Below are 72,089 nucleotides of genomic sequence, written 5' to 3' on the forward strand. Positions count from 1 at the left end.
CCACTCGGGAGGCTGAGGCAGGAGAATGGCGTGAATCCGGGAGGCGGAGCTTGCAGTGAGCCGAGATCGCGCCACTGCACTCCAACCTGGGTGACAGAGCGAGACTCCGTCTCAAAAATAAATAAATAAATAAATAAATAAATTTGCCTAGCTCTAGATCTCGACAATTTTCTACCTGTGATTTTTTTTCTGTAAGTTTTAGAGTTCACATTTTACATTTAAGCCCATGAACCATTTTGACTTAATTTTTATATTAGGTGTAAATCAGGCAGGTCAAGGTTTATTTTCTTGGCCTATAGATTTCCAATTACTCCACTACCATTTGTCAAACAAGCTATCTTTTCTCCATTGAATTGCATTTGTACCTTCATCAATGATCATTTGGACATATTTGTGATTTTGCGTGAGTTTATGCCTGAGTTCCCCTTTCTATTGCCTTGATAGATCATTTCTGCCCCTCTACCAATACAACACAGATTTCATTATAGTAGCTACATATTAAAACTTGAAATTGGGTAGACTAGTTCCTTCCACTTTGTTTCTCTTTTCAAAATTGTTTTGGCTATTTTAATTCTTTTGAAATAAATGTTTTGCCTTTTGGTATAAATTTTAGAGTAAACTTGTTGATACCTATAGGGAAAATCTTGTTGTGGTTTTGATAAGCATTGTGTTGAACCTGTATATCAATTTGGAGAGAACTGACTTCTTTACTATGATAAATCTACCATTCCGTGGACAAAGTATGTCTCTTAATTATTTATATCTCCGTTATGTTTTTTATCAGTGTTGTGTGATTTTTAATATGCAAATTCTATACATGTTTTGTTAGATTTACACCTAAGCATTTCGTTTTTTGAGTGACTGTAAATGGTATTATAGTTTTAAATTTTTGTGCCCATGAGGTCATTGCTAGCATATAGAAATACAATTGAGTTTTATATATTTATCTTGCATATCTTGTATCCTGTGACCTTGCTGAACTCACTTATTCCAGGATTATTTTTGTAAAACACTTTGGGATTTTCTATGTAACAGTCATGTCCTTCTCAAATAGGGACAGTTTTATCTCTTCCCTTTCAAACTGTATCCGCATTCTTTACCTTACTTTCTAAATTGCAGTGGCAAGAACTTCCAAAGTATGTTGAATAAAAGTAGTGAGTGGATATCTTTGCATTGTTCCTGATCTTAGGGGGAAAGCACTCAGTTTTTCACCATCAAGTATCATGTAAATTGTTGCTTTTTTGTAGGTACCCTTTACTGAGTAAGAAAGGTCTCCTCTATTCCTATTTTTCTGATTTTTTTTTTTACCATAAATAGGTGTTAAATTTTGTCAAATTATTTTTCTGCATCAATTGACATATCAGTTGGTTGTTATTCTTTAACTTATTGATATGGATTGGCTTTCTAATATTACACCAGCCTTGCTTCCTGCAGTAAACCCCACTTGGTCATGGTATATAAAATCCTTTTCATATATTGCTGAATTCTATTTGCCAATATCTTGTTAAAGATTTTCGTGTCTATATTCATGCATAATATTGGTCTGTTGTTTCCTTCCTGCCTGCCTGCCATCTTTCCTTGCTTTCCTTCTTTCTTTCTTTTCTTTTCTTTCTATTCTTTCCTATCTATCCAGTTTTACTATTATGATAATCCAAACATCATAAAATGAATCAGGCTATATTCCCTCTTCTTATGCTGTCTGCAAGAGATTGTATAGAATTGGTTTTGTTTTGTTTTGACAGAATCTCACTCTGTCACCAGGCTGGAGTGCAGTGGCACAATCCTGGCTCACTGCAACCTCCGACTCCCAGGTTCAAGTGATTCTCCTGCCTCAGCCTCCCAAGTAACTGGGATTACAGGCACATGCCACCACGCCCAGCTAATTTTTGTATTTTTTTTTTTTTTTTTTTTTAGTAGAGACGGGGTTTCACCATGTTGGCCAGGTTGGTCTCAATCTCCTGATCTCGTGATCTGCCCATCTCGGCCTCCCAAAAAAATTGTTCTTAATTCATTAAGTATTTTATAAAATTCTCCAGTGAAACCATTTGGGCCTGGAAATATGTTTTTTGGGTTTTTTAAGTTATCAATTTAATTTTTAAAATAATGATACTACTATTCAAATTATCCATTTCATATTGGGTACGCTTTTTTTTTTTTTAAAGAAAATTGGTCTATTTTATCTATGTTGTCAAATCTGTGGTGTAAAATGCCCTCATTATCTTTTTGATGTCTGCAGGATATGCAGACATCAATGCATTAAAAAAATTGAATCTCTTGCAGACAGAATAAGAGGAGGGAATATAGCCGAATTCATTTTATGATGTTTGGATTATCATAATAGTAAAACTGGATAGATAGGAAAGAAAAGAAAGTAAAAAAAAAGAAAGAAAGAAGGAAAGCAAGGAAAGATGGCAGGCAGGCAGAAAGGAAACCACAGACCAAGTGATATCCTCCATTCCAAATATTGCTATCTTCTTTTTACCTTGTCAGTCATGCTAGAAGTTTGTCAACCTTATTTCTCATTTCAAAGAATCAGCCCTTTGTTTCAATGATTTTCTCATTTGTTTTTCTGTTTTCAGTTTCATTGATTTCAGCTGTTTTCTTTATTATTTCCTTCCTCCTGCTTGCTTTAGATTTATTTTGCTATTCTTTTTCTAGATTCTGAAGGTAGCTTAAATTATTGACTTGAGACCTTTCCTCTTTTGTAGTATATGCATTTTGTGCTATAAATTGCCCTCTTGGCATTACTTTAGCTGTATCCCACAAATTTTGATATGCTGTTTTCACTTTCATTCAGTTGAATTTTTTTTTTTTAAATTTCCCATGAGACTCCCTCTTTGACCCATGAATTATTTTGGAGTATGTCTTTTTGTTGCCAAGTGTTTAGAGATTTTCCTATTATCTTTCTGTTATTGATTTCTAGTATGATTCCATTGCTATAGGAGAATACATTTTGTATGCTTTCAATTTTTTTATTGTGTTGAGGTTTGTTGTGTAACTGAGGATATGATCTATCTTGCATATGTTCTGTGAGCACTTGGAAACAAAATATATTCTACTATTGTTGGTTCAGGTATTCTGTAAGTATTGACTAGATCCTGTTGGTTGATGGTGTTGTTGAGTTCTATATTCTTGCTAATTTTCTGTCTAGTTGTTCTATTATTTGTCAAGAGATGGGTTGATATGTCTAACTATACTTGTGGACTTTTTAAATTTCTCCCTTCAATTATATCAGTTTTTGCTTCACATGCTTTGCAACTTTTTTGTTTGATGCATACACACTTAAAATTGCTATTCTTGGCCGGGTGTGGTGGCTCACGCCTGTAATCCCAGCACTTTGGGAGGCCAAGGCGGGCAGATCACGAGGTCAGGAGATCGAGACCATCCTGGCTAAAACGGTGAAACACCATCTCTACTAAAAATACAAAAAATTAGCCGGGCATGGTGGCGGGCGCCTGTAGTCCCAGCTACTCGGGAGGCTGAGGCGGGAGTATGGTGTGAACCCGGGAGGTGTAGGTTGCAGTGAGCCGAGATCGCGCCACTGCACTCCAGCCTGGGCAACAGAGTGAGGCTCCATCTCAAAAAATAAAATTAAATAAAATTAAATAAATAAATAAATAAATTTGCTATTCTTAATAGATTGACCCTTTTATCATTATATAATATCTCTATCTCTGATAATTGTCTTTGTTCTGAAGTGTACTTTATCTACCATTATAGTCACTCTTGTTTTCTTTAGATTAATATTTGCATAATATATCCTTTATCATACATTTATAATTCTATTTGAAGTGAGTTTCCTTCAGATGGAATATAGTTGAGTCATGTTTGTTAAACAACGCTGCCAATCTCTGTCTTTTATTTTGTATATTTAGACCATTTATAGTTAATGCAATTAATGATGTGTTAGAGTTTAATTCTGCCATTTTCTTTTTTGTTTTCTATTTATCCTCTTTGTTTTCCATTTTTGTGTTTGGTTTTTCCTACCTCCCTGTGACTTTCTTGAACATTTTTTAAATTTCATTTTTATTTTTCCATAGCATTTTGAGTGTATCTCTTTGCACAGTTTTTTTTTTTAGCAGTTGTTCTAGGTATCACATTAAATATAAGTAATTTATCACAGCCTGACAGTTTTTCATTTACCAGTTTGAGTGAAGTACAGAAACCTTACTTTCCTTTATGTTCTTTTGCCCTCCCCCACTTATGATATAGTTAGCTTGAGTATTTCCTGTACATACATTTAGAACCACATCAGATAGTGTTACAATTTTTGTTTCAAACATCAAAGATAATATAGAAAACTAAAGAAGATAAGAAAATTTTATTTACCCATATTTTTGTTTACTGGTGTTCTTCCTTCTTTCTCGATGTTACAAAGTTTCTTCTTTTATCATTTCCTTTAGAGTATTTCCTGTAGCCATTTATTTAGAGTAAGTCTGCTGACAAATCCTGTTAGTTTCTCTTCATCTGAAAATGCCTCCATGTCCTCTTCATTCTATTTTTAATTTAATATTGACAAATTATAATTGCATATATTTATGAAGTACAAAGTGATGCTCTGATGCATGTATACAATATGGAATGATTTAGTTAAGCTAATTAATATATTCATCACCTCAAATACTGATTATTTATTCCTCCTAACTGAACCATTGTATGTTTTAAGCAACATCTTCCCATATTCCCAAACCCCAGACTCTGGTAACTATCATTCTGTTCTCTATTCCTATTATTTTAATTGTTTTAGATTCCACATACAAGTGAGAATATGCAGTAGTTGTATTTCTGTGCCTGGTTTATCCCCTTCATTCTTGCAGGATATTTTTATTGATGATGGAATTCTAGCTTGGCATTTCTTTATATTCAGCACTTGAAATATGTTGTGCTGGTTTCTTATGTGCAGACAATGAGAAATTAGTTGTCATTTGAATCATTTTCTTCCTATAGGTAATGCATCATTTCCTTCTTGCTTTAAAGATATTTCTGGCCAGGTGCAGTGGCTCATGGCTATAATCCCAGCACTTTGGGAGGCCAAGATGGGAAGATTGCTTGCATCCAGGAGTTCAAGACCAGCAGTGAGATCCTGTCTCTGCAAAAAAAAAAAAAAAAAAAAAATTAGTTGGGTGTGGTGGTGCATGCCTGTAGTCCTTGCTACTCAGGAGGCTGGGGCAGGAGGATGGCTTGAGCCCAGGAGTTTGAGGTTACAGTGAGCTATGATCACATCACTGTTCTCCAACCTGGGCAACAGAATGAGACTCTGTCTCTTTAAAAAAAAAAAAAAAAAAAAAAAGGAGACTGTCTGTGTTCAGTTTTCAGAAGTTTGCTTGTGATATGCCTTGCTATAGATTTTTGGAGAGATTATTCTGTTTTGGAGACTTATAGATTTTGGGGGAGATTATTTCTATTATTCATTCAGCTTCTTGAATAGGTATGTCTTTTTTAAACTAATTTTTCAAATTGAAGTATATTTGACAAAGACTGTATACATTTAAGGTGTATAATGTGATGATTTAATATATGTGTGTATATATATAAATTCACCTTAAACTAATTAACATATTCCTCACTTCAGGTAGTTACCCCGTCTTTCTTTTTTGTAGGTATGTGTTTTGCCAAATTTGGGAAAGTTTCAGTCATTATTTTTCCAAGTACTTTTCCATTCCTGTCCTTTCTCTTCTCTTCTTGTGGGACTCCTAGAACATTTATGCTAGATCATTTGTTACAATCCCACAAGCACCTAAGACTATTCTCTTTATTGTTTTCAGTCTACTTTCTCTCTGTTGTTCAAACTGGGTAATTTCTACTTTTCAACCTGTAAGTTCAATTCATCTTTCCTCTGTCCCTCTGTTTTGCTGTTGAATATATCCTTTGGGATTTTTATTTTCAGTGATTATGTTTTTCATGTCTAAAACTTCCATTTGACTCTTCTTTATATCTTCAATTTTCTTGCTTGAATTTTCTATATTTTCATTTGTTTCAAGCACATTTGTAATTACTCTTTGAAGTATTTTTACAATAACTGCTTAAAACTCTTCAGATAATTCTAACATCTCTGTCTTCTCGGTATTGGTATCTATTAATTGTCTTTCTGCATTCAATTAGGTATCTTCCTGGCTCTTGGTATGTCAATGGGATTTTGGTTAAAACCTGGGTATATTTAGTATTATAAGATGCTGGATCTTATTTAAGCCTCCTGTTTCAGCTGACTTCTGTTCAGCTCTGGCAGGGGAAGGGGAGGGTGTCACCTTGTTGCCACCAGGTGGGGGCATATGTCCACGTTCCCTCCTGGGCCTCCATTGGCACCTAGGTAGGTGGGGCTGGACAGAGGTGAGAGAGTCTTCTGTCCCCACCAAACCTCCATTCATACCTTTCTGACTGTGAGGGGTAGGAAGGTGCTCATTACTGCTTCCCAATTGGCCTCCACTGACACAAATGGGTAGAAAGTGGGGGCGGGGGAGGCACTGACACAAATGGGTAGAAACTAGGGGGGAGGGGGTTGGTTTAATTACCACTGGGCGGGTGTGAAAGTCCTGACTCTCCACTAGGCCTCCTCTGATGCCACCCCAGCAGGGATGCACAGGGTGGCTTCATTATTGCTGGGTGGGAGTAAAGGTGCTTTCTACTGACACTACAGGTAGCGATGCCTCATCACCACCCGGAGCAGATGAAAGTCTCAGCTTTCTACCTGGGCCTCTCTGACACCATTCCTGCAGGGGAGTGCAGCACTGCCTTACAGCCTCAAGAGGGTGGAGGTCTAGCCTCCCACGTAGCCATTGCAAGTATGGGGGTGGGGGGTAGCCACAGTTTTTTCTGTGGTGTTTGGCTAGAGTAGAGCCATTAGTGTCTGAAAGTCCCTGTCTTGTTAGGCTGCCTCTTTCCTGGTCGTTTGGCTAGAGACAGCAGGAATTGTATTGTCCGCACCCACTGGCATTTCTTGGTCACTGGTTTCTTCATCTCTAAGAAAACCCAGGGAACTCACCACTGTGTCATTTCCTTGGGTCTTAAGGTCCCTAGAAAATCTGCCTTCTTTCCATTTTTCAGAGTCCTTTTATGTTTGTTTTATAGACAATGTCCAGGGGTTTTACTGTACATAGCAGAAGGAGTAAAGAAAAGTACATCTATTCCATCTTCCCAAAACTGATCATATCTATTTTTGTTTACCATTATATCTTCAACAGCAAACCAAGTTTCTGGTGCAGAGTAGAAGACCCCGTGTAAGTAGTTGTTAGATTCATTAGAATTGATTAACACAACTAAATCCAAATTTTCCTAGGATTTAAGTAAGCCTCTTCCTCATGTAAGCTTTTTGGTGGATCTAGGCTCTCCCCCAGTCTATAAATGGGCTCCTTTAAGAATAAAGTGGCTTTCATTTTGTGTAGCAGGTGCATCCCTGAAGATTTGTGTATATGTCAAGTTGAGGTAATCATAGAACCAACATTATAGGTTGTGGTAAGGATTAAATAAGGAATCCACATAAACACTTAGAAATACCTCTGTCAAGTTGTAAGCTCTCAATAAATGCCATTATTGTACAAAAAGCTGAATTTTTGTCAGTTGGATTCCATTTCTTACTGATTTGCCTTATCATTCTAGAGGCGATGTCACTTCATTTCTGACTCATTTTCAACTTAGCATGGTCCCCAATGCGTAGTTTCCCAGCCTCCCTCACGGCCTTTGTGACAAGCCCTCGGTAATCTACAAATGGACTGGCAGTTGGTGCAGCCAAGGGTCTTTAGAATTCATTGAATTATGCTGTTCCTTCTTTTGTTCAGCACTTACATCACCCCCAATTGTTCCATTTTATAAACTCACATATTGGTTTCTTGAATTCTGCATGTTTGGAATTGAGCATAATTAGCTCTTACATCTACATGCTACATTTTATACAGGCTTTCCATTGGATCATTGTAGGTGGCACAGGTATAATATATCCCTTTTCTCTGTTGATAACTATCATCATAATATTAACAAAAGTGTCTGTTTATGGAGCATTTATTATATACAGGCCCTTTTTTCAAAGCTTTGCTAGCATTTTCTCAATTCTTATGAAAGAGCTGACATACAAGCCCCTCTCACTGTTCCTGTTTTTCTAATGAGAAAACTAAGGTTTAGAGAGTTCCATAACTTGACTAAGGTAATAAGGCTACACTGTGTTGGAGCCAGCATTCCAACCCAGGCGCTTAAGCCCTGCCCAGGGCTCTTGCCTGAGGAGTGGGGCCACTTTCTTCAGAAACAACCACCACCACACAAATCAGTAAGATTTCCCCAGAGACACCCTCTTTCTAGAGGTGAAGCAGTTTAAATCCTGAGGAAATCTGACTCATGGAAATAAAAAATTCAAAAAGGCTAACAGGAGGAGGTCTGAGTTCTGCTTAATTGACCTGGTGTAATTATTTCCATTGAATTGCTCTACGTCTGGGGATAGATATTTACTAAGCAGACTGGCCCAGTAGTTCCCTTCAGCACCTGCTTTAGTCTGGAGGAAGTTAATTGCATGGAAAGTTTTCATCTAAATCACTGAGTTTCTTATCCCCAACAATGCCAGGAAAACACACATACACACACACACAAAGGGTCTTATGCCAGTAAGAGCTTTGCCAGAAGGACTTTCCCTTAGCTCACGGCTGCTCCTGAATGAAAAGACTCAACCCATTTGGGTCTCAGTGTCACAGTTATTCCTAATAGCCAGAACAGGCTTCTCTGCACTATAGAAAGCATAGTGCGATAAGCAGTGTGATCTCTGGACCACCCAGACCAAAGAAAGATGCCCCCATGTCTACCACCAGAAGAAGCAAACCAGGAATAAGAGTCAGGGAAAATATGCTCGGCCAAAGTTGCCTTTTCCTCTTTGTGAACACAAGGAGAAGATAAATTATAGCTTCTGTTAGTAACATAATTACTTTAATTAAAATTTAGGGGGTTGGAAATGTTAGTTCTGAATGTCAGATTTCCAGTGATGTTTGTGAAGCCTGGGAGAATAGAAACACAGCCCTGTAAATAACCAGCATATTATAACTGGAGCAGTGTGTGCTCTGGTATTCACTTAGAGTGAATTAAACAGCAATTAAATGATAACCAGGATTCCATTCTCTGCTGTCCCTTGTCTCTGCCCTCATTTCACACCCAGGTAACAATTGTATGCATAAGACTATGGTGGCTTTCCCCATTCCTCATAAGCAATAGTCATCCTCCAAAGCTCTTCTCAAATAATTCTTTGAATCCTTTCCTGAAGACTCTGTCCCACAGAAATCCTCCCATCCTAATCAGCCACTGTACAGTATTTGTTTTCTGCACAAAGTTTTTTTCTCTCTTAATTGGACTGATTTCAGCTTTGTGCTCCAGTCTGTCATATACAGCCTTCTAATTGTGTCGTGTCTCCCTAACAAGATTATAAGCTCTCCGGAGGCACTGAACATGTCATACGAAAGCACAGGCATTTAGAGCTGAAGGGATCTCAGAGCCTATATACTGCAGTTGAGAAAACAGGTTACACAGCTAGTCAGAGGACTAAGCTGGCACTAGTGCTCAAGAATTCTAACTCTTAGTTCATTGTGGGTTCCAACCCTGCCCCAGGTCTGTGGAATTGTTGTTGCTGTTGTTGTTTGTTTTGTTTGTTTGTTTTATTTTTGTAGAGACAGGCTGTTGTTTTGTTGCCCAGTCTGGAGATGCAGTCCTGGCTCGCTGCAGCCTCAAATTCCTGGGCTCAAGCAATCCTCTTGCCACAGTCTCCCAAGTGGTTAGGACTACAGGTGCAGGCCACCAAGCCTGGCTTTTTATTTTTATTTTTATTTTTTTGGTAGAGACAGGATCTCACTATGTTTCCCAGGCTGGTATTGAACTCCTAGCCTGGAGTGATCCTCCTGCACTGATCTCCCAAAACACTAGGATTTCAGGTGTGAGCTTCTGCGTCTGGTCTGGGAGATTTTGAATGAGTTCTATCAAATATCATTTTAGTCAGGCATGAGTGAGAGAGTGTTAGGTGGAGTAAGTTGTGGGGGACTTACCCTCAGACCACCACCCTCCTTTAAGTAGCTTGGGTCCAGTTTCCATTCCAGGGGGCTGGTACCATTAACAGAGTGGGAGGCAAGTGTGTCCATAGTAGGAAGGTTAGACTGACAATTGAGGAGAGACTCCTGAATTGAGGCTGACAGGTGACTGGCCAGCTGCTGTTATCAGGGCAGGAAGCCGGTCTACTCTCTGAAGCACAATGAGAATGGCCAGGCTGGCTCAACTTCCCTGTAGCCCCCTGATATGGCGTAGGACCTGGCCTATACTGAAGAAGTTTCTCCAGCACTTCCCTTCTCTCTTTTCCCATCTTTGGTGTCTTAGCTCAGGCTCCCCAGAAGCGGGCTCTAAGTGGCTTATCAAAGATGGTGCACCCAGAGAAACCCATAAGGGAGGCAGGGAATCAGGGGAAGGAGGGTAAGGAAGCCAATCAAAGGTGCAGTTTCATGAAAAGTCCCACAGAGGGGCGCTTCACCCAATCCCACAGGAATGCTCTGGAGAGTGTCACCCACAGAGTTGTCCCAACCAGAGGACAGGCAGCTGAACCCTCACACTCCCACACCCTCAGGCACTGGCTAAGGACCAGTCAGGGAGGCTTCAGTGCCCAGGCTCCTTATCTTCTTGTACAGTTGGGCAGAGTGGACTCAAACATATGCAAAAAGGAGCCGCAGGTGCTGGCTGTTAGAAGCTCAGGAACACCGAAGGGGTGGGAGCATACAACAGTAACGAGGGATCCAGGGACCCCTGGGCAAAGCATTGACAGACTGTCCTAGTGTCAGTCTCACTAGGACACTTTTATGGAGTCAAAAAGCAGTTTAGACACTTAATAAACAAGTAGCTTTGGCCTTTGCTTTCTGGTTTTATAAATGGGTGACTCATGTCTCATTATCTGGACCCGAGGAGGTAGGAAGCAGGCAGGGTCTCCTTGACGGAAAGACCCTCAGGGCAGAAGTAAAGGAATGTGATTGTTTAAGGAGGAAGGCATGCTGGTTAATACTTTGAAATATTCTCCCACCACACTTACTATGTATGGTAATGTGGTAGTCACTAGGAAGACTGGCTGACAGGCTTCCAGTAACTTCCCAGGGTGGCATTTACCTTGGTGTGTCAGGAGGCAGTGGAGTGTACTGTTTAAGAATGTACATTGATTTCGAAACCCAACCCTACAACTAGAGGACTGCAAGTACCTGGACAAATGACCTAACCTCTCTGAGCCTCAGTTTCATCATCTGTAAAAATGGGGAATTACAAGAATTATCCCATGGATTTGTTGTGAGGAATTAATAAGGGGTGTGTGTGTGTGTGTGTGTGTGTGTGAAAGAGAGAGAGAGAGAGAGATTTAGTAAAGGCATTGCATATACGCAGGGTTTACAGCTTATATTGGTTGTATTTTCAAACTCCACAACATTATCTCCCATCCCATATGTTCTTTAAAACTTTGGCATTTTCCTGCCAAGAGGTGAAGTATATTGCCCTTCCCTTTGAATCGGAGGATAAACCAGAAAAGTTGATAGATCTTACACCTAGTTCACTTGGAATCTTGCTTTTGGAGTCTTAGGGCTGCCATATTTGGAGGAAGCCCTAACCAGCTCACATGGGGGGACCATATGGAGGCCTCAAGTCTACAATGGAGAGAGAGATGCCAATAGCCCTCAGCTGCTCCAGTCATTGTCTGACTGCCACCCAAGCCAGAGGTGCTCAGCCAAGCCCTTCTAAAACTCCTGATCCACAGAAACAGTGGGAAATAATAAAATGATTGCTTCTGATTTAGGCCACTAAGTAGTGATTTGCTATCCAGCAACAGATAACCAAAACAATGCTTTATGAATGCTAGTTATTGCCATTATTATTATTCACCACGGTAATAGAATGTCATTCACAGCCTCACAGGTTGTGAAATATGATTTTGTTTTATTCTACTAAGAATGAATAAGGATCTCAGGGATGGAGTCTCACTAATCAAGGTCACAGGGGACTGACGTACAGCCCAGAATGCCAATTTATTACCATAATAGAACTGCAAGGGGTTTAAACATCCCATCCTGAGACCAGATTATTTCCTTCATGTAAGAAATGTACTTACAAAACTCAAGTATAATCAAGTTGTCTAGAAAGCATGAAATAAGAATAAGGAAAGTTGCTTGTCCTACTAAAGTGATTTGATAGTATCAGGTCAAGGAACGTCACTGGAAGGAATCTACCTGCTAGCAGGACCTGACAGCCCAGACCTCTGGTCAGCACATCTTTAAATGGCTCTTGGATGGACTCTGACAGCATTGGCTCCTCTGATTTTCTTTTTTCCAGCTTCAATACAGATCAATTCCTTTTCTGATTAGTAGAGAATTTCTTTAGTCCAGTAGATATTGACAATGTCCTATGAAAAAAATCAAAATTTCATAGTGTACTATGAAAAAGAAAGTCATAAATTCAAGAAATATTAGATTCCACAAAGTGAAAAGGGCTCATTATTACAGCACTTCTCAGAGCCTTGAGTATGCTAACTCATCATGCAAACCACCAAAGGGAAGATAGGATAGGATAATGAACTCTTCCACACAAACACACCTCTGCTACCTCTAGATTACAGGGTGATGAATGCTGCTTTAAAAACAGCTTCAACCAAGTTGCACTCTGAACCAAGAATTATTCTGACTACTTAAGTGGTCTTTGTATATGACTTTTGTGGCCTATTGAATTGATTTGATACTTTAACACTCAGAATATTCACCTCATTTTCTTCTTGTCCAAATTCTCTTGAAGGGGATGGCTCTGTGGCCCTTGAGAAGTATTGGTTCTAGTTGGGGAAGTGAAGCATTCATATAGTAATTCGGGGAAGGTGCTAGGATAGAGATCCAAAGTACTGCAATACCTACTGGAAATGCCAGCGATGGCTTTAGAGACAAGCAGCATTCAAGGTGGGCTTTGATGTCAAAATTGGAGTTTGGCAGGAGTTCAAAGAGCAGAATGGAGAAAAAAAAGCACTCAGGCTGCAGAAGCAGGGTAAACAGAGACCTGGAAAGGAGCAGGGAACAGAATATTTGGGAAATTGAGCAGAGCACATGGTGATGGAGAGATGAAGCTGGCAATGCAGGAAGAGTCTAGAATACCAGAACGCCCGGTCAAAGAGGCCAGGCTCCACAGGAAGGCATGAGATCCAGAGATAGACTGTAAATGAGTGAAGCATGATTAGGCTTAGGATCTGGGAAAATAACTCTGAAGGTAGTGCATGGGCTGGGCTACGCAGATAAAATAAACGCAGCCTTAGGAGTTACTGCAGCATCCCCCAGGAATGTCAGCAGATATTTGGAAATATATGCTGGCTCCATCACTTCCTTTGTACTTTCCCATGCAATAGGAGACAGCCTATTAGAGCATCTGCTCTTAACGAACAAAAAAAAAAAAACAAAACAAAAAAAGCAGCTCTGTGCTGAAGGCTTTTTGAAAAATCATCATCAGATCATTTCAGGCATGCAGCTTCACACAATGACAAAACAAAGAGAAACTGTTCCTTGGTGACAGCACATAAGCAAAAACATACAGCCAGCCCTGCAGATAGGAGGATGGGATTCACCCCAGCTCTCACTATAGCGAGGCATGAGGAATGATGGTTAATTTCATATGTCAACTTGACTTGGACCACAGGGAGCCCAAGTTTTTGGTGAAGCATTATTGTGGGTGTGTCTGTGATAGTGTTTCTGAATGAGATTAACATTTAAATCAGTAGACTGAGTAGAGCAGTTTCTTCTTCAAAATAGGTGGGCCTCATTCAATTCATTGAAGTCCTGAAGAGAACAAAAGACTAAGAAAGAATTCGATCTCTATGCCTGATGGTATCTGAGATAGGACATAGGTCTTCTGCTTTTGGCTGTAGACTCTAGCTCCAACTGAGATTCAGACAGTAGTTATTCATTGGCTCTCCCAGGTCTCCAGCATCTCTCTAGACAGAAAGATTGGATGGATGGATACATAGATGATAGAGATAGATAGATAGATAGATAGATAGATAGATAGATAGATAGATAGACAGACAGATAGATAGATAGATGGTAGGTAGGTAGGTAGGTAGGTAGAAAGATAGATAGATAGATATACATAGATACCTAGATAGATTGACTGAATCTGTTGGTTCTGTTTCCCAGAAGAACTGTGACTAATACCTGAGGGCATAGCCAAACATCTTTAAAGCTATTATATAACTCTCTCTATATATTAATATTATATCTCTTAATCAATACTTTCTCTGAACTCTCTCCCACATTGCTGGAGGGATATCCAGTTCTATAATCCTATAAGCCTGCCTTCTAATGCTCTTCAAAAGCACTAGGGTTCTTCCACACCCTAAATTTTTAGGGAGAAATCCCCTTGTCTTCTGTCTTCATTTATTACAGCTGAGTGATTCTGGTCTAAGTTGGTCTGGTCCTTTGAGGGAGAAGATCCAGGCTTGAGCCCAGAGATTTCTATCACAGCAACCAAGAGCACAGTATCCAGTCTCCTAGTCATCCACAAGTTACCTCACAGAAGTCCCAAAGTGGGGAGTTGAACTCTTCCCCTCACAGGGCCCACAAAAATCAGTGGCTTGGACAACATGAACTATTTTCTCCCTAGCTGTGTCTAACCTGAGTCAGAAACTTAAATACCTAAGAGGCCCAGCAGGTGGTGCCAATGAGCGGCACCTGCCCACTGGATAACATGATTAAATGGCTACCGACTCTCAAGTGTGGGTCAGCAAGACAAGAGGGAGTGGTAAAGACTGTGGCTAACCAGAAATGCATGCTTTTTCTTTTTTCTTTCTTTTCTGAGGCTTGTTCTGTTGCCCAGGCTGGAGTGCAGTGGCGCAATCTCAGCTCACTGCAACCTCTGCCTCCTGGGTTCAAGCGGTTCTCCTGCCTCAGCCTCCCAAGTAGCTGGGACTACAGGTGCATGCCACCATGCCTGGCTAAGTTTTGTATTTTTAGTAGAGATGGGGTTTCACCATATTGGTCAGGCTGGTCTTGAACTCCTGACCTCGTGGCCTGCCCGCCTCAGCCTCCCAAAGTGCTGGGATTATAGGCGTGAGCCACCGTGCCCGGCCAAATGCATGCTTTCTAAAGGGAACAACACCATTGCTGGCACTGGAATGTGGAACCAGTATCAACTGAGTATTCAATTTTCTGGTAAAAGCCTGAAATCTGGGCTTATTTGTAGAATGTCTTCATTTTTAAATGTTAGCAATATTTAGACTTAAACTCTGTATTGACTAATACCGTTCAGACCAAACCAGACACATATCTTTTCTGCTTTCAGCCCCAGGCTGCTTGTGTGAGGCACCTCTAACATTCCCCTTTCAGAGAGCCTGGGCTTTGCAATACAAGAGTCTGCTTTAGTTTGGCAACACAAAAGTTCCTGAGGCAAAGGGACTCAAAGAGTTGGATATGTTCTGTGTTCTTTAAAGAGGTTTTTGGATGCTCTGTGGTAAGATATAACTACAACATGAAGCACGAATTGAACTTTCAGTAAAGAATCCCAACACAAGTCATTTCACAGAGCAGCCTTGGATCTAACAGAATGTCTGTAGGTCGCCAAAATGTCTGAAGAATTCCTGGAGAAGGAGGATTATGAGCAGAGCTAACGCTCAATTAAAACATACCAGTTTGGTGATGCCAGCTGTTGAAATGTTGAATTACAGGAGTCTTTCACTGCCCAGACTCTTGCTATCCCACACTCAAAAATCGAAGAGACAATTCTGTTTCCCCTCGTTACCTGAACCCACTATATAACTCACACTATTCACACTCACGAACCAAGTCAAGACTTGCATTTCTGTTTTGGAAGATAAAATGCCCCTTCCCTGAGCACCCCAAGTAGACCTCCATCACCACAGCTGGCTTGGCCTTTCCTTCAGGACCCCTCAGACCTTTTCATGGTCTAAGAAACAAAACAGTAACTCCTGGACCACTAGTAATGTTGCAGGATTTTTCCTTAGTTCAGTTAAGACAGGGTTCTTTGTCCCACAGCCATGAAAATTCAGGCTCTCAGACAATTTGAATGGTGAGTAAGACAGGGTTTTATTGGGTAAAAAGGAAGAAAGGGGGAAACAGGGACTCTCGCTAGGCCAGAGACCCTGCTAGAGCACTTCCCACCAACCTTTGGAATCCCAGGGTCCACACAGGAAGAGGAGGGGCCAGGCTCCTTCCCACCGCACACAGCACAAACTTCCTGAGGCTCCACCCCAGTGCTCAAGCTGGCTGGAGTTTCTCTGGGCACCCCCTCCCACCTGACTATCTCATTACCCACCCTGAAGAAGTACATCTAACTACCATTAGATTAAGGATAAGGATGAAGTGCAATCTTAACTGCTTCCTGCTGATAGGGGGCTCTGTTTTGGGGAAACGGCAGTCAGAGCTTCCCTAGAGGCCTATCTAAGTGTTCCCAGAAGAAGGGGCCATCGTCAGAGACTCCAGTCACATGACTGTTCAGTTTGATAGCCTGAAGGCAAGGACAGATAAACCAGGTTATTAGAACACAAGTATGAAAATGAAACAAGGGGCAGAGTAAAGATAGCTCAAAAATTCTGAGGACTTTTACCAGTTTGCACAGAGAGAGGGCGGCCAAAAGCCCAACTGGCAAAAAAAACTTTACCCTTTTGCTGGAATGTTGGGCTTCCAGGTTCCCTTCCTCTGAACCCAATCCTAAGCCAATCAGTTTAAGGTTTGGAAAATTAACTCTTCCCAATTTGGAGGATGCATCTGAGGTGAATGTCCCATAGTACAGAGACACAATTACCTATCTGTGAAAAGAAGACAGAGGAAAAGAGAGGGAAAAAAAGGGTATTTTTTTCAAAGGAGCCCCAGGGGTTCAGGATGCATTCTAAAGGGGTACAGACTGAAGATGAATGGCTACCTATCTAGAAAGAGAGGAGCAGGCATCCCTGGTTTCCTTCTCTTCCTAGCAGATACTCCTAGCAGATACCCAGGGTACATAAGGGAGAGAGGAAAGAGCATGCTCTTTCACTCTTCCATGCTTGCATCCCTGAGTCCCGGTGACCTTGGTTGGTCCTGTCATGAGTGCCAAAGTGGCTTGCACTCATGAAGCAGGGAGGGCCTTGAGAATAGGAATTGTCAACTCTCACCTGTGCCTCTATCCCCCCCTACCGTCAGTAGCCTTGGAGTTCCCTAGACCTCATGTATGCCATGGATATTAACATGGCTTTTATCCATGAAACAAGAAGCTTGGGTTTGGCTTAATTGGCAGGAATCAGCCACACTGACCTGCACTGTGCCTTTTAACCTCTGTTGTCATCTGCCTCTGGATCCCTTAGATCCAGTTATCCTTCCTAGGGTTTTGACCTGAAGCCCGGAATTGAGTTTGGGACAAAAATGTGCCTCTAAGGGGGTTGCATGGACTCCTTGTCATAAGCCAAATGCTAAGGTGAAACTATGGAACTGAGTCCTCCTCCAGCAAGGGAGAGGAAAGGATGCCTTGTGACATACCCAGATAACTGGTGGCTATAGTTACGCTAGCTAAGATTTGGGTGCATGGTGCTTGGCTTTGATTAGCTCCCTTGGTCTTACTTTCTCAAAGAGGAAACCTCTGAGTGATGGGCATCCTATTTATTCCCATCACCTGGCAGGATTTGCATGATAATTGCTCAGAACTAGAATATTGATCCAGATTTTTGCATTACCCATCCTTTTGTTATTTTTGAGCTGCAGACAGGGATTGCTGGTTGGTTCACAGGACAAGCAGGGTTAGTCTAAACTTACAAACAACTAATTAGTTTAGGATTTAATGACAAATGCATGGTAAGTTTTGGAACATAAATTCTCTCTCTACAGTCCTCATGTTTGTTAAAAACACAAATCATCATAGAACTGAGTGGTTTGAAAAATAGACATTAGTCTTATACTTGGCCTGATTATTTGCATAAAGTGCAGCAAGAACAATTATTTCACATAGGCCTTTTGGATTGCTTTAAAGGAAATTTGTTCCACAAGGAGTCTCAGATAAGACCTTTTAAAGCTGAGCTCAACCATGGGTTTGCATCCTCAAACACCTGTGAGTTGGGTGCTTCTCTCCTCTTAAGGTCCCAAGATAAAATTGGAGCTGCTAGACCTGTTAGAAAGTGACATTCTTTACAGACCACAGGTCAGTAACCATGTACAGGGACTGTGTAGACAAGGGTATGAGGCCAGTTTCCCCACTGGGCTTTTATCAGCTCCACAAGTCGAGCCTGACTCCTTAAAAGGAAGCATACCTTTCCAGTCAAAGCCTTGGCAATATAACCACTTTCTCTAATTGTGTTCTGTTGCAAAAGAAAAATGGATTCTTATTGCACTGAGGCAAACAACTATATTGCCATAAGAATACTCACAAATAGTTTCCAAATTCTAGAGAAACCATGCAGAGAGAAACTAACATGCTCCAAATTTTAATCACAGGAGTGTATACACCTTACTTATTAAAGACCGTAAATAGTTCAAAATAAGTTTCTTTGACTCTGAAAAACAAAACAAGGATCAGCAATATTCCAAGCAAAAGTCAAAAAGATTTGCTTCAGCTTCCTGAGTTCAGTCCATTTAGTTAAATCTTGTTTTGCTTGATATTTGTGAACATTTCAGCTCTTTATGAGTCCTGTACATTTTCCTTTATTCCAATGTTACAATCTCTAAAAGAAGCCTGTACTTGAGAGCACCTATAAAGTTCTATAGCTCATTATAAACCATCTTCAAAAACGATTAAAACAAGACAACAATTGTATATGAATAGCAAAATGTCCAGGGTAGTTACAGTTAGAAACACAATTGACAAAGAAGTTTACTTATCGCCATGGTTTACAATAACTTAGCTTAACAACCTTAATTATGATTGACAGCATATACTTTGGACATTAGAATGTTTTAAATTCCATAAAATTGTGGAACATATATTAACATTATTTACAAAAATACAACCTAAAGAAGATCGAGCATCATTTTGGCAATCCCATGGACCTAAACATGTCAAATAATCCTGTTTACCTCTTTTTTCTGAATGTTTCCAGGGCCCTCTGAAACATCCAAAAAGCCAGGCTTCAGGAAAGACAATTTTGAAACTGAAGTTTGATTTAGAGAAGCCTGTTAAATATCTTTGAGGTTGAAAACACTTGATATTATGAAATAGAATTACAGATTACCCTAAGTTATTTATTTTGCCAAAATGATGACTCAGAAATTTTAAAGAAGAAAAACCTTTTATAACCCTTTATAAATTTTGCCAAAGAGCAGGTTAGCACTTTAGGAAAACCTTGTTATGCTTTTATTTTAATGCTCAATTAACAGAAAAACCATATAATACCCCTTTTTGAATTTAGTCAATATCTTCACACAGAGAACCTCTTCTGAAGATTAATTTCCACAATTCTTCTGCCACTTCTTTGAACCTTCAGCTTTTTCCTAATTTAACTCAAAACAATCCTTTAACCCTAGGCAAAAGTTTACATTTCCATGCCTTCTGATAACTGTTTACTAAAAAACACATTTTAGTGTTCTTACACACCTTGCATGTAAATCTATTTCTAGTAGTTTCAATTTACTCCTAGCAATTTTTAACTTTAAGGTAAAACTTGGTAAGTTGCTTTAATTGTGTGCTAACTGCAGCCAAGGTTTGCCTTCTTAGTTAAGGACATGGTTAATTCCATATGTCCCCAGGCCTTACCAATTGTGAAGCCCACAAGTCAAATAGTTCTCAAAACCCAAAAAGCAGTTTGTAACCTCAAAACACTTAACAAACCTTGCATCTGACCTGCGTTTTACCGGTAGTCTTTAGCACTGCTTTTATTTCTCAAAGTTTAAAGTCACATGAACTGAAAGGTACAACAGATTTTATATTCCCTTTTAAAAATATTAGATCCAAGCACTTGTTTTCCTTTAGGCCAAAGTATTAAGGCTCTTTTCACAGACATCACACATAGTACATACACAGACAGGCAGAAGAAAACCCAGTTGCTGGATGGGGTCCTTCAGGAGACAGAGTTAGGAAAACATGCAGATTCCAAACCAGAAAGAAACTTATTCCCTAAGGCAGAATTGCTAAACAAAGCCTTGCCACAGGAGTTACAAGTCGTGCCCTCAGGATGTAAAACAAGATGGAGGCTTGATTTCACAACCAAAACTTCCAAGGGACTACACACAGTGACAGTTGATCAGAGCTGGCCTAGTAAAACATCTCCTAAAAAAAATATGTAAAATTTAACTGCAGACAGGGTGAAGAAGAAGAAGAAAGAAAAGAAACAGTTTTAAAATGGGGGAAGAACCTCTTACACTTATGCAACAGGTTCCTCCACCGGGGAGAAAAGTTTAAGCTTAATTACCGCCCAATGGAGTAAAACCCATTGACTGGGGAAGGGGTAGGCTCTGGCAGCTTGTGGCTTGGAACTAGCCAGCCAACTGTGTGGGACCCTTGGGCCATGTGTCCTGGCGCTGGCAGGGAGTGGGCAGTGGCAGGGAGCTGCTGCTTGCTGGTTAGCTCCTGAAAAAGGAAAGAAAAGGCCATGAAAAGGCCCAGGAGTGACAGGGGGTAGGGGCATGGTTCCCCCACATTCAGAAGTCCGAGGATGAAAAGGTTTAGAAGCAACAGTGAGAGGTTTTGAGTCCCCATTTCACTCACTGTTTCTCGAGTCTCATGTTGGGTGCCAAAAATGTTGCAGGACTTCCTAGTTCAGCTAAAAATAGGGTTCTTTGTCCCACAGCCATGAAAATTCAGGCTCGCAGACAATTTGAATGGTAAGACAGGGCTTTACTGGGTGAAAAGGAAGAAAGGGGGAAACAAGGACTCTCACTAGGCCAGAGTCCCTGCTAGCGCCCTTCCTGCCATGTGTTCTAATCCCAGGTTCCACACAGGAAGAGGAGGCGCCAGGCTCCTTCCTGCTGCAAACTGTGAACTTCCTGAGGCTCCACCCCAGTGTGCAGGCTGGCTGGAGTTTCCCTGGGAACCTCCTCCCACCTGGCTGTCTCAGTAGCCTCTAGGACCTATGGACAAAATCTGAAAAACTGAGCCTCCCTTTCCTCAATAGCAGAAAGGCTTCAAATTCTTCTACTATAGCAAAGAAAAGGATTAAGAAGCTGCTAATTTTCCATGGGAAAGCAATCTCAATCTTTATTTCTTGCTACAAGGAAGGTGTCATTCATTTGCCTCCTCGGTGTCAGATACATTCCTCTCTTTTGTCCTGAAAATGACATTTTCCAGACTTCTTGCCAGCTGCCTTCTGAACTAGCCAATGAGAGGCAATATTGGGAGACTGGAGGACTAAGAGAGAGCAATCAGGGCATTTCTCCCCTTATTTCTGCTTTGATTGACATCTCCTCCATGGTCCTAGTTCACATTAGGCAGTTTCTGTTGTCCATCCAACTTCTCTTTGTTGTCCATCCAGCTCGCTCTCTCACTGTTCCTTATTGTAGAGTTCACTGTAGCCCAAGCACTGTGGTAGGCAAGTGACCAAGGTGAGGCCAACCAGAGAGTAATAAGCTCAGGGTCATTGTGATTGGCTCAGGAATGGGCACATGACATAATTCAAGCCAACCGAGTCAAATAGAGCTGACCCTGGGACTTGTGCTTGGGCAACCAAGTAAGAATAATTTTGTTTTTCCCAGGGCTTGGCACTGTGAAAATGTAATTCTGGAGCTCCTATGTGGAGGGAGACTTTCTCCAAGTGAAATCAGGGAGAGATGCACCTTATAGAGATGGAGAGAGAGAATCCAAGTCCTGATGGTATTATTTGCATCTCTACAGCTAGCTGGATTGAAAGCTTGTCTGATGTTGAATCAAGTCATTGTATAGTTCTGTTTCCAAAAGGTTTTCTGGTTTCAGCAAGTTTGAGTTGGATTTCTGTCCCTTGCAACCAAAAGAGTTCTAATACACCTATAACAAGTAAGGCATGATGTTAGTCACTCTGGAGAATCTCAAGATGTGTGAGCGCTCAGGTAATTTAGAGAGGAAAAAAAATGGATCCATTACTTGAAGCAGAGGGGGTAATGGGAACAGGAGATAGAGAGAAAGCACAACTACTCTATTTCTACTTCTATTTTGCCTTGACCCTTACAGGGAAAATAATCTTCATACAAAGAGGGTAGAACAAATGTTTTTTCAGGGTTCAGAAATCTGAGATAAATAAGATAGAAGAAAGCTCATCACTGCTTTGAGTGAGTCCAAATCGCTTTTCCCAACTGAGCCACATTGAAGTGAACTTAAAGGACTTAAAGATGAGAATGTCAAGTCACAGGAGGTGCACTTTGAAGGACTGTGGGTAATTGGAAATGCATCTGGATTTTTAAAAATAGGTTTTGTTATCTATAGTCCAAGGATATATATTTAATCATTGAAAAATTAAACTGTTGGTTTTTAAACACAATAGAAAAAGACAACAGCATGGATCCAAAAAGAAGTTAGGCCAAATCACTCCAATCTCTTTTCTTTAATAAAATTATGAGATGGACATAAAAGGGAACATGACAGATAGAATATATTCAAATGGCAAAATGATTGGCAGTCTTTTCTCCTAGTGTTGAAAATTCTTGTTTTCAAATGGGGAAACAAGTCACATGATAGTACTACTCAGATGATTAACTGATCAGAGCCAAAGAGTGTTTGATCAATGGAGTAATGAAACTTGGAGGGTGGTCTCCAGGGAAACGCTAGGAGGCTCTATCCTATTTTTAATTATATATCAGTGATTATAATACTCACTGATTTTTAAATTACAGAAATCTGGGAAAGTTTTGTTGATAAAATCGAGACTTGAAAGGTTATAACCGACTGTAATAATTTACCTTAAAAGCAACCATATAATTTTTAACAAAAAAAAGGTAAAGTCCTACATTTAGGTTAATATTAAAAACTACAGAAGTACAGAACGAAGACAATCTGGATTAACTGCATTTCAACCGAAAAAGATGTAAATATTTCTCTTGACCGCAAAATGTGATATGATGTCGCCACTACAGAAGACAAATACTCATGTGGGGAAAATGCCCATAATATTTTGTTAAGTGGATAACAAGCAGGGCACAGAATACACACACTTATGCACAGGTATTAATAGGAAAAAAAGCCAGAAAGGTAGCAGTGGTTAATTCTCAGTGGTAGGAATACAGATGATCTTATTTTTTTCTTTGTGTTGTTTCATATTTTACACATTTGCTGCAATTACTTTTTATAATTAAAATGTCATTTTAGCTTGATATGAATCAAAAGTATAACATGGCTAATAAAAACAAAAGAAATGCTGACTTAGGCTGCATACATAGAATTATATTTTCCAGAAAAGAGATGGTGATCAGATATAATGGTCTATATTTGCTTTCTTCATATATATTAAAGGCTCTCATATAAAAGGGGCAATAGATTTGTGACAGACTGATGATGGCCACAAATTCTTTGACACTCATTCCCTTAAAAGGCAAGAATATATATCCCCTGCCTTTGAATGTGATGGTCTCTGATCAACAGACTGTGACACAAGTGACCTGATGCTAGTTTCCAGGCCCAGGCCTTAAGAGACTGGCAGCTTCCATATTCCATATTCCATATTCCATATTCACTGGCAACACCAATTCTGATGCAGCCAGTGGCCATGTTAGAAGCCTGCCTACACTATGATCACTATGCTATGAGGATGCCCATGCTAGCCACATAGAGGTGCTGCATAAAGTAACTGATGTCTGACCAGCCCCAGCTGATCCAGCCATCCTAGTCCAGGCACCAGACATGTGAGTGAAGAAGTTTTCAGATGACACCTTCTGGGTGAACCTATATGAAGGATTACAAACAAAAACCACACAGCTGAGCCCATGAATTCCAGAATAATGAGAGATAATCATAAATCATTATTTTAAGTTACTGAGTTTTAGGATCATTTGTTACAGAGCAGTAGAAAACTGAAACTCTTGTTATATCTAGCTTGATCTTAGTATAACAAGTTATAGGAGACCCTTGATGGGGTTTTATGTAAGAGAATAACTATTGATCTTGTGTGATAAGGACTCTGACAATACAATGTGGGATTTATGAGGGGTTTGTGGCACCTGAGTCAGTTCAAGGATAATACCTCAAGGTTTTGTAACAAGCTGCTAGAAACTGCCACCTGCAAAATAAGACCAAACCACAAAGTTAATAGAAGTTGGCTCCATCCTTAAGGATTCCCGCATGGAAAGAGAATCATGAGCAGAAACAGGAAATGGAGGGAAATGGTGGGTCTTCACTAGTGAATTGAGACTAGTCACTGGGCTAGTGTACCTGCTGAGGAAAGTGATGGAGCACTTCTTCCTACTTTGTCAGTAGCGTGCTATCCTACTTTTCTACTTCTATTCATATTTCTTCTCCTGGATATTGAGTCTGAGATGCATCAGATCCCAACTTTAGGGGACTTATCTACCCAATGCATGAAAATGAGTTTCACTACAAGAATCTGGAGTCAGTGTCTAGGAGGAGGGAGAGGAACTCCATGGTCCACAGCATCCTGGCCATAGCAATCCAAAAAAGAGGAGTACAAGAATGTTTTTTAGCATTTTCCGAGGAATGTATTAACTGTATACATATTACATATCTTCAAGACAAATTCTCTCAGAAAACTCACCACAAGCATATGGTATATTTTACTGCTAGATCTACTAGCATATTGTCGAAGAAGTAGCACCTGCTTCAACTGTGGGTTGGCCAAACATGTGGGCGTTATGCCTGACCTTTTTTTTCATCCACAACACTAAGTTTTGGAGTTGAGTCATCACAGAATATTCTCTAAGTTTTTCCTCCATAATTTCCTTTTGCAACATGGCTGCTTTTTTCATTCTAAGCATTTATTGCAATGTATAAAATGTATATGTCTCTTCTTGTTCTTTCATTGGTTTTTGCCCCACTAGCCTGTAAGTTTGTGAGGACAAAGACTATGTCCTTGTTCACTGCTATATTCTCAGCACATTGGGCTATACCTAACACAGTTAAGACATTCAATAACTATTTGTTAAACTAATAACCAAGGCTTTTTTTCTTGCTCTGCCTGTTTTTGAGTCCAAGATTCATTTACTGGACACATATTTGAAAAACTTTCCACACACATCAAACTCAGAGAGAAGGGAGAAATAATGAAACTACAAGAAACCAATTATCAAATTTTTTTGGGCTTGATACGTATTCACAAATAACCAAGGGACAGCCACAGTATGGTAGATTAATAATAAATCACTTTGACTGTGATTAATGTTGCTATTTTACCAAACATTGTCATTTAGTCTCTTTTGACAGGACATCACCAAATAGAGGAGAATAATATGACCACCGTGTGGTTGGACAAACTGTAACGAGGTTACAATCTTTTGAGTGCTGGATATTTCTGTTCTAGGAATTCATATTTAAATCAGATTTTGAACAGATGAAAGGAATGTACAATTAAAGTTAGCTTGAGGAGAGAGAGGGGCAATTTTGCCCCCATGGAAAACAACTGGGGCTTTGGCAGATGCCAGTATTTTGGGAAAGGGGGACTATAATTGGGAGGGAAGAGCTGTCAGTCTTTGTACCACTTTCAGATCATCAGTAAGTGCGATTCTGTGGGCTCACTACAGCCCAGAGGAGCCATGTAGCTCAAGATGAAGATTTCCATAAGGTGATGCAAATTAGAACCCTTCTGCAGAGGTGTCTGAAAAGAGCCAATCACTTGGAGAAATGCTCGGAAACTGCTTGAAGAAAGGAAAGTTCGGTGAGAAGCAGGAAGTATTTTAGTCTTTGGCTAAAATGAAGTTGCTACTGTTGTTTCTGAAGATGTTGTTTTAACAGCATTGGGTTCTGAGCCGTGGTCACAGAGAACAAAGCGCTGGGTCTGTTGCTTTTATCACTCAGCACATTTAGCACTAAAAGAGAAATGTTCCCTTCTTCCACTCTGTCTGGTTTTAAGATCCCACCTGATTTTCCTTTGCATCGCTACTAATTTATCTCCTTGCTGCAAGGGTGTAGGTCTGTCTGCTGCGCCTCAAATGCAAGGTGAGTTTCTTCCTGTTTCCCCTCTAGTTCTTCAATCTAATTTACAAACAACAGCTTGTATGGTGCTTTATAGTTTGCTAAACATACCCACATACCTTGTCTCACTAAGCCTTCATGATAATCTGTTAGGAAACTGAATGAGGAAAGAGAAAAAACATGAATAACTCCTAAGGGAACAGTCATTGAACCTAGAAAGAGCTGAGTTTGATTCCCTGCTCTCTTACTTCTTAGCTGTCTGACTTCAGCAAGTTACTTAACCTCTTTGGGTCTCAATTTCCCTATCCCAGGCTTTTACTCTAGAAAGTGATACAAAATTTGGCTAAAAAGAATTAGACTTTAGCACCTGACTTCTTGGGCAGAATCTCTACCATTGGCCAGACATATGATCTTGGACAAGTTATTAATAGTCAACATTTCTGTGCCGCAGTATCCACTTCTGGAAACTGGAGATAGTAATAGTATCTTTTAACCAGAAGCTGGTTGTTAGGATTAAAGAAATTAATATGTAGAAAGAATTCAAAATAAAACCTGGCATGCAATAATCACTGTGTAAGTTTTACTGTGATAGTCATTATTTCTAAAAATATATTTTTTGACCTGCTAATAAAATTAACACACCATCATTGTAGGAATCCTGGGAAATCTCTCTTTCCCTTTCTAGTTAATTGTTTTTTTAATGAGTTATAGTGAACACAGCTCTAAAATATTCAACCAATGCTTCCTCTCAATAGTACCATGCTCCCTCCCACCAGGCTGTCATAAAGTTGTACAAGTTAGAACACAGGGACAAACACACACTTCTCCATCAAAAACAACCAACCAATGCCACAGAAAAAACTCTCACCTTAATTTCAATTCTGTTCTCTCTTGGTTGTGTGTTGTTGTGTGTTGTGAGCTGCAGTCCCAGGTCCTGGGTATGCAAATGCTTTGTTGCTGGGGCTTCTTCATGAGCATGGTGACTCCTGGAGTCAAATCCCTCTAGGGGATCCCTCACCCCTTATTCTCCTCCAGATTTTTGTACAATATTACAATGCTTTTGACTAGGAGAGAGGAAGTAAATGTTCCTCCCAAACAGAAAAGATATGCACATTTCCTTATTAAAGAAGGAAGAAATTTTATTCTGGTACCAAGCCTACATTCAGCACAGGCTTCAGAAATATTTGATGAATGAATAGTGTTCTCAAGATGATATAATAGATAACATCGATGAAGTGCTTTCTCTGTGACAGACCCCATGCTAAGTGCTTTGCACATATTGTCTCATTTGATCCTCACAGTAACCCCAGGAAGTAAGAGACATCCTCAAATAACAGATGAGGAAATAGAGAAACTGTCCAAGGTCACAAAGTTAGTGGTAAGTGGCAACGCCAAGACTCAAACCAAAGTCCACACTTTTAACCACTAAGAACAATAATAAGTAAGTGGTAATGACAATAATAACAACAACAAACACTGCACCAGGCACAGTTCCAAGCATTTTATATATATTCTATAGACTTATATTGTCCCTGGGGCATTAGTGTTACCATTCTACCCTCTTTACAGGTGAAGAGACCACAGCTCAGAGAGGCTAAATGACATGTCCAAGGTCACATAGCTCTTAAATACCTGAGTGAGTACCAACCCAAGCAGCTAGGTTTGGAGACTCATCCTCTGCCACCTTTCTGCTGTCTGTCAACCTTGCTGCTCTGTTACTTATGATGACCCGAGACAATACTGTTTGGCTGGCAATTCTCTGGTAGTACTCTGACCAAATTAACATTCAAGCAACATTCTTTCATTCAATGTAATAAACTCTTATTATACTATTACTTATTTGGCACATGGCTTCCTAGGAATTGTCAGGGACATAGCAGGAGGCAGGAGCCTCAGCCCTCTAGAACCTTAAAGTCCATTGAGGGCTGAGATTCTGTAAGTGCTACATGTCTACTGAATACCAGCTAGACCCTAGTAACTATGCAGGGTCCTTCCACATTCCCTGCTTCCTTTGATCTGCACATTTATCCTGAGATGTAATATTATTTTCCCCTATATTCAAATAAAGAAACAGTGACTTTCAGCAGAGAAAGGGATCCCTCAGCCATTGGCCCTATTTCTACCTGACCAGGAATTCTCTCCAGGCCACATACATGGGTTAACCAGCTTCACATATCACAGAAGTACTCACCTTTAATTTTTTTCTTAATATTCTGTATGCTTGCACATGTGCACACGTGCGTGCACGCGCACGCACACACACAGCCTAGCTAATAAGAACTAAATATAGAACTGATTGCTGGGTTCAGTGTTTATTCTAATTCATGCAGGTTCATAAAGTCCACTTTAGACAAAAATAAGGCTGACTCACTTATGTAAAAGAAAATCAGTTCATATTTACAAGCTCCATAAAACCTGCTGGAAATACTTAGGTAAAAAGATACAGCAAATGCATTTACAACTTTACCCAAATGTCTCACTAGCAGTGATCTGGAGGAGGTTCAGAGAGGGCTGAAAACAAGGATCTGAAATAATCTATGAGGATAATATATTCTAACTACCAAATGAACAGGGCAATCTGAGAATATTGGATTCAAATGGATTTTCCTGTGTTTGCAAAACCGCTGCAGAACACACCATAAATGGGGCTTATGACATATTTAAAGGACCAGCCTTCCTGCTTCAAATGTTCTGGCAATTCTTGAAATTTCTGGGGGCAGACACTCTCCTTGCGCTCAGCATGGTGCTCCCCAGGCGCATTATTCATTAAACCAACAAATACTTTGCCTCCAGCATTACTTGTGTGTTCGGGGGAAGATAAGAACAGAAATGTGGTTCCACTCTCAAAAAACTTACCATGTGACCCCAATGGATTTAAAACAGAAGTTAGTTGGAGCCTATTTATTGGCAGGCACCAAAGCCCACTCAAATTGATTCAAGGAGAAAGAAGATTTGTTGTCAGGAAGGGAAGAATCTTAAGGAACTCAGGTGCAGGCAGCACAGCCAGGCTTCTTTTATCCACATTTCCTTCTCTCTGGGAGCACCCTCATCTCCATTCTCAAGGCTTCTCTCACCACTTCTTTCTGCCTCCACCTGCCCCCTCTGCATCTATACAACCAATTGGGCATAAAGGGAGCAGGTGCTCTTGATCTGACAACAAAACCTTCTGCAAAGGAATCAAGAGACTGCCCAAATGCTAAGAAACACTGAAAGTCACTCAAAATCATGGCTTCCCTGGGAAGGAAGGAGATGCAGCCCTGGGGGGGGCTCTTGCCCAGTTGACTGTGCCCACCGGGATGGAGCAGACTGGCTCATTTTGCACGGGCTTTGAAGTTGGCTCCCTGAATCTTATTCCCTCTTCGGAGAAGGGCCTTCTGCAAAGAGGCCACTTTCCAAAGAGGGATCATCATTTATAGAAATGTCTGGCCGGGTGTGGTGGCTCATGCCTGTAATCCTAGCACTTTGGGAGACCGAGGTGGGCAGATTACGAGGTCAGGAATTTGAGACCAGCCTGACCAACGTGGTAAAACCCCGTCTCTACTAAAAACACACAAATTAGCTAGGTGGGAATGTAATCCCAGCTACTCAGGAGGCTGAGGGAGGAGAATTGCTTGAACCTGGGAGGCAGAGATTGCAGTGAGCAGAGATCACGCCACTGCACTCCAGCCTGAGTGACAAAGTGAGACTCTGTCTCAAAAAAAAAAAAAAAAGTCCACCTGTATGGAGGTCAGAGCTGCAGTCACTATGCCTCCCAGTACACAGAAGGAAAAAGACCTCTGAGGACCTGTACCCCTGAGCCCGCAAGAGAGTATGTGGCCATTACACACATGCCTCAGACCAGAACTTAATGACTTACAATATTACCTACTCTACAAGCACTAATGGAGAGCCTACAGCAAGCCTATGCCTGGCACAGGGGGATCCCAAATTAGGAAACATAGTCACCAACCTAAGGACTCTGGATCCTACTGAAGAGCACAAACACGCCTGGAACCAACCACAGTGTAAGGCAGAAGGGGGGACATGCCTCTAAACAAAGACAGGAAACTAGCATTTGTTAAAAGACAGCTCTATGTAGGCATCGAAGCCTCCCACTCTCCCTGAGAGACACATGTTAGCGCAGAGAGTTAGCTCAGGCTCAGAGAGGCAAAGGACTTTGTCCACAGCCACACTGTTCATAACAGGATTTGGGCCCTGCTCTTTGTGAAATAGTAGGTGGCTTCCTCCTAGAACAATGCATTGCCCACAAGGGATACAGGAGGCCCAGAGACTGCAGAAGAGAAAGAGGTGGCTCCTCACGGGGAGCAGGCAAGACTGCATTGGCAAGATTTCTAGCGAGTTGGAAGAAGTGTTACATAAAATTAAATTACTAACATACTTTCAACAGTGTGTGGAAGCAGATGTTGGAAGATTTGTTTGAAGCAGGCACAGTAGGTGACTGACGATGATAAAGACAGCCTAGGAAGTACCAAGAGCAGACTCCAAAATAGCACTAAATGAGGCCACTTAGTGTAGAAGCAAATAGATCTATATCCTCACCCAGCCCCACATTACAATGTTATATGGTTGGTGTTTCTAATGATACTTCTGGATGATCAAGAAATTGATGAATTGCACTGACATGTTGTCTAAGGTAACTAGAATGTGCTCTCAGGACTCTTTCTTGGCTCTGAATGGATCTTGGGCTAGCTGTGTGGTCTTGCACAAGTCAGTTAATTCCTCTGGACCTCAATCACCTCACTGGAAAAATAAGAGCTGTGACAATTCTGAAAGTCTTTCATTGGAAACGGAGTGATCCTGGAGTGAGAAATCATTCCTGCCCATCCCACCACAGCAGCGCCGACAGCCCTTGTAGGAGGTTGCCACATTCTTCCTCCAGACTACCCAATCCATATATGGTTGTTGACTCCAAAGACAATATCTTACTGCTTCCTCTTTCTGCTCCATTTCCCTAAAGGCCCTTCTTCTTTGCAATAGCTATCTTTTGCCCAGGTTGTCACTCTTGATATCATGACCATACATGTTTCAAAATCAGGGGTACTTTGCCACTTACTAAAAAGGAAAAATATATATTACTATGGCATTTTTTTTTTTTTTTTTTTGAGATAGAGTTTCACTCTTGTTGCCTGGGCTGGAGTGCAGTGGTGCAATCTCGGCTTACTGCAACCTCCACCTCCCAGGTTCGAGCGATTCCACTGCCTCAGCCTCCCAAGTAGCTGGGATCACAGGCATGCACCACCACACTTGGCTAATTTTTTTGTATTTTTAATAAAGACGGGGTTTCGCCATGGTTGGCCGGGCTGGTCTCAAACTCCTGCCTTCAGGTGATCCACATGCCTCGGCCTCCCATAATGCTGGGATTACAGGAGTGAGCCACAGCGCCTGGCTGGCAAATTATTTTTACTTAATAGCTTTAAGGGCACAAGTCATGCTGCTTTTATGCTAAGCTAGTTTTGCCATCTATAGGCAGCGTGATTTCTACAAAAATGAAAACATGTAGCAGAGAAACCATTGATGTCCCTGGCTTCTACACGGCAGAATGCCAAGACTGAATGCAGACCTGTTGTGCTAGAAGCCTTGGCAATGGTGGGAGGGTCTTAGGGTTCATTTTAGTGCCTGTCCCCATTGATTACCCTATCTCATGTTCAAACGTCAAAGCCAATCCAGATCAGGAACTGTGATTTGAAACCTCAGCCCCCAGTTCTGTCCAAGGAGGGTACTTGAAGTTACAGCTGTAGAAGTCCAGTTCCTGAAGACTTGGAGGTTCTTTAACCTTCAGAGCACACTGTTTATAAGCAAATATCCCTAAGAGAGATAAGACCTTAATCTAGGGGTGATAAATAGGTTTCATCTAAAGTGCCAACTTTGATTAAGTCAGTAACGTCTGCCTGGAGCCTTGTACTGAGAAAGATTCTTAAACTGTTCCCCAGTGATACTCAAAACAGTTAACAATCCACCAATTAGCACAAACAGCCAGCTGTGGTGCTGGCCAACCCTGCCCTGCCCAACCCTCACCTTCACCCCAACCCTTCCGGGATCTTCCGGGCGCCCTGCTCATTTGGGTGTTAGCTCTTTAGTTGCTGGGTCAGCGTAGGGAGGTCCAAAAGGAGCCTTCCAGGCCACAGCTGTTTACCAACTAATGCAGAAATGGTTCAATGTCTGAACCATCTGATTTTAAGCTCAATATCAGCTACAGCTGTCTCCCAACCCACAGGAAGTACCAGCGGTGAATTAGTAGTGTCAGTCTTTGAGCGGGGAGGGGAAGAGAGTGCAGCATCATGTTGAATATGTATTTTACCTTTTAAAGAATCCATGTTTTTCTCAGTGGGTCTTGGGACTAGAAACTATTGTGTTGCTGGCATTGTGAATTTTGACTGGACACAAATAGAGAGTTAAGAGGGTGAACCTCAAACATATTCATTATCATTATCATTAAAACTTACTAAAGAATCATGTCGACCAGGCACAGTGGCTCACGCCTGTAATCCCAGCACTTTGGGAGGCCGAGGTGGATGGATCACGAGGTCAGGAAATCGAGACCATCCTGGCTAACACGATGAAATCCCATCTCTACTAAAAATAGAAAACATTAGCCGGGCGTGGTGGTGGGCACTTGTAGTCCCAGCTACTCAGGAAGTTGAGGCAGGAGAATGACATGAACCCAGGAGGTGAAGCTTGCAATGAGCCGAGATCGTGCCACTGCACTCCAGCCTAAGCGACAGAGCAAGACTCCATCTCAAAAAAAAAAAAAAGATTCATGTCTGAAAAAATTTAAATTTGCAAAATCAAGCCTAAGGAAATTGAACTTAAAAACGTCATTATGAAAAAAAAACCTGAGTGATAACTGAATTCTACCAAAAATTGAAAAACTAATACTAATCCTTCTCAAACTCTTCCAAAAAAACTGGGTATATGGAATAGAATTTCTCATAATGAAAATGGAAATCCAAAATGATTGAATTTTTTTTTAAGAGACAGGGTCTTGTTCTGTCACCCAGGCTGGAGTGCAGTGGTACAATCATAGCTCACTGCAGCCTCCAACTTCTGGGCTCAAGCAATCCTCCTGCCTCAGCCTTCTGAATAGCTGGGACTACAGGCTCCTACCACTGCACCCAGCTAATTTTAAAACCTTTTTGTAGTCATGGGGTCTCACTGTGTTGCCCAGGCTGGTCTCAAACTCCTGGCCTCGAGATTCTCCCACCTCAGCCTCCCAAACTGCTGAGACTGCAGACATGAGCCACCAGGCCCAGCTTCAGCTGGAAATTTGTAGGTGCATCAGATAAAAAATGATCAAAGAATTAAATTTACTTATTAGAATTTGCTCCATAAAATCATCTTAACAAAAAATTAATGTTTTTATTATTCTAATACAAATAATTTTATTTACAAACCTGAAATCAAAATGTCCTTGGGGGTCAAAATAGCAAGGAACAAGCTTTCAATAAGTCAAACTGGGCTGAATTTGTCAATGTTTCCTATCATTTTGAGCAGCTACCCTGAGCCTTCCCTCACAATTAGGATTTGTGTCACAGTCATGACATAAACCATGTGGCAATTGCTGGAGTGCAGGGGTAGGGCATGACCCCCACATTCCTCCAGCAACAATATCAACAATATGCTATCACACCTTCCAGGGGAGCCCCAGTTGAGAATCACCACTGAATTGAAACACTGTTCTTGTGAGTGAATGATTTTCCCATTAGAGCAGGAAAAAATGTTTAAGAAACATTGCTTTAAATATTGAGCCCTTCCTTATCTCCTTGTGTGCCTCTCCCCCATCCTCTCCACCCTGGGTGATTCAACACCTGTGCCCTGTCCCCCACCTGCTCCATCACTAGTCTGCTCCATCACCGTCTCTCATTGGACCACACTGCAATAACATCCTCGCCAGGCCTCCTGTTTCCACTCACCCTCTTTACAATCATTCTTCATTCTGTACATGGAGAGTTCCCTCAAAAACCTAAGTCAAATCATGTTGTTCCTCTTCTTAAAGCCATTCAACAGTTCCCTATTGCATGTAGAATTAAGCATAAAATGTAAAATCTTTATTCTGGTTTATGAAATGCTTTACAATCTGACCTCTGCCTACTGTACCAGATATATCTTGTACCCTCTCCCGCCTTTCTCCCCTCTTCTCCTGCCTTTCATTCCTGTAAATTCCCACCGTAGATCCTCAGCACTGGCAGTTTCCTCTACCTGAAGCATTCTTTTCCTGATCTCCCCCTGTTTGGCTTCTTCTTGACTTTCAGGTCACAGCTTCTCAGTCTTCTGAGAGATCTTTTCTGACCATCACCCCCAAACCAAAGAAACCACAGTTACTCTTTCATCCTGCTTTAATTCTCTTCATAGCATTACATCACTTTTTTAAAATCTGTTTAATATTTGTCATATCCTTCCTTACAATGTTAAGCTCTCTCAGGGTAGGGACTAATTTGATCTTATTCACTATATGTAAGCACCCAATATATATTCATGAATACATAGATAATGGATGAATGAATGAATGAGCAAATGAACGTAGGTAGTACCTTAAAGGCTGCTGAAATTTTAGGAGCCAGTGCTGGGACTATCAAAGAGAAAAGGAGATAAGCTGACTCTTCCTTCTCTCAACCTAAGGTGATGCTCAGATTTGCCCTTTCCCTCAGGAAGCTTACGCTATCCACAGAGGCTTCATTTCAGCAGTAATACACATTTGGAATTAACCCTTTTCTCCACGGTGATTTCACTGATGCCACCATACTGTATTATCTTCCACGTTGTATTGCTCTGCCTCTTCATCTGGTTTGAATCTTCCCAACAAGAGTAATCTACTTGCAGGCTTGAACTATATCTTTTGTGACCTTCAGTTCCCAGTAGGCACCCAATAAGTGTTTTATAAACCATAGAAGTTCGGGCTTGTGGGTAATCTTAGAGATCACTTTCTCATAATTCCCACTGTGGTGATAAAAGGGAGCAGAGACCTAGAGACTGAAGTGACTTTCCCAAGATTGTGTGGCCAGCTAGAAACAGGACTGGTCCTCAAACTTGGGTTTCCTGTTCCCAGGCCAGTGTGCTTTCTCCTGTGTCAGTGGAGACCTTGTTAGAAATGCAGATTTCTAGGCACTCCTCTCAGATCTTCTTTAGGGACCTGGAATCAGGTGCCCAAAGTAACTGTGGTGATTGTGACTCCAGGGACCCAAAGATGGCACTGTTTCTGTGAACTAATAACAGGTTGAATCGTATGAAACACCTGACAGTTTCTGATCTCCAAAACCACAATTTCATATTTGATGTAATAATATTCTCTTGGGTATAAAGTACTAAGTATGAAAGAGGAAGAGACCCAGGGAAGAGATGATAGCTCTCCAAAAACAAATTAAAATCTGAACAGAAGGGTAATCAATGGATGCCCAAGTGGAAATCTCATGAAGACAGAGAGAGCTTCCTTTTCTGGACGAAAGTTGCCCTGAGGTGCCGGGGAGGTTATGGGGTGTAACCAGCCATAGCTTTGTTCTCAGCCCTGAAAAGGTTATAGCAATAATAATTGTGTTTAAAGTTGGTATTTTTTTTGAGAGGTTGTGCTTTCCAAAGACCACTTTAGGCACAAGTATTAACTCATCCTTAGAGCAATCCTACTATCATTGTTCCCACTTTACAGTTGAGGGAACTGAGACAGGGAGAGGTTAAGGAACTAGCCCAGGGTTAGCGTTAGGAAGTGGTGGAGACTATTTCTTCACCCACTACACTATTTTGAAGATGTTCCAGGGAAAATTGGATGACATTTGGCAAAGACTTTGGAAAGTCATCTCCTGCATGAAGTGAACAGTTGAATAAAAGACCTCCAAAGGAACTTCGAGCCTGGTGTTTTAGGAGTCTAGGATTCTGAGAGAGGGGCTCCAGTAGAGGAACGCTTCGCCACAGTGTGTTTTTACCCAAGCACTCTCCTCCTTGCCTTCCTCCTACCTGTCTTTTGTTCAGGCACACAGTGTTCCTGGGTGAACTTGCAGGGGTTGATCCAGGAATGAGGGGTTATGAATTCCCATTTATTCTACAGCTAATATTGTGCTAGGCACTATTGTACCCACATAAGGCATCATGTGTATATACTCCTCCTAACACCTCTGAAGTAGGTACATGCCCTCATTTTACAGATAAGGAGACTAAGACATAAGAGACGGCCCTGGCCTTAGCTAGTCAGTGACAGAGCCAGGATCGGGAACATGGGTCTGTTTCCAGAAGCCTTTGCTCTTTCAGCAAAACCACGGAATGCCTAGGAAGGTGGCTGCAGAAAAGAGCTGTCTCTTCCCTCTTCTCCAGTGGGGCCTGAGAGCCCAGTGGAGCTAAAGGCAAGGAACGGAGTTTTACAATTGTTTGTTCAGGTTGCTGCGAAAGGCACATACCTTTTGCAGCCTCAGCCCCTGCATCAGCTAAGCCCACAATCAGATAAACTTATCCCTGGATGTTTCAACATACTATGTCCTGTCAGAAGGCATGCGGTGGGATAAACAGTGTGTCTTCTCCAACTTTAATTGATCAACAAATCTGGAAAATCACAAGAGTCTGTCCAGACAGTCCAACAACAAATAAAAGGAAGATCAAGATGTGCATTAAACGTTTAAAATCGGGACCTAGCCCAGCCCTCCCGAACGCTTCTCTTCAGGTGGGATTAATAGAGCATTTGCTGAGCCATCAGCTCCCGTTGCTGCTGAGTGAGAACCACTTCCCTGCAAGGCCCAGGGAGCAGGCACCTCCCCAGCATCCTAGCTCTGGTTCCTGCCACAGCAGGGACAGATGCTGTTTCCTTTACTTCCCTGATAATGATATCATTTACCTTGCGGGTTCCTTTGGCTGGTTTTTGTTTTATATGCTACAGGAGTTCTCAATTAGCCTCTCTCCTCTACCATCTGCTGATGAGAATGACGGCATTTGCAAAAAGCAGCTACAGAGCCTCTTTTCCCTCTTTACTTAAAAACAGTGAGAAGGAGGTGTGGGACCTGGGCTCCGGACCAGACTCACTGCTTCTCCACCATGGCGGACCAGGGCTAACTAGCATCTGGAGTTTTACTATTAGATAAGAAAAGATACCACAGTTCTGAGGCCAACTCCACTCACTGACTCCAGCTCCTGAGTCCCCTCTCCGGCTGAGCTCTGTCTGACAAGGCCATGGCCACTCCATTCCCCCTTCCAAATGTCTGCAGAGCAAGGGCCCTGGCACCATAAGCTTGGCATTTGCCCAAGGACAGTGAGGGTGGCAGCCTGGATGGTGTTGACAGGCCCAATATTTGAGCCGTGTTTTCCAAATTGTGTTTTTCAGAATATTCATTAACAGATGTTCAGTTTAAGTGTCCCTTGATCAAATAAAATTAAACAATTCCACTCATAGTTGTTTACCCAAGGGAAATGAAAATACACAGCCACACAAGCACTTGTACACAAATATTCATAGTGGTTGTATTCTTGATCACCTAAAACTGGAAACCACTCAGACTTGGGGAGTGCATTCACAGTGACACATCCATGCAGTGAAATACTACTTGGCAATAAAAAGGAAGAAACTACTGATAAACACAACACAGCTCAACCTCAGAAAACATCATGCTAAGGAAAGAAACCAGTGACACAAAAGACAACTTACTGTATGACTCCAATTGTGAAATTCTAGAAAAGGCTCAACTCTAGTTATAGGACACAGACCAGTGGCTGCCAGGGGTTGCACGTTGGGGAAGAGAATTGACTACAAAGGGTCATGAGGGAGTTTTTGAGCTGATAGAAATGTCCTAGACCTCGATTGTCGTGTTGGTTACCTGAGTGTGTACATCAAAACTGATTAGACGATTAGACTGAACCATTAAAATGAGCAAGTTTTATTGTATGTAAACCATACCTCAATAAGACTTATTTTTAAAAAATCCAACAGGTTAAAACTCACAGGACCCCCTAGAGCCTTTAATAAATATAAATAAATAATTAAATAAATAAAATGACATTACGCATTTTATTTATTTAATTATTTATTTATATTTATTTTGAGACAGAGTCTCACTCTGTTGCCCAGGCTAGAATGCGGTAGCATGAGATTGGCTCACTGCAACCTCCACCTCCCGGGTTCAAGCAATTCTCATGCTTCAGCCTCCCGAGTAGGTGGGACTACAGGCACCCACCATGTCCAGCTCATTTTTGTGTTTTTAGTAGAGAGAGGGTTTCTCCGTGTTGGCCAGGATGGTCTCGAACTCCTGACTTCAGGTGATCTGCCTGCTTCAGCCTCCCAAAGTGCTGGGATTACAGGCGTGAGCCACCATGCTTGGCCAACATTGTGTATTTTAAATCTTTGAGGAGGAGCTATAACATCCAAGATTTCCCAAATTCACTTGGCAAATAATTTAATAAAGAATTTTACAAAACACTTGTTACAATCTTGGGGAAATGGGTAAAAACATGCATTTGAGAATTGCCAATCTGGATAAAGCCATGCCCTCTTCATTGTTTCCTTTAAAATTCAAGTATCCTTGATACAGGAGCACATTCAGCCTGACACCTTCATAGGAACTTGCTTAGAAGGCAATTTCTTGCAGACCAGAGGGCCAGGTGTTAGCAGGAGCACACTGGGTGAGGAAGAGGGTACTGGCAAGGGAAGGGGGAGCCAGAACCCGATTGGGCTCCCTGCAAGCTGCAGTTACCCATCGTGAGAAGCAGTCTGCCAGGTGCCAGGGAAATGAGTCAGAGACGAGTATGGTTCCTGCCCTCCAGGAGCTCAAAGCCTCGCTTACTCTTGTCAGGAGCCATTCTGTCCCAGGATCCTATTCCCATGCTGTTGTCCATGATTTTTCTCTCTGGCTTCTCATTGCCTCTTCCTAGGAGAAGGGGATGATTCTCTGTCACTTGGGTCCTGTACACTCCTGCATACCTCCAGCCAAAGTGGTCACCAGCTCTAACTGGCAGGCTGTCCCCAGACTCACTGATCACCAGAAGGGATCCAGCACTGGCCCGGGGAGTTCTGGTGGGTGGCAGCAAAAGGAGAGTCTTCTACCTCATTTCATCTCAAACCATGTCCAAATTCTCCCTACCACTGGAGGGGCCTGCCCTGTGGCTCTGAGTCATGAGAAAACCAGATACAGGCGAGCAACACAGGGACAGCTGCATGGAACATACCTGCTTTATCAAGTGGACAAAGCCCTGTCCAGCCAGCTCTGCTCCTGCTGCCTGTCTCCCTCCTCCCTCTCTTGTGTCTCCCTGACATGGCCCGCTGACCCTGTCCAGAAACAGCTGTCTCCAGGGAAGCAGAATGCACCTCCAAGATTGGGACCCGCAAACTCTGATTCCAGAACCTGAGCTCTTAATTGCTGCACTACACTCTTAAGTTCCATCCTCCCCCTCACCGAGGAAGGAGGCAGACCCGGGAGTATAACAGACTCTCCTTGCCTCTTTCCATATCCCATGCACCTTGCCATCATCCAGCCACAAAAGATCCCTAAGCTTCCGAGGCTTAGAAACAAAAGTACACAGGAGACTGAGCCAGGAGCGATAACACTGACTGCCCTCCATCTCTAGCTCCCCTGATTTCTCAAGGGATGTGGTTAGAGAGGGTAAACAGAGCCCCAGGACGTTCTCTGAAACACACCAGGTTGAAGCAAACTTTGTCAGGCTGCCCATCACTTTCTACACGTGGTTCTGGGTGAGAGATTGGGCCCGCCTCCCTCCATAGGAGCCCACACAGTCACGCTCACTTCCCTCGGCTCTGTGTCTGCCAGGCCGTGGACCATGACCTAGGCCCACAGTGAGACATATCCATCCCAGACCTCACACACGAGCCGGGAACAAAAAGAATCAGGAATGGCAGAGGGTTTAGGGGCAGGAGCAGCCTCCAGTTTCCGGGGTGGGAGTGCCTCCAGTGGTAGTGAGGAGAAACTGTGGTGTCCTCACCAGGCTGGTTCTGTGACACTGGCAGCAACTGACCTCCTAGTTTTCCTAGATCCTGGTAACTTTCTGAGGCTGGTTCTAGAGCCTCCTTACAATTCTTTCCCTAATATGCTTTAAATCAATTTCACTGCTACTGAGAATGCTGACTCCCATTACGTGCAATACCCATTGCCTCTAAATTAGCAGTTGTCAAACTTTCTGGTCTCAAGAGCCCTTTACATTCTTGTTTTTTTGAGACATAGTCTGGCTCTGTCGCCCAGGCTGGAGGGCAGTGGCGCAATCTCACTGCAACCTCCACCTCCTGGTTTCAAGTGATCCTCCTGCCTCAGCCTCCTGAGTAGCTGGGATTACAGGCACCCACCACCACGCCTGGCTAATTTTTGGTTTTTTAGTAGAGACGGTGTTTCATCATGTTGGCCAGGCTAGTCTCAAACTCCTGACCTAAGGTGATCCACCTGCCTTGGCCTCCCAAAGTGCTGGGATTATAGCCATGAGCCACTGTGCCCAGCCCCCTTTACACTCTTAAAAATTAAGAACCTCAAAGAATTTTGTGTGGATTATATCTATTGATATTTACCATATTTGAAATTAAAACTGAAACATTTTTAAAAGACATTAATTCATTAAAAACAATAAACTTATTGTACCTTAACATAAACATGTAACATGTTAATATAAAGCAGGTGTTTTTATAAAAATAACTATATTTTCAAAAATTTAAAAAACTAGTGAATTGAGAAGCATTGTTTTGTTATTCGCAAATCTCTTCATTGGCTGGCTTAATAGAAGTCAATTGGAGTCATATGTCTGCTTCTCCATTCAATCTGTTTTGATTTCACACATCGTGTAGCCTTTGGATAACTCCACCGTTCGCTCATGACAGAGATTTTAAAAAGACAAGTGTTTTCACATTACGATAAATAACCCATGTGAGTTTCCAAACACACTTTAAGAATCACTCCTTGAAACCTTCCAAACTAATTTCAAGGATTGACAAGGCTGCTGAAGATCAGGGCTGAGCTTGTTGAGGAGTCAAATGGCCATGGCACTTTCCTGCTGATGAGAAAGTGGGAACACCCTCATCAAGCAGAAGCAATCACAGCCCATCCCACCAGTTAGTGCCAGGAGGACAGGGCACCAATTCTGTTTTGTTCACTGCTTTATCAGTCGAGCCTGGAACCCCTGGTAGGCACTCAATAAGTATGTGTCGAACAAATGGTTGAAATAAATGCATGAATGTATATATGTGTGTGTATATATGCATGAATATATAAAGCATCTATCAAAAAATTTTAATAGAAAGATAAAAGGAAAGTATACAGACATTGAGTGAAAAACGACATCCTGGAACACCCAGCCTCCAGAAAAGCAACCAGACAGGTAGCACCTTGATGGCCAGTGCTGTGCCTTGCTCATCCATTACCCTTGTGCCCCTCAGCTGCTCCCCTTTGTTGGGTAAATGATTACATAGTGAAGAAATGGCTTATTCTTCAGGTACCACTCCTGTCACTTGTGACTACCAGGTGGTTGTAATGCTCAAGGCTATAGAATCTGTGAAGAGGTCAAGAAATTATCTAGTTGTTTCCAATTTCCTTCTTCACCACAGAACCATTATTTCAAATGGAACCCTTACACCACCCACTGCAGGAGAAAGTGGGGTTTTGTCCCAGACGAGGCAGGAAGAGAAGACCAGAGCTGGGTGGAATCTGCCTCTGCCTCATCTTCCCCCTCTCCCCACTAGGCCCAGCCCCATCCCAGGAGCCACTAGCAGCCACAGCCCACCCCAGACACACCCAGGAGGCACACATCCGTGGCAGCCCCTGCTTCCAGTGGGGCTAAGGTTCGACCTCATTCCCAACCCCGGACTCTGTAAGATACCCCTTGTGTCCTTAAACATTTCCCATTTGTTGCTTAAGCCAATTTGAGAAGAGTTTTTGTCACTTGCAGCCAAAGTGGCCTTAATCTAGTTACTGGGCTCTCCCAGGTCCCCTAAGCTCAGCACTCACCCAGATGAGCCCTGCCGGGAGCCTGTAAGCTGAGGATGGAGGAAAAGACAACACTAACCCATGACCCTCTAGCTGACCAGCATGCTCCAGCCTATAGGGCAGGCATCCTTCACATGCGATGAAATCAAAGTGAACCCCCTTACCTTCCTTCCAGCAAACGAAATAGATGGAGAGAATTTACAAAAAGAACACTTTCATTTTTGGCAAGATCTAAATGCAATTATAGCTCAGTAGATCCATGAGAAAATTGACAAGAGCCAATCCTTTGCACAAGGCATGCTCTGATTTCATGCCGTCAAATTATTTTTTAAAGGGCATTAATATCGCAAGCTGATGACTTTTAGCCCTGAGCAAATGATGCATTTTAATGTTTCTTTACACATGGCTCTCAGCCCAAGTGAAGCTGTCTTCGGCAAAGCATTAGCAAACATTTACATTTCAAAACTCAACAGAAGGGTTGTTGTTAGATATTTCTTTTCATTTTTTTCATATATGCCCCGACAGATAAATCATATTTCACGTGTTAAGTGGTGTGTAGCATTCTGTTTCTAACCCCTGGCATATCATTAGAAGATAGTGGCACCTACTTTTCAGGCCTAATATCTAAAGATTGATTTTGAAAGGGAGTAAGCAATACAATGGCATCATCGAACACCGTTACTTTTGTGGCAGGCAGGCTATTTTTGAAATGAGAGTGTGTTTTCAGGTTTCTTTATTCCTCTGCACAAGGGGGGGCGCCAGACATTTGCTGCCTTGTGCTATGTGAGGGTCAGAGCAGGATCATCAGAGCAAACAAAGCCCAGTGGTTAATGTTTTGTTTTCCAGGTGGAGCCTAAGCCAAAATGAGCGAAACTAGGGATGCGTGAGGATTAGGATCAATAGCGGGTAGGGGTTCATTTTTCATTTTATAAACTCAAATGGATTCAGAGGTGCAGAAATCAAGGTCTTGAGCATGCAGTCAGGAGCTGCTGCATTGTAAGTCATCTTCCAGTGCAGTCTAGACTCTGGAGCAAAGTTTTCAGATGTATCCTAGTGTAATGGTTTGAGCATGCAGATTCTACAGTTGGAAAGGTATGGGTTCAGTGAGACCTTGTAGAAGCTACTGCACCTCTGGAAACTTCCATTTTTCCATCTGTAAAATGGGAATAACAAGTTTACCTGTCACTTTGGCTTACTGTTAAAATCCAAGGTGATAATCCATGCAATGGGGCTGGCATGGCCCCTGGCTCATTTTACCTACACAATAAGAACTGTGGGCTCTTGTCATCCTTTCTTTGTAAAGAAGCTTTCCGTCCAGGCCACTCCATCATCTTCATTGCTTGTGTTTACTTCTCTCCCCAGATCGACTGTGCACCCTCCTGCAAACCTTGCAAGCCCCTCCAAGAAGAATTTGAGCTAATCATTTGGAGAAGAGAAACAATAATAACAACAGTTCTCAAATAGGATTGCAGTCATGGGTTGTACAATTCTATACCTTTACTAAAACTCGCTGAATCATACATGCACAGTGGAGGAATTTTATAGGTGTGTGAAGTATACTTCACTAAAAATGAAAGAATAACCGAAAAGGGAAAGTTGCAAAGATTTGAAGAGATTAGTTGATAAAAATTAAGAAATGGGTTGAAATCCCCCATTCTTGACTGCTCCTCTCGTATCTTTTTTTTTTTTTTTTTTTTTTTGAGACAGAGTCTCGCTCTGTCGCCCAGGCTGGAGTGCAGTGGCGCGATCTCAGCTCACTGCAAGCTCCGCCTTCCAGGTTCACGCCATTCTCCTGCCTCAGCCTCCCAAGTGGCTGGGACTACAGGCGCCCGCCACCATGCCTGGCTAATTTTTTGTATTTTTTTTTTTTTAAGTAGAGACGGGGTTTCACTGCGTTAGCCAGGATGGTCTCGATCTCCTGACCTCATGATCCACCCACCTCAGCCTCCCAAAGTGCTGGCATTACAGGTGTGAGCCACTGCGCCCGGCCCATATCTTTTATACAAAGGCCACCTGACATGTCTGCTTATCTCTCTTGACCCTTCTGCTCTGTGTCCCTTAGTTGGGACAGCCGATCGAGACTCTTAAAGCAGGAGACCCACCTCATCTTCCTCAACAGAGGAAATCTGCTATCCTGCTCTGGCTTACCTTTCCCTCCCCAGGTGACATCAATGAGAAGGAACTCAGTGGACACGGATGAGCTGGGGAGTTCCATGAAACTCAGACTTGGGTCTTGTTACTGAGTTGGGGGAGAACCATGAGGAATACAAAGTCCATTTTACCCAATGTTCATGTGCCCTGCCCACTTATCTCTCACACACTCATTGCTCCGAAATATTTATCCACCTTGCTTCTTCTTTGGGTGCAAAATGGGCCCTAGTTAGCAGTAATGGAGATGACATTCTCTTGAAGAAAAACATGCCATTTGCTGTGACGTTTGCTGCTCCCATTCTTTTGTGAGCAGCAGACATCTGGATGTGGCTGCAAGATGGCTCTTTGACATCCCCAAGGCATCTTTCAGGTGCAGAGTGTCTCTGCTCCCTCTTCAGTCTCCATCACTGACCCACTGAGGTGGGCGCAAACCAGCTTGTATCAAGGTGACCATAAATGGAGAGAGAAGATAGCCCTCGTAGGTGTTTGCAGAGGACACACCAACCTTCTCACCTTTCTAGAAGCTGCCCATGGCTCTGCTCTCTCTCTACTCTGGAACCCCACTACAGGTCCTCTCTCTTGCATTCAGATTGCACCCTGGACTCCAATTCCCACTTCCCACAACTTTGTTCCTTGCGTGTGTCCTACTGAGTGTTCTCGGGATAAACAAGGTAGTTTCTTGCTGGAGTTTTTCTAACAGCCCCATCAGCAAATTTAACACAAGGCAAAGGAAAATCACCAACCCAACATTGCAAATAGAAAGAGCTAGGAAACTTCTCCCAGATTCTGTCTGTCTATAGTTTCCTTCCCTGCGTGACTTTTTGATGCATGGACACCTATCTCCTATAGACCTCTGTCTGATCATCCTCTTCTCCCTCCAGCCGGGCCTGTCTTCCCAACAAACTTCCTCTCCTCCTAATTGTTAGCGCATAATGAGATTAAGTGTCTAAGGAGTTTCTGGCCCCTGTGCTCTCTAACTAGGTCTTTTCTGCCTTCATTGATACCTCCAGCTCCATTCCTGCATCCCCATTACCCAGAACCCTCTGACTGGGAGGCATGGCAGCCATCTCTGGAATCCCAGGGGCCAGTCCTGCACCCCTGCTGTATTAGTCCATTTTCATGCTGCTGATAAAGACATACCTGAGACTGGGTATTTATAAAGAAAAACAGGTTTAACAGACTCACAGTTCCGCATGGCTAGGGAGGCCTGACAATCATGGCAGACAGGGAAAGGAACGGTTTACATGGTGGCAGGCAAGCAGAGAATGAGAACCAAGTGAAAGGGGTTTCTCCTGATAAAACCATCCGATCTCATGGGAGTTATTCACTACCACGAGAACAGTATGGGGGAAACTGCCCCCATGATGCAATTATCTCTCACTGGGTCCCTCCCACAACACAAGGGAATTATGGGAGCTACAATTCAAGATGAGATTTGGGTGGGGACACAGCCAGACCATAACACCTGCTTTCTCCAAACCGATGACAGCCCCATCTGATGTGCAGGTGTCCAAAACAGCTCCTACCCTTGTTGAGAGTGTGCCCATTACCCCATCACCCAGGTGCCACCAAGGAGTACCTGTCTGGGTTCTCAGCAGGCTGGAGGAGACCCTCCAGTTACACACCCCTGAGGGGTCAGTTCCAGATTCCAGGAGACAAGCAGTGAGCAGTTTCCCTTCAGCCTCTCATCATCTCAGCTCTCCTCCAGAACAGCTTAGGAACCAAGCCCAGGGTGCTCTGAGCATGCCCTACTAGTCTCCCTCATGCTTTCCACCTCCAGTCAGCCGTGGACCACCTCACTCATAGCCCTCTGCCTCCCTCTCAGGTGTTCCCTTCTGGGGAGCTGCTGTCTGTTCCTGCAGCTGCCTCAGCAACTCCTGGAGAGTGGTTTGTAGCCAGCACCTGCAATCGCTTAAGACGGGTCTGCCCTGAAGGCCCATCCTCACAGCAGGTGCAGGGGAGGCTGACTCCCCCATAACTCCCGTTAACTGAGCCTCTGCACTCCCCTGGTTTCATTGGGTTCTGAGTAATTATGAAAGGAAGGTCTCAAGACCTTGCTGTGGAGTCTCCATTGGCTGGTGAGTTGTGAATGGGGAGGGTCTTATTGCCCAGGTTCTTATTGGAGCCCTGATTTCTCCTTTGACTGAAGGCTCTGTCTCAGGAATGGCAAATATAGGATTCAGAGGCTGTCTCTCACCCCTCCTGTGCCTGAAACAGACATCACTAATGGATCTCAGCACATTCTCCTAGCTCAGTATTCCCTCCCACACCGCACTCCTGGCAGCCACTATGACGGCGGCTGGCACTCACTGGGTGACCTCACTGGCCTTCCTCCCTGGTTGTGAGGTCCTCTGCCATATGCTGCCTGGGATCTGCCCATATGAAGGCATGATTTTTTTTCTGCCCTCAGAGACTCCATTATTTAGTTGGAAAAAAACAAGATTTATTGGGTTAAAATGATTTTTTTAAAGAACCAGACATTTGGGTTGACTAATGATTTTTTTTTTTCTTAAGGGAAGGAAGGCCAAAGTATAGTGGGGTAAACAGGGATGACCAATACTTAATGAATGCCTGTATGAGGCAGGATAAGACCTAGATTTTTCCCTAATGGTAATCGGTTAAGATAAGAATGTGGGAGACACCTTGGAAACAGCAACTGAATCACGCAGACCCAGTTTAAATTTCAGTTCTACTACTTTCGAGCCACGTTATCTCCTCTTTCCCAAGTCTCAGTTTCCCTGTCTGTGAAATGGGAGCAACAATATCTGAAACATACGGCTGATGTGAGCATTAAAAAAAAAAAAAAAGTGCCAAATTCCTACCTGTAGCACTGGCCTCTCCCCTGAGCTCTGACTTGTAAATCCAGCTGCCCGCCGGGCCTCCGCAGGCGGGAGCCTACAGCATCACACACTTGCCATGGCCAAAAGAGATGCCAGTCCCTCATGAGCCTGGTCCTCCCACAACCCTTCTCCTCTCATTCAGTTCACCACCATCCACACCCCAAACCTGAGGGTCCCTTGATCCCCCCTTTCTCACCCACATTGCCAGTGTCAGTCCACTAGTAGCCCTGCCAGTCCCAACTCCAGTGATGTCCTAAGTCCATTTGCTTCCTTCCATCTCCACCAAGGCCACCCTAGGCTCTCTGGACTTTGCAATGACCCCTCCCGCTACTGCCCCCACACCTATGCCCCATGGCCTGTTCCTCACAGAGCATCTCAAGGTAAAACAGGTCACACTACCTGCTGGCTTGGACTCCCCATGGCACTTGGAATAAAACCCAGACTCCCTTCCATGACCTTCACAGTCCTACCGAGGTCCTACTAAGCCTCAGCCTACCTTCCAGACTAGACGTCCAGCCACACACTCCGTGAAGCACTGATTAAACAAATGCCTGCTTAACATGCATTAGTCTCCATCTTCCTTTGCTTTCTCGAAGAAAAATGAAAACATTCATATGGCACCTCAGGGTTGTCCTGATAGGGATCAGAAGTTTACCCCACCCTGTGGCCCTTCCCCACCTCTCTGATCAATGGAAAAATTAGGGTCATCGCCTCCACTGCTAGTCACCGTTTTCTACCTGGGGTTTAAGCTTTGTCTTCCAACATCGTCCGTTCTTCTAAGTTCACACTGTTTCTTTTCATTGTGCACCTACGTGCCACCACACCGAAGAAAAAGCAGGCAAAGCAAGACCTGCGGAAGTAATGAAAACTCTTTGGTGCCCCCTTGTGGTCATGTCTAGCTAGCCGGAAGAGACGGGACTGTAAGCTGCTCTGGGGTCTCTGCAGAGCGGAGCCTGAAGCTGGAAATAGAAGTCCTTTCAGGTGCCAATCTTAGAGATGTACATCCTCCACCCCCAGGAGGAGGAATCCAGGTAGAAATGCTTGACAGTCAACTTCTCTAAGTCTCAGATTCCTGATTGTTAAAATGAGTGTAACCATTCTTGCCCAACCATCCGAGGAAGAGTATTGTGAAGCTATACCATGAGATCATCTGTACTTTTTCTGTTGCTTTAAAAAAAAAAAGTATATTCCAGTACTCAATCTTCACAAATTCTACAATGTTTCTCCTGCCTCTGCACCCTTGTCTGTTCCTACGAACTTTCTGTAATCCCCAAATGAGTCAGGCAGGATGGGAGTGAGGACGTGCTTGAGATAATGTGTCTGACAAAGAGGTGCCATATGCTGCTCGGCGTCATACAAAAATGTACCAGAGAAAATGTCAGCGGCAAGACTCGGCAAGTGGTGAGGCAGAAAGTGGGGGTGCTGCCATCTCTCCCCCGGGAAGCTCGAGAGCAGACACTGGCTTCTGGCATTGACAAAGCAATGGGAGGCCGGGTGAAAAGTCAATCAAGTATCTGTGATTATGAAAACTAACCCTAATCTCCTGAGTTTCCAACTCTTTTAGAATTCCTATCTGGAAGACATTCACCTTTGCACCCAAGCCTACCAAAGTGTTTGTACCAAAGAGGTACTTAATAAAGAGGCAATGTATGAATGAATGAGTTAATAAATGAGTGCATAAATCTGATTTCAAGGAAAGGTTGGCGATGTCTACAGCCTCCCGCTCTGAAGCTGCTTGCTTGCTTGCTTTTTCTTTTTCGTTTGTTTGTTTGTTTTGAGTCTCACTCTGTCACCCAGTCTGGAGGGCATAATCTTGGCTCACTGCAACTTCCGGCTCCAGGGTTCAAGCAATTCTCCTGCCTCAACCTCCCAAGTAGCTGGGATTACAGGCACTTGCCACCACAGCTGGCTAATTTTTGTATTGTTAATAGAGATGGGGTTTCACCATGTTGACCAGGCTGGTCTCGAACTCCTGACTTCAAGTGATCCACCTGCCTTGGCCTCCCAAAGTTCTGGGATTACAAGCGTGAGCCACTGCACCTGGCCCTGAAGCTGCTTACTTTCTAGCCCTACGCAAGCCCAAGGACACTGTATCTGTCTCCTGTAAGGCTCAGCTTTTTCTACATCTCTTATTTTGAGTACAGTGAAAAAAGGATCATGGCTGATTTTGTCATAAATGCCTGGAGCCTTTAAATCCCTCTCTCTGCACAGCTAATTTTACATTGTCTGCCTATCACATGGTTTTAATCTGATTAAAGAAAATCTGCCTAACAGTAACAGTGAAAATGGACAACTTTTTTTTCCCAAATAAGTAGCTTTTAACTCCGGCCAACCATTACAATGGGCTGGAAAGCTTGTACACACATAAACATACATATATTCACACACACACACCCCAACAGCCGGGCCCCATCCCAGACCTATTAAAATCTCTACGGCTCAGGACCCGGGCATCGGCATTTTTGAAATCTCCTTAGCTTATTCTAATGTGCATCCAGGATTAAAAACTCCTGCCGTGAATGTGCCGGCCTTTGCCCAGAGAGCACAGACTCACCAATTATAAATGAAACAAAAGCAAGCTTTTATGTTGCCTCCTAGGCACCCTCAGGCCCAAGCAAGGAAGAAAAGGAAGATTCTGAAGCCCAGGGGTGATAAGGAGTTTGGTGTTCACTTTTTCTTGGATACCTTGCTTGTTAATGGCCAAGAAGGGGAGAGAACCCCAAAAAGTCTTGACCAGGTTGAATAGAGACAACGATTTGGGAGCAGGTTCCAGCAGATGTGATGGCGTCAGCATAGGCTTCAGTGTGGTCGTGCCGTTGCAGCCTGGCTTGCGTCATGGCAATGGGGAAGGGAGGGTGGGTGTGGGGGCACTAACTGGGTGGAAACTGGGCTTTCAGTGCAAATAGCCAGACATTCAGCGGATGCTGCCTGTGCATAAGGAAACCCACTGTTCATTTACAAGTATGCTTTCAAAAGCCACTCATATATTTCACACATGGCACGTAAACCTAAATTCAATCTGCTACATTGTAATTTCTTGCTTTTAATTTAGGGCCTTGGGGCTTTAGCTAATTTAAGGGACAATCTGGTGATGAAGAGGAGACCATCTTTTTACAAAAACATCATTAGCATAAGACACTGCTCCCCAAATTTAGAGCACAATGGTGACTTTCGAAATCTTACCTGTACTTGAAGAGCCTTCTAAGCTCTGCACCTGAACCACATAAAATAAAGTCCATCTACCGGGTAGCAAATCATGGCAATGTCCATCTCTTATTTTCCACCAAACCGTTTGTTCATTTAAAGTCTCTGTGCTCTTAAACATTAGATGGCAGCCTTTGAAATTGCAGAATAAACATGAGCACAATTCATCCCTTTACTGTGCTCAAACAGTGATCTGAGCGGCATCCTGGTGGTGCTCTGAGAGAACAGCAGTCCTCAGTTCATCAACAAGCCCCAAGCTGAGATCAGAAGTCCCACCCCAGGCTCGGGTACCAATTGCTTGTCACTGACAGACAGGAGTATCGACAGATCGGTCCTTTGTGTCTGATGGAAACATGAGGAGACAGGCTCAGGGAAGTGAGTGGAGGCACTGGCTCAAAGGGAGAGAATGCTGGCTGGAGTTTCTCGTGATTGCATCAGCCAGATCCAAGCAAGTGCTCTGAGCCTGAGTGTCCCACACAGGGCAAGGCCTTCAGACGAACTTTTGACCACAGCGAAGAGTAAGTTACAGTCACCAACAATGATTTTCTGAGAGTTTGTCACTGGGATCTACTGCAAAATCACCTGGGCTTTCAACAAGCATCACTTCCCTTTGTCTCACCCTCAACTCCCCATCCTCACCTACTTCCCCCTCTGTCCTTCATAAGTGCCTGCCACATAGAGGACACTCAATAAACATTTGTAGCAAAGTTCCCAAATTGCAAATAAGCAACCCCCTCCATTAGAAAGCTAACCCAGGCAGGGCATGGTGGCTCATACCTGTAATCCCAGTGCTTTGGGAGGCCGAGGAGGGCAGATTGCTTGAAACCAGGAGTTCAAGACCAGCCTGGGCAACATGTCAAGACTCTGTCTCTTTAAAAAATACAAAAATTAGCCAGGCATGGTGGTGCATTCTGACTACTCGATAGACTGAGGTGGGAGGATCGCTTGAGCCCGGGAGGTCAAAGCCACAGTGAGCTGTGATGGTGCCACTGCACTCCAGCCTGGGAGACAGAGCGAGACCCTGTTTTAAAATAAAAAAGGAAAGAAATCTAACCCATAAAACAAGAGAGAAAGAAATGCAGCATACATTCTCTTCTTTTATGGGAAGATTTTTTTGTCCAGAACTCTTTTACTCACTGTAAGCACTCAATCTTAAACAATCATAAACTCCCTAAAGAGTGAAGAAAACAGGCATTGCTGGAAGCACTGTCTGCACATGGCTGAACGGCCCTGAGGCCCCAGAGTGGGGAGCAGGAGTCTTGGCACCGCCCTTGTGATTAAATGGTTCAGTGAGTGAAAACCTCCTATGTGTAAGTCCTGGTAATTCTTCCACTTCTTTCTTCTACCAAGGAATGGGATTTAGTGAAGAAATCTCTAGGACAGGAAGACAAAGATGAACAGGAGGTGGTCTCTACTTTGGAAGAACTAACATGGAGATGGAAAAGATGGGAGTTTGTTTATTTGCTCAATAAAGCACCTACCGAGTGTCTGCTGTGTGCCAGGCACAAAATAGACACGGTCTCTACCACGTCAAATTCAGAATTTATGGAAACACAAAGGAATCCACTCATCACACAGACAACTGTGAAACTGCTTCCAAGGCAAATGTGAAAAGGGAGATGGACCCAGTTAGAAGTGTCCATGACAGGAAGATGTGGCCCAGTGAGAGGTACCCATGATACAGAGATGGGGCCTGGCCAGGCATGCAGCAGAACCCAGGCAAAGGACACTTGAACAAAGGTCTAAAGGATGAACTGGAGATAACGTGGTGAGAGGGGTTGAGACGGTGTTCCAGGCAGTGGGAACCATCCACACTGGAGCTTGGGGCATGATGCGGAGGGGCCGCCAGTGAGGCAAGGAAAGTTGGTGAGACCTGGACCCCAAAGGCCCTCACAAGTCTTGTAAAAGCAGTTGGAGATTCTCTCCTAAGGGAATAACATTAGGTTTTTATTGGGGGAAAGATGCAGAAGTGGGGATTGGAGGTAACCTAATCAGAACTGTTTTAGAGAAGATGGCTCTGCTGCTTGGAGAGTAGATGGGAAGAGGCCACAATGATGTGGGCCAGCCAGGATGGGGGTTCCATTTATGTACATGTAATTAACATCATCCTCAAAAATTCCTTAGCCATTAAAAATCAGTAAAGTGACATCTCCAGTAGGCCTAGCCCAGCCGGCATTGGAACCGATCACCAATTCTTTGATGGAGCCCCCGATTAAGGTAGCTGTGTTTGGGGTCAAGGTTGTAAGATGTAGATTAGATAAGCCAGCTAGCTAATGGTTAAACACTCGGTTCTCATCCAGCTTGGAGAGATGATCCCCCTCCTGGAAGGCTGTGCGAACCAAGCCTGAGCAAGGAACAGCAGATTCACACCTTTGATTTCACATTCACTGCAGGGTACATTCTCCATGAGTGCATTAATCGGCTTGGGTTGTCATCACAAAATGCCAGGACTGGGTGGCTTACACAACAGAAATCTCTTCTCTCACCATTCTGGAAGCCTAAGACGAAGGTGTCAGCAGGGTTTGTTTCTCCTGAGGCCTCTCTCCTTGGCTTGCAGATGGCTGCCCTCCCACTGTGTGCTCACCTGGTCTTTTCTCTGTGCACATGCATCCCTGGTATCTCTTTGTGTGTCCAAATGTCCTCTTCTTATAAGGGCACCTGTCAGCATGGATTAGAGCTCACCCTAAGGATCTCATTTTAACTCAATTGCCTCTTTAAAGGCCCTGCCTCCAAATAGAGTCACATTCTAAGATACTGAGGTTAGGGTTTCAACTTACAAATTTTGGGGAAATAGGCAAAAATCTCTCTCTCCTCCTTTCCCCTTCCCTCTCTCTCATCTCTCTCTGCGGCAGGTAGCATTGCATTGCTGAAAGGTCAATGCACACACCAAAATTATCGGCTATTTCAAGGCCCAAGGCCCATGCCAACTAGATGGCAGGTACGGTAAATGGCTCACATTGAGAGGACAGTGAGCACACAGAGAACCAAGAAGGCCGACTGGTAGGCACAATGGCAGGTGTGACTTCTGAGGGCACATGTGAGAAAGGTGTAGACCTCCTAACAGAGTGGACAGTGCCTAGAGGAGCAGAAATTCTTGAGTGCCTGGGATGTGCCCAGGTGTGTGTGTGCTCAATAGCTACAGCTACTGATAACAGCAGAGCGTTCATACCATGGAAGCAGGAGACAGATCGACTGGAGGCAATGTTGGATTGGGTCCATCCTTAGAAGGCCTCCAATGCTAGAGCAGGGAGCATGGGCTTCACCATGTAGATATTGTAAATACATTCAGAACTTTAGAGTCTAGGGGTGGCACAGTGAGGGAGGAGAAGGGGACTGCTTAATGCAAGCAGTCAATCAGCGATATCAGAAGGTTGCAAACAGCTGGAGACTTCAGGGTGACATAAGACTTCCTGCAATGTTCTGCTCAAAGTCAAGGTCAGAAATAGCTATTATGATCTCCATCTGAATACCCTGCCCCAAAACACCAGCACGGTCACATGACTCACCACCAGCTTCAAGCCACTAATCAAAGTACAAAAAAACCGACTTCATGCTGACGAAAATCAATTTCTGTTTTGCCCTTTGCTTTTTACAAACAATCTAGATTTTTCAAGTGCAGTAGAAGAAATAAGGTAACTTTTCCAATAAGATTATTTCATGCAAGAAACAGTCTCCTTTTCAATCAATAGTTTTAAACCACTCTCCCTGGTTTCTGAATCACACTGCTCTCTGAAGATATATAAATACCACGTAGCAGTTTTATTTTCTGGGAGTGGGGAGCTTTGGTTTAATAAGGAGGAGAGAGGCAGGGTGATAGACTTCTAGAGATGAAGCAAGATCTATTAGATCATCGTGGCCATTTCACTGGGCCTGCCTGAGATTGCTCCCAGCTGCATTGGCATATTCACGGCTGCTCAGGCTAGTTCAGTTTTAAATGATTTAAGGGTAATATATTAAGGACTCATGACCGGCTATAAAGAGGTGCTTCTTCCTGAGACACTAGCAAGGGTTTCACTGTAATTGTAGATGGATGCTCATCCTCATCCTACCAGAGGTCAGAGGGCACCTTGCTGTCCTTCAGGCCATACCACATCAGGGCCACAGAAGTCATGCCCATCTGGACGGTGGTCAACATCCAAGAAAAAGTACAGTGTCATGTGCGTTTATCAAAACCTGAAAGCAACCATGGGCTGTGCTGCTGAATAAAGACCTGCTTTCTCAGTGTAACAACACCTAGTACAGATATTGTCATTTCGTTTCGTTTTAAGCCTGATTTGTGTACCAGGTGGGATGCAGACCTCCAGCAGCTGGGCCTGGTGTTAGGGTAGCAAGGTGGAGTAGGGCAGACATAGTCACCTTCTCCTCTTCCCTATCAAGTGTGCATATTGCCTCCCGTGAGTCCTGGGAGCGATCCATCACAGGCCTGGGCTCTCCAGAACTAGGAATATCCTAAGTCTCACGCACACACCCCACTCCACCTTGGGCCACAGGATCAAAATGCTGTAAGTACATTTTAACCATTTGAAAGCCTTGGTGGTATGACCCAGGCTTAGAAAAAGAACAGGCAAAAAGAAACAGGGTTGCTCAACTAAGAAACTGGAGGCCATCAATAGTCTCTATACAAACCTTGGAATTATAATAATCACTAGATTTAGCAAGCACTTATTACACACAAGACACATACACAATCTCTCCTTTATTGGTAGCATCCTAGGGTAATTGCTATTATTCTTATTTTACAGGTAGAAAACCTGAGGCTTAGGGCAGTTAATTCATCTACCCTTATTTTCATAGCCCTCTCCCTGACGCACTCAAACAGCAGCGCTTCAGCCCCTCGCAGACTTGCTGTCACTACTCCTCATTTGGATCACTGTGGCAGTGGCATCCCATGATGTACGCAGATAGGAAGACCTGGACTCTGCTGTGGGATTTATCTACTACAGGGGAAGTTAAAAAGTCACATCTCCCACTAACTTCAATAAGGCCTTCTTTATAGTAAGAACAGGAGAAATTCTTTCCAGCCTCAGTACCTAATATAGCTGCATGTCTATTGAGCAATTAGTTTCTTTTTATCTTCAGAACCACAAAAACCTAAAACTGATGAGATTTTCCTTTTTGCATTAGCAGCTAGGAAACTTAGGGATAAATTTCTATCCCACTTCTAGCAAAGTGTGCAAGACATTCTGCCATGCAATTGCCATGTAACAAAAATAGAAAACTGGTTTTTCTTTCTACTTTTACTACTTTCCCTCCTCCCACCCCTACTTCCCTCACTTAAAATATTTTTTCTCTTATTGGCATAATATGCATTTTTATAAGTCACAACAAGTAATTTTTGAGATGAGATGAGATACAAATGTTTTCAAAAGTAAAAATATTTAGAGAGTGGTCACAAAGGTGTGTATGCCTTATGAAACGCAGAAATTTATACAGCTACACACTTATGAATTATATACCTTTATGAATGCATGTTATACTTCCATGTAAACATTTATTAAAAAGCAAAACTGATGGAGTAGGTATCTCTAAGAGCTCATCCCTCTACAGAAATATCAAAAAAATCAAGGAAAAACCATCAGAGTTACTTTGTTAGTATGCTGAAAAACAATCCAAACTTTATAGCAACTGGGTAAATGTGGAATAGAGAGAAAGGCAATTTTAAAGTGGCAGAAAGGCTTTGTGATTTTTTTTTTTTTTTGAGACGGAGCCTTACTCTGTTGCCCAGAATGGAGGGTTCAAGCGATTCTCCTGCCTCAGCCTCCCAAGTAGTGGGAATACAGGCACGTGCCACCATACCTGGCTAATTTTTGTATTTTTAGTAGAGACGGAGTTTTGCCATGTTGGTCAGGCTGGTCTCAAGCTCTTGACCTCAGGTGATGTGCCTGCCTCAGCCTCCCAAAGTGCTGGGATTACAGGCATGAGCCACTGCACCCAGCCGGCTCTGTGACTTTTTACTTGTGCTTGCTCCACCCTCTCCCCAGCTATCTTGAAGACATTAGTTCTGTGTTCCCAGTATGGGGCCCTAGTCCCTGGTTCTGAGGGAGGAGAGCAGACCTTACTCACAAAGAACCGTGTTTGTCTCTTCTATCCTGTCTCGAAGCTACATGAAGGACCGAAGCAATGTGCTTGTCTTTGTTTAGCCTAACTTGGAACACACTCAGGTTGGAAAAGACAGTGGTCATTTATTGGAAATATTGTAAGACACATGAAGAAACTGCAGCCACCTGGGGCAAAAGATTTCAGTTGACGCATACAACACAGTGCCTAATACCTGGAAAGAAAAGCTGGGGAGAGCATTTCTCTGGGAAATTAGGACATTCAAAAGCTCCCTGCATATTGGGTATTTAAGAAAACCACACACATGCCCAGAGTAAAACTCATGCTCAGAAAAGACCTGAGAAGACCCTAAGTTTTTACTTCTGGCCAATCTCTTAAGATCAGTGAAGGCAAGTATTTAAGGCTAATGTAAAATTTTAAATGGCCTGACTAAGCATTGAAGGAATGTCCTAGTACAGAAACAATCTGCAAAGAATAGGAGAGATATTTTTTATTTTTTGTTTCTTTGCTTTTCTCTTCTCTCCTGCTCCCTGTCTCTCCCTCATGCCCTTTCTCCCCTTCTCTCTTGCCCCTCCCTTTACCCCTTTTGGCTCCTAGCATTCAAGGAAATCTTTATCAAAACACTAGCTCAACCCAAGCAAGGAACAGAGACTTCAGAGACCATGCATGACAAAGAATACAAACTTTACAAAAATAGTTTAGAAAAATCACTGAACAAATAGCTAAAGCCTACAGCAAGCAATAAAAACAAATTCTGAGGAGAACTAAGAATGTGATTTCCAGAATTACCAGATTATAGTATTCAAATTGTCCAGTTTTAACAAAAAATTATGAGACATTTAAGGAAACAAGTATGGCCTACTTACAAAAGAAATGAGCAGCAACTTTCCCTGAGGCAAAGACATTGAACTTATTAGACAAAGACTTTAAAGCAACTGTCTTAAATATGCTCAAAGAGCTAAAGGAATTAACAGACAAAGAGCTAAAGGAAACTAGAACAATGTATAAAAGAGAAATCAATAGAGATAGAAATTATAAAAAGGAACCAAAAAGAAATTCCGGAGCTGCAAAGTGCAATAACTAAAACAAAAAACTTACTAGAGGGTTTCAACAGCAGGTTTCAGCAAACAAAAGGAAGAATCAGCAAGCCTGAAGATAGATCATTTGAAATTACCTAGTTTAAAAAGCAAGCAAAAATGGAAAAAAAAAATTAACAGAGCCTAAGAGAAACATTCAAGTGCAACAATACACACAAAATAGAAATTCCAAGCGAAAAGAGGAAAAAAGGTAGCTGAAAGTATATTTAAGGAAATAACATCCCAAAACATTCCAAAATTGGTAAAAAGACAAAAATCTACATGTTTAGGAATCTCAGTGAATCTAAGAAGGGTAAATGCAAAGAGAGTCCCACTAAGATACACTATAATCAAGTTGCCAAAGACAAAGAGAGAATCTTAAAAGTATAAAGAGAAAAGTGACCCATCATGTACAATATATCCTCAGTAGAATTAACAGGTAATTTCTTATTAGAAGCTAGGGAGATCAGAAGGGAATGAAATAACTTTTTTTAATGCTGAAAAATCCCCTATCAACCAAGAATTCTATATCCAGCAAAGAAAAATTAAGGCATTCTGTGATAACCAAAATCTGAGAGGGTTTGTTGCTAGTAGAGCTGCCCTTTAAGAAATGATGAAGGTAGATCTTAAGGCTTAAATGAAAGGGCACTAGACAGTAACTCAAAGCCATATGAAAAGGTAAGGAACTCCAGAAAAGTTAACTAGAAAGTAAATATAAAAGCCAATATACTGGATTTTGGTTTATAACTCCTCTTTTATTTCCTACATAATTTAAAAGACAAATGCATAAAACAATAATTATAAATCTACATTACTGAACACACTGAATGAATGTAATGAATGCAAAATGTATTTAGTGACAACAACAACATAAGGTGAGGACAGAGACGTTTAGAAGCAGAGATTTTGTATTCTATTGAAGCTAAGTTGATATCAATTTTAACTATACTGTTACTATATTTTTATAAATGTATAATGTTAATCATAATCCTCTGGTAATCACTAAGAAAATATCTTTTTAAAAATACACAAAAAGAAATGTGAAGGGTATCAAAATGCTACAGTGTAAAGAATCAATTAAACACTAAAGAAGACAGTAATAAAGAAAATGAGGAACCACAAAGATATAAGACATACAGAAAAATAGCAAATTGGCAGAAGTAGATCCTCCCTTTTAAGTAATTACTTTAAATATAAATGGATTGAATTCTATAATCAAAATGTAGAGATTGACCAAATAGATTTTTTTTAAAAATCCAACTATATGCTGTCTACAAGTGACTCCAGATTTGAAGACACAAATAGCTTGAAAGTGAAAGGATGGAAAAATAATATTTTATGCAAATAGTAACCAAAAGAAAGTTAAGGAGGTTATACTAATATCTAACAAAATAGACTTTAAGTCAAAAACTATTACAAGAGTCAAAAAAGGACATAAATATTGATAAGAGAGTCAATGCATCAAGAATACATAGCAATTATAAACATATACACACCAAACAACAGAGCTCCAAAATACATGACCAAGCATTGACAGAATGAGAAGGAGAAATAGACAATCCTAAAATAATAGTAGGAGACATCAATATACCATTTTGAGATATATATATATATACATATACATACACACACACACACCCCAATATACCAATATACCATCAATATACCGTCTAGTGAATGGAACAGCTAGACATAAAATCAATAAGAAAATAGGGGTCTTAAACAAAACTACAAAGAGCTCAACTGAATAGATGCAGATAGAACACTTCCCTCAACAACAGCAAAATGTATCATCTTCTCAAGTGCACATAGAAAATTCTCAAGGATAGATCACATGTTAGGCTACAAAACAAGTCTCAATAAATTTATAAGGATTGAAATCATATAGAATATTGTTTCTAACCACAATGAAATGATGCTAGAAATTAATAACAGAAAGCAACCTGGAAATTCACAAATACGTGGAAAACAACATACTCTTAAACAACCAATAGGTCAAAGAAGAAATAACAAGAGAAATTAGAAAACACAGCTAAATTAAAATGGAAAGACAACTTACCCAAACTTACAGGATATAGTTAAACAGTGCTCAACAGGAAATTTATAGCTGTAAGTGTTTACATTAAAAAAAGAAATATCTCAAATCAATAACCTAAATTTACATCTTATGTAACTAGAAAATGAAGTGCACACTAAACCCCAAACCAGAAAGAAGTAAGTAAAGATTAAAGTTAAGATAAATAACATAGAGAATAGAAAAATAAGAGAGAATCAGCAAAACCAAAAACTGGTTTTTGAAAAGATCAACAAAATTGACAGTCTTTCAGCTAGACTAACTAAAAAGAAAGAAGAAAAGACCCAAATAACTGAAAATAGAAAGTAAAGACATTACCACAGACCTTATGGAAATAAAAAAAAAAAAAAAAAAAAAAAACGCTATGAACAATTTGATACCAACAAATTAGATAAATTAAACATAAAGGATAAATTCTTAGAAACACGCAAATTGCCAAAACTGACTCCAGAAGAAATAGAATCTAATCAGACCTATAAAAAGTGAAAATTGAATCAGTAATTTTAAAGGAATAAATAAAACAAAACTCCCAATAAGAAAAACCCAGGACCAGATGACTTTGCTTGTCAATTCAATCAAATATTTAAAAAAGAATTAACAGCAATCTTTCTCAAACATCTATAGAAAATACAAGAGGAGAGACCACTTTCTAGCGCATTCTATGAGGCTAGCATTACCCTTATATCAAAGTCAGAAGGACACCACAAGAAAACTTAGACTAATAACTCTTATGAATATAGATACAAAAATCTTTAACAAGATACTATCAAACTGAATCAAATAGCATATTTAAATAATTATAAAAATTCCAGGACCAAATGGGATTTATCCCAGGAATGCAAAGGTGATTCAACATAAGAAAATCAATCAATGTAATACAAATTAATAGAACAACAACAAAAACTGAACCACTTAGTCATCCTAATTGATGCAGAAAAAGTATTTGACGAAATCTAACATTTTATGATTTTTAAGAAAATACTCACAGAAAAGTAGGAATAGAAAGAACTTCCTCAACATAATAAAGGGCATTTATGAGAAAACCACAGCTAACATCATACTCAAAGATGAAAAACTGCAATCTTTACTCCTAAGATCAAGAACAATACAAAGATTCCTACTTTTACTACTGTTATTCAATATTGTACTGGAAGTTCTATACAAAGCAATTATAAAAGAAATAAAGCATAACCATCAATAGCATTTCTATACACTAACAATGAACTTTCCAAGAAATAAATCAAGAGGGCAATCCCCTTTATAATAGTTACAAAATAAAATATAATACCTAAGAAAAAATTTAACCAAAGAAGTGAATTACTCACTGAAAACTATAAAACATTGATGAAAGAAATTGAGGAAGGCACAAATAAGTGAAAAGATATCCTATGTTCATGGATTGGAAGAATTAATATTGTTAAAATGTTCATAGTGTAATACCCAAAGCAGTCTACAGATTCAGTGCAGTTCCTGTCAAAATACCAATGACATTCTTCATGGGAATAGAAAAAAAATCCTAAAATTTATATGGAACCACAAAAGAATAACCAAAGCAATATTGAGTACAATAAACAAAGCTGGAGGCATCACACTACCTGACTTCAAAATATACTACAAAACTATTGTAGTCAAAACAGCATAGTACTAGTATAAAAACCAACACATAGATAACCGAAGCAGAATTAGATAATCCAGAAATAAATCCACATACGTATGGTCAATTAATTTTTGACAAAGGTGCCAAGAACACACAGTGGGGAAACGATGGGCCTTTCAATAAGTGGTGTTGTGACAACAGGATAGCCACATGCAGAAGAATGAAATTAGATCCTATCTTATACCATATATAAAAACTAACTCAAAATGGATTAAGACTTAATCATAAGACTTGAAACTGTAAGACTACTAGATGAAAATATAGGGGTAGAATTTCATGACATCGGCATGGGCAATTATATTTTACATATGACCCCAAAAGCACAGGCAACAAAAGCAAAAATAGACAGGATTATATCAAACTAAAAAGTTTCTGCACAGCTAGGGAAACAGTCAACAGAGTGATGAGACAACCCATGAATTGGAAGAATGTATTTGCAAACCATACACCTGATAAGGGATTGATACCCCAAATATATAAAAATCTCAAATAACTCTATAGTAAGAGAACCAATAACCTGATGTTAAAGTGAGCCAAAGGACCTAAATAGACATTTCTCAAAATAAGACAGATGAATGGTCAACAGGTATATGAAAAAATGTTCAACATCAGTAATCATTAAATGTCTTAGTCTGTTCCTGCTGCTGTAACAGAATACCTTAGACTGAATAATTTATAAACAACAGAAACGTATGACTCACAGTTCATAAGACTGGAAAGTCCAAAATCCTGGTGCCAGCAAATTCTGTGTCTGATGAAGACTTGCTCTCTGCTTCAAAAATGGCACATTTTCTTACCGTGTGCTCACATGAAGAAAGGGGTAAGGGAGGTCCCTTGATTCTCTTTTATGAGATCACTAATCCCATTCATGAGGGTGAAGCCCTCATGACTTACTCATTTCCCAAAAACACCACTTCTTAATACTATCACAATGTGTTTTAGATTTTAACATATAAATGTTGGGGCACACATGAGCATTCAGACCATAGCATCAGCGAAATACAAATTAAAACCACAATGAGATATCACCTCACACCTGTTAGAATGATTATATCAAAAAGATAAAAGATAACAAGGATTGGCAAGGATGCAGAGAAAAGAAAACCTCTGTATACTGCGGGTAAGAATGTACATTAATACAGATATTACGGAAAACAGTATGGAGGTTCCTCAAAAAATTAAAAATAGAACTACTCTATAATCCAACGACTCCACTGCTCGGTATATATCCAAAGGAAATAAAATCAGTATGTTGAAGAGATATCTGTACTCCTATGTTCACTGCAGCATTATTCACAGCAGTGAAGATATAGAATTAACTTACATGTTCATCAAGGGATAAATAAAATGTGGTATATATACACATGATGGAATACTATTCAGCCTTTAAAAAGAAAAAAATCCTGTCATTTGTGATGACATGAATGAATCTGGAGGATATTATGTTAAGTGAAATAAGCCAGGCACAGAAAGACAAATACTGCATAATCTCACTTACGTGTAGAATCTAAAAAAGTTAAACTCACAGAAGCAAAGAGTAGAATGGTGGTTACCAGGTGCTGTGGGATGGGGATTGAGGGGATGCTGGTCAAAGCATACAAAATGTCAGTTAGATGGGAGAAATAAGTTCAAGGGATTTATTGTACAACATGGTGACCATAATGAATAACAATGTATCCTTGAAAATTCCCAAGAGAGTACATTTTAAGTGTTTCTTACCACAAAAAAAAAAAGTTTGCCTAGTACTGCATACACTAATTAGCTCAATTGAGTCATTCCACCATGTATACATATTTTTACATGTCATGTTGTACACGATAAATACATATAATTTTTATTTGTCAATTAAAATAAATAGATAAATTTGAATCTTTTAAGAAAAGTATCCAAATTAGGAAGAAGTAAACCTGGTTCTATTCACAGGTGACTTTATCTTACATATAGGAAATCTTAGAGAATCCACAAAATAAACTACTAGAGCTAATAAACCAATTCAACAATTTAAAGGTGTAAGATACAAAAATCAGTTGTGCTTTGATACACCTGCAATAAACAATCTGAAAAGTGAATTAAGGAAAACAATTTCATTTACAATAGCATCAAAAGAAGAAAATACCTACAAATAAATTTAACCAGGAAGGCGAATGACTTGAATGCTGAAAACCACAAAACATTGCTAAAAGACCTAAATAAGTGTTAAGATACCTCATTTTCATGAGTTGGAAGACTTAATATTGTTAAGATGGTAATACTACTCGAAGTGAGAATGACTTGAATGCTGAAAACCACAAAACATTGCTAAAAGACCTAAATAAGTGTTAAGATACCTTATGTTCACGAGTTGGAAGACTTAATATTGTTAAGATGGCAATACTACTCAAAGTGATCTACAAATGCAATCCTTATTGAAATTCTAACAGCTTTTTCACAGAAATGAAAATGCCGACCAGGCACAGTAGCATATTGTATGATTCCATTTATATGAAATATCTACAATAGGTAAATCCATAGAAACAGAAAGCACATTGGTAGTTGCCAAGGGCTGGGGGAGGGAGAAATAGGGAGTAACTACTTTCTTTACTTTCATAGGGGATGAGGCAAATGTTTTAGAACTAGGTAGAGGTAGGCAGTGGTTACACAGCATTGTGAATGTACTAAATGCCAGTGAATTGTTCACTTTAAAATGATTAATTTTATGTCATGTGAATTTCATCTCAATTAAAAAGAAAGAATAAGCCATAAAAGCCAATTTAAAAAAAATTTGTTAAAAAACAAAATTACCTGGAAGTAGAAATCAAATCTCAATCATCCTTATGCACCCTTGCTCCCACGACCTTTAGCACAGGATGACACATAAAGACAGAAAATGAATAGTGTTTGCCTGGATGGATGAATGAACGACCTACCCAAAGTGATCTACAAATGCAATCCTTATCAAAATTCTAACAGCCTTTTTTACAGAAATGAAAATGTCAGCTGGGTGTGGTGGCTCACGCCTGTAATCCTAACACTTTGGGAGGCCAAGGTGAGTGGATTGCCTGAATTCAGGAATTCAAGAACAGCCTGGGCAACATGGTGAAACCCTGTCTCTACTAAAAATAGAAAAAAAAAAAAAATTCGTTGGGCATGGTGGCACACCTGAAGTCCCAGCTACTTGGGAGGCTGAGGCATGAGAATTGTTTGAACCTGGGAGGCGGAGGTTGCAGTGAGCTGACATAATGACACCACACTCCAGCAGCCTGGGCTACAGAGTGAGACTCCCTCTCAAAGAGAAGAGAAAGCCAATCCTCAAACTCTTATGAAATTTTCCAGGGTCCTTGAATAGCCAAACCAATATTGAAAAACAAGAGCAAAGTTGGTGTACTCACATTTTCCAATTTCAAAACTTACCACAAAAGTACAGTCACCAAAATAGTATGGAATTTGTATAAGGATAGACATACTTACCAGTGGAATAGAATTCAGAATCCAGAAATAAACCCATACATCTAAAGCAAAGCAACATATAAATTTGAGGGATTTAGAAATCCTAAGAGATCTTCCTCATCTTTCATTCGCCCCTATTGTTTCTTTAAATGCTTCCTTAGATTTTCTTTTTCCAACTAGAAAAGCAATACTCACTACTTCCTACAAGCCAGCAACAGACAAGTAGACAGAGAATTCCCACAACTGCCCACTCCACTGCCAACACCACACCTCTGCACTCTCACGACTGAGGTTCCAATATTAACAGATTAACAGTCTGGTGTGTATCTTTTCCTTATTTTCTTCATCCTTATTCAAATATCCTCCAAATGATGTGTGCAATCCAGCTCATGGTTACTATCCCACAATTAGTATTCCTGAGGTGAATTACTCCCATGTGTTTTTACTCTTTCATATTCTCCCCTGAGATGCTGGGGGCCAGAGGGAGTGATTAAGAGGCATTTTCCCAGGTCAAAGAAATGACATTTCAACTGCTATATGAATTGTCTAATTACACAGAGTAGGAGTTTGATTTGAAACTTAAAATGAGAAAGCTTAAGTGGGTGGGACATTTGGCAACACCCATACTCCTACCCCTAATGTATGCTGTGTGTTATTTTGTAACCATCCCCATTCATCAGCAGAGACCATCTGCCTCCCAGCAGGGATTTTATCAGAAAGCATTTCAACTTTTACCAGGTCAAAGATGGAATTTCATCACCTTCAAATATTTACTTAATTTATGTACTTATTTTGCTTACTGTCTGCCTCCTTCACTAACATATTACCTCCAAGGGCCAGAGATTTTAGTCTATTCCTTCACTCACAGGTGCCCAACCCTCGAATGTGCCTGGTACACAGTGGGTGGTCAAAAATACTTGTTGAATGAAATTCTACAAGATCTTTTCTTTTAGGCTTTTAGAAAAGGCTGGGGTAGAAATCTGGAACATTTTTTCCCTCTCCTCTCCTTCCTGTTTTCTTATGAAGATGACAGCTTATTAAGAGGGATGGGGAGTTGATTGACCATCAAGGCTCTGGCTTGCCTGGGTCTCCCAGCTTCTCATCTTGTTGGATCACCAGTGGAGTTGAGAGATAAGACCCTCCATGAGCATCATCCCCTGAGAATCACTAAGCCCCTCCACACAGCATCACCGAGTCCTTAGGCCGTCCTTTGGGAGAGATAAGAAAGGGTCATTCCATTTTACAGGAAGCATTGGGGAGCCCTCTGTGTGACATGAGGGAGCTGAGATCAGAATTCACATCTTCAACTCCTTGCTCAAGACTGTCTCCATGGCCAGAGAGAAGCACCATTTTTCCCTCATGAGGTTGCATTTTAAAACCCTAATTTTCCACCTCAGCAGAGAGTTTTCCCCAACACTATTTTAGGAACAATAGAATACAAAAGCAGAGGCTCGAGTTTTCTTCAAAAAATGTTGATCAGCCGTTTTGTTGAATGTCCCTCTATTTGGGTTTGTCTGATGCTTTCTCATGATTGAACTGAAGTTATGCCTTTTTGGGGAAAAATACCACAGCTGTGAAGTTGTATTCTCAGTGCAATAATCTTTAAAAGTGCCATGGTCATAAAAAAACAAGAAAAGACTAAGGAATTGTTAGAGACTGCAGAAGATGGAGAAATAACAACTAAATATAATATGGGACCCTGGATAGGGTGCTGGAACAGAGAAAGAATATTAATACTGTTAGTGGGAATGTAAATTAGTTCAGCCACTATGAAGAGCAGTTTGCAGATTTCTCAAAGAACTAAGAGCAGGACTACCATCTGACTCAGAAATGCCATTACTGGGTATGTACCCAAAGGAAAATAAATAGTCCTACTAAAAAGACACTTGCACCCATATATTCATCACAGCACTATTCACAATAGCTAAGACATGGAATTGACCCAGGTACCTTTATCCAACAGTGGGTTGGATAAAGAAAATATGGGACATATATACCATGGAATACTACACAGCAATAAAAAGGGTGAAATTATGTCTTATGCACCAACATGGATGCAGCTAGAGGTCATCATGCTAAGGGAACTGGCACAGAAACAGAAAACCAAATACTGCATGTTCTCACTTATAAGTGGGAGTTAAATATTGGGTACACATGGACATAAAGACGGGAACAATAGATACTGAGGGATACAAAAAGTGGGAGGGAAGGAGGGGGGCAAGTCTTGAAAAACTGCTTTATCATGTTCTATGCTCAGTACCTGGATAAAAAATTCATTCGTACTCCAAACTTGAGCATCACACAATATACCTTTGTAACAAACCGGCACATGTACCACTGATTCTAAAATAAAAGTTGGGGAATAAAAAAAGAAAGAACATCAGTAAAAAAACAGTATTCAAAGTCTATAGTTTAGTTAATAGTATTATACCAATATTAATTTCTTAGTTGTGATAATTGTTCTATGGCTATGAAAGTTGTTGATATTAAAAAAAAAACTGTAAGAGTATGGGAAAACTTTACTATTTCTGTAATTTTTTTCTGTAAGTCTAAAATTAGTTTAAAATTAAAGATTAAAAAAAGATGTTGTGTTTTCCTTGTTCTCCCCACCTCTATTTACCTGGAAAGGGAGAGAGGAAAAGATACAGAATCTTTCTAGCTCCTTTAGAGTTACAAAGATAGAAGCATCCAACCCTAAAGCAAAGTGGATCTGGACAGCTCCAAGTAGCTTTAGGGGCTCGGAGCCAGATGACCAGCAGAGAGTGAGCTCTTCTTGGAATTCCAAGATGCTCCATCTTGAATAGTTGGCTGAAATTCACATTCCCACGGATTTAGTTGTATCCTGATATAGGAACCTGGACAGTTGGTCTCATTGGTCAAACTCTGCATGCACATGGGGAGCCTTGCTCTCCTGTCTGTCTGCATAGCCAGTCACTCATCCTCTCTGTATGCAGGGGCCCTACTAGGCACGCAGTTCTTAGTGTTTCAGAAGACTTATTCCTCCTTCCTGTCCCAACCCTAACACCACCCCAACGTAAGCTTGACATTTTCTGCCATCATCCCAGATGGCAGTGGTGTACTCTGTGTACCACACGTGAGTGTGTGCACGCGTGTGTGCATGCACCAATACAAGTAATTTTCTACTTAGACTGTTTAATTTGTATATCAACAAGCCATATTCAACATTTTGGTGATGTTTGTTAAGTTGAAATCAAGTTAATTGTGGGTAGCAAAAAGCAAGGGACTTCCAACAAACTCCTATCTCCCACATCTCATTCATTCAATAAATACATATTGAAAACTTCTGTGTGTCAGGCACTGTGGAGCAATGCAAACGATTTATTTCCAATCCTGCCTTCTATGACACAGAGTAGGTGAACCCTCTTTGATGCCATTCCATGACCCCTCAAGGCATCTAGTTTTATGCTCAACCCACAGGATTCCTGTGCACCCACAGATACATGGAGAGCAAAGGTTAGGATCGATGTCAGAGAGATTTTAAAGGAATGAACAAATACATGTGGTTATCCACTGGATATTCCAGATAAGGTGTTTGGAAGGAAAATAGGAAAGAATCATGGAGTCCATCCTCTGGTCCTGCTTTTAAATACCCGAGGTCAGATTGCAGCAGGAACCCCAGACCTGACACCAAAGAGGTCTTTTCACCAACCAAACTCAGTTCCTGTTTCTTCCTGTAATCAATTAAATCTTGTGCTCATCTATAGGTAGAGATTAAAAATAGCAATGATTTGGGTCCAACCTGACATGAAACTGACTGTTTTTCAATTTCTGTAGGGAAGAAGAATGAGGAATACATCAGCTTAGAGACAGACCCATGGACCCAGAGAAAGCTGTCAGATCTCACCCCACTTTTGTGATATAACCATGGTGCTTCAGAGGCCATGGACCACTCCTTCACACTCACTCCTCCACTGTCCCCCAGGCTGTTTGGGTTGCAGAGCTGGGACAGTGACGATCCAAAGCATTCAAAACCCCCTCCCTGGGAGCCAAGACGAGCTATTTTTCATTTCGTCCCTTAAATGTCTCTCTGTGTGAGTGAGACGCAGCCAGCTACCTTGTTGCCCAACACGTCAGAGAAGTGGGACTGTCCCACATTTGCTCTGCTCATATTTTTAATTGCTTAATAATAGTGAGTGGGCTTCCCCCCTCCCCTCCAGCATAGCAGCGTGGGGGACTTTGACATTCAGGGCTTGATGTGTGGGCAGCAAACACAGATGAGGCTGGGAAAATGTCAGCCTCCTACAGCTTCTCTCCCAGTGAATCACCATACCATATGACAGGGCACACCTCGTGTAAGGAGCACCGGGCTGGCAGTCCAGGGAGCTCTGTTTCAGCCCCAGCTCCACTACTAAATTAGCTGTGTGACGTACAGCAAGTGGCCCACCCTGTGGGAGCCTCAAGCTCCTACTGCTCTGAAACATTTAAATGGCAATGAGAATGGGCAAAGAGGATATTTATGGAATAGAGATCATGAGCACAGGCTCAGGATCCAGACCTCCTGGAGCCACTTCTGAATCCACCGCTTGCCAGGAGCAGGAACTCAGGAGAGTTACTTAATCTGTCTATGTCACGATACTCTCAATTGCAAAGCAAGCATAATAGTACCTACACAACACAGTTGTTGGAAGGACTTAGAACTGTGCATAGCATGTGGTATGCATTCAATACATGTTTGTTGTTGTTATCATTCCAATTCTAGCCATCTAATTGACTATATCTAAAGTTCCTAGGGAAGTATTTTCAAAGATGAATAAAATATGAAAATTTCCCCCAGATACAGACTTATGAGGAAGATGAATACATGCATAAAATATTGGGGAGAGGAAAGTGGGGGCTGCCAGTGGTGCGCTGTGCAACAGAAGTGAGTGACGATACCATGCGTTCGGCATGTGCCAGAGGCTGGGCAAAGGGCTCTGCCTGCGTTCCCCCTGGAATCCTTACAGCTGCCCATGAGGCTGATCCCACTTTATAAAGTGGGAAGCAGTCTCAGAGAATCTGCCTTCAATCTTATAGCTTCTAAGTGGCAGAGACAGGATTCAAACCCGGGACTTGAGTCATTGCTCTTAACTCTGCATCATTGAAGGATTACGTGGGATTTGAAAATATGTCACAAAGGAAATGGCAGCATAAGCCTCTTTGTTTTTTTCTTATTAGTATGAAAAGGCATGATTTCTAGTGCAGCTCCCAGCAATGCTTATTTCTTAGCAATATAGGTAAGTTCTTGAACCTCTCTGAGGCCAGGTGTCTTCATTTCTGAATAACAAGAGTGCCCACCAACAGAGCTGATGGGAGTAGATGAGCTTGTAGATGTAAACTCTTTGTTTGTTTGTTTGTTTGTTTAGGAGATAGAGTCTCGCTCTGTCACCCAGGCTGGAGTGCAGCGGCATAATCTCGGCTCACAGCAAGCTCCACCTCTTGGGTTCACGCCATTCTCCTGCCTCAGCCTCCCAAGTAGCTGGGACTACAGGCGCCTGCCACCATGCCCAGCTAATTTTTTGTATTTTTAGTTGAGATGGGGTTTCACCGAGTTAGCCAGGATGGTCTCAATCTCCTGACCTCATGATCCACCCACCTTGGTCTCCCAAAGTGCTGGGATTACAGGTGTGAGCCACTGCGCTTGTGTAGATGTAAACTCTTAACATCATGCCTGGTGTTTGGCAAGCACTTGTCAGATGTTAGCTTGTATCATCATCTCATCATCATCATTGCTGTCACTATTTCATCATCCTCATCATCATCATCATCATCATCTATACTCAATTTCCTTTCAGCTGATGGTCAGGACCACCTATTGATAAATGGGTGATGGAACTTCCATTTTCAAAAGTACTATCAAGACCCTTTCCAAACCACTTCCTAGCAGGTGCCTGAAATGTGACAATCAAACATTTATTCCTTTGGTTAAGCATTTGTTTTATGCCTGGGGTCTCCTTGTAAATATAACAGTCACCAGGAGAAATGAAGAACGCATGATGCAATACTCAACCACATTCATTTAGCTATTTGAGAGAGGCCATACCCTAGGCAAGGAACTAAGAAGATGACGCAGAGGCAGAGGAAGACAGCAGAAACACCACTCCAGATGAGGACTGGACAGTAGAGAGGAGATAGACCGGAGCGCGGTCTCCTTCACAGTTCCTCCAAGGACTGCTCTGTCGCTGTCTGCTGAGAGGCTGGGCCCCAGCTTTTGGGCAGGGGTTGTATATGAGCTGGGATCTCATTAGCATGGGCCACCAGAGTGCAGACAGGTGAGTGATGGCTCCCCCAGAATGGAGGCGTGTTTGATGTAGGCTTGTCAGTCCCACCATCCTTCACAAGCACCTGCAGCCAAGATTCATATCCTCTGTCAGAGGCTCATCCAACACCCCGAGCTGGCCTTCACCAGGGTCTAATTTTTATACCCTCTCCCTGAGAATGGCAAGCAATCTTTCAGGTCCTGGAAATGGGAAGACACACTGTAACGCTCCATTTTTCCTGGGAATTTCTTAGAGGTTGGAGGCAAGATAAACTAAGAAGAGGGAAATGGAGAGGAGGATTTAGAAGGAATGCATTAACTACAGTCTTTTACCTATTTTCTACCATTCTTGCTCATGCCGTTACTCCCCCCAGGCCCATGCCAGGTTTCTAGGCAATATCACCTTGAATAATGGTATATTATTTAGTATCAGTTCAGGATACTACTCTGTCACAAGAGAAAATGCTCACCAAGAAAAAATGATGCCATGACATGCAAGATGAGATTCTTATGAGGAATAAAATTCTTACATCAAGATGAAACCATTTGAATGGTTTAGTTGGAAGGTCTATATTGCCTCTCCTTCATTTTGTGTCACCTGTGTTGCCATGTTTATATTAAATTTGTTAAGTCACCGTTACATGCTGGGCAGATTGCTGAGGGCTGGGAGACACTCAATGCAGAGTATGGCTGAGTTCCTTCTCTAGGAGCTCATAGTCTTGAGCCTGTGACTATAAGCCTACCAAGGACAGGAACTAAGTCATGGGGTTCCACAGTGGCTGGTATACAGCTTCTCAAGAACTGTCTTTTCAGTGCTGAATTTCAGAAGCATCTTTCATAGAAAAATGATGCGGAAATCAACAGGAGTGAAGTTTTTTTATTCCTTTCCCTTATCTAATCCATTCTGAAGAGAAAGGTGTTTTCCTAATTTTTCATTAAGCTTGGACAACAGTAAAGATCAATAGAAATTGGCAGCATTCCCTTAGTCAGTATCACCATCCATCGTGTGGAACTAGCGAAAAGGATTCTGGGACAGAGGCTACGAGTTCATGTGTTCATGCTGGCTCTCTCCTAGGTCACTGTGTGATTGTGAGGCCCCTGGGCCTCTCTGATCCTGGTGCCATGTAAAGCTGGCTCCTCTACCTGACAGATCAGAACCCAAGAGGCAGCAAGAACTCCATGAGACTTTAAAATGAGGGTTCTGAGCTGGGGTGTGTGGGTTCAGCTCTCAAAGCCTACAACTAAGGAAACAAAATGGTGGCCCCTAGACATGGGTTTTGGCCGACATAGGGTTTTAAAGAAAATTGAATTCATTCCAACTTTTAAAAATTAGCATACTGTATACATTTTAAAATCTAGATGTCCAGCTTCCTTTGAAAACTATCGGAAAATCTGACAATGCTGGACCAGAAGCTGAACATGAAAACAGTCTTTTGCCATTGAAGACTGGCTGCATCCTTTAGACTGGGCCTGTGCTCTCTGGTCACCACAGTTCCCACCAT

The 72,089-nt window shown here is 41.8% G+C and overlaps 2 long non-coding RNA genes across 4 annotated transcripts; both read left to right on the forward strand.

The window, feature by feature from the left end:
• The first annotated feature begins 22,815 nt into the window (after positions 1–22,815).
• LOC103887707 lies at positions 22,816–43,307 on the forward strand. 3 transcript variants are annotated; one of them, XR_004176902.1, is made up of 4 exons: positions 22,816–23,726; positions 25,539–25,989; positions 27,267–27,343; positions 43,209–43,307. It is a non-coding gene; the product is annotated as an uncharacterized LOC103887707 (long non-coding RNA). The 3 variants fall into 3 exon arrangements; XR_001891535.3 differs by lacking the exon at positions 22,816–23,726 and having other exon boundaries at positions 24,213–25,989; XR_004176901.1 differs by lacking the exons at positions 22,816–23,726; positions 43,209–43,307 and adding an exon at positions 27,535–27,800 and having other exon boundaries at positions 24,213–25,989.
• Positions 33,574–35,794, forward strand: LOC110744167. The gene is made up of 2 exons (XR_002524426.2): positions 33,574–33,644; positions 34,215–35,794. It is a non-coding gene; the product is annotated as an uncharacterized LOC110744167 (long non-coding RNA).
• Positions 43,308–72,089: the final 28,782 nt, after the last annotated feature.

The sequence above is a fragment of the Papio anubis genome, chromosome 11 (assembly GCF_008728515.1).
Source record: "Papio anubis isolate 15944 chromosome 11, Panubis1.0, whole genome shotgun sequence".
Taxonomy (NCBI): domain Eukaryota; kingdom Metazoa; phylum Chordata; class Mammalia; order Primates; family Cercopithecidae; genus Papio; species Papio anubis.